The 51,029-nt window shown below is 33.7% G+C and overlaps 2 protein-coding genes, 3 non-coding genes and 2 pseudogenes across 5 annotated transcripts; all 7 read right to left on the reverse strand.

The window, feature by feature from the left end:
* Positions 1 to 29,826: 29,826 nt before the first annotated feature.
* Positions 29,827 to 29,902, reverse strand: TRNAT-AGU. Its single transcript has one exon. It is a non-coding gene; the product is annotated as a tRNA-Thr (tRNA).
* Positions 29,903 to 30,443: 541 nt separating this feature from the next.
* LOC120212437 lies at positions 30,444 to 32,690 on the reverse strand (annotated as a pseudogene).
* Positions 31,199 to 31,286, reverse strand: LOC120212627 (annotated as a pseudogene).
* On the reverse strand, positions 31,558 to 31,654 carry LOC120212625. Its single transcript, XR_005524723.1, has one exon. It is a non-coding gene; the product is annotated as a small nucleolar RNA snoR128 (small nucleolar RNA).
* On the reverse strand, positions 31,765 to 31,861 carry LOC120212626. Its single transcript, XR_005524724.1, has one exon. It is a non-coding gene; the product is annotated as a small nucleolar RNA snoR128 (small nucleolar RNA).
* Positions 32,691 to 37,619: 4,929 nt separating the features above from the next.
* On the reverse strand, positions 37,620 to 41,009 carry LOC120212311 (GLABRA2 expression modulator-like). The gene is made up of 4 exons (XM_039210667.1): positions 40,564 to 41,009; positions 40,380 to 40,481; positions 38,216 to 38,487; positions 37,620 to 37,943 (listed from the first exon to the last, which is right to left on the reverse strand). The coding sequence occupies exons 1-4, from the start codon at positions 40,919 to 40,921 to the stop codon at positions 37,755 to 37,757; spliced, it is 921 nt and encodes a 306-aa protein (XP_039066598.1). The 5' UTR covers positions 40,922 to 41,009; the 3' UTR covers positions 37,620 to 37,754.
* Positions 41,010 to 42,998: 1,989 nt separating this feature from the next.
* Positions 42,999 to 44,658, reverse strand: LOC120212551 (putative clathrin assembly protein At4g40080). Its single transcript, XM_039210826.1, has 3 exons — positions 44,198 to 44,658; positions 43,739 to 44,110; positions 42,999 to 43,329 (listed from the first exon to the last, which is right to left on the reverse strand). Exons 1-3 carry the CDS (start codon positions 44,629 to 44,631, stop codon positions 43,080 to 43,082), a joined length of 1,056 nt encoding a protein of 351 aa, XP_039066757.1. The 5' UTR covers positions 44,632 to 44,658; the 3' UTR covers positions 42,999 to 43,079.
* Between the last annotated feature and the right edge of the window lie 6,371 nt (positions 44,659 to 51,029).

The following is a 51,029-nucleotide window of genomic DNA, read 5'->3' on the forward strand; positions in this document are numbered from 1 at the left end:
ATGGAGGAAAATTTGAAATGTATGATTAGTTGGTTAGATTGATTGCTAAATTACATGTATATGATTATGATTTTTCTTCTTGTTCGAAATTGATGCAAGATCAATTGAAGTGTTTAAATTAAATGCAAATCTAATAGATTGTATAATGACTCATGAAGCCAAAATGTTGATTGAATGTTAAAGATACTTAAATGGTAAAAGTTTAATAGAATTAAGTGTTACCTCACTAAGTACTTTAAGTATTTATCACTATTGTTTCTTTCTTTCCGAAACCACAGATTCTAGAGTATTCGAAGCTCAACCTTCATAGCTAATCAACCCAAAGGAAGATTACAAGTATGGTTTGTTTCGTTATCCTTGTACTCCTATTTTGTGGCTTAGCATGGATTATAGTGGTTCAAATCTCATGTATATGGAGGGTAATCAATTTGTTTATGAAATGTACCTAAGAACTTAATGAAATATTATTGTCTATGGAGTTAATAGACCCTTAATGTATATAATGTTAATGGCACTTTTGGAATATATATATGGTTCTATAAGAGTATCGTTAGCTGTGCATAATGGATTTTGAGTTCTAATGATCTTGATCATGTTTAATGGTCTTGGTAATGTTTCCAAACCTCGGTTTTGGTTTAGGGGTGTTATAGATCTTAATAGTATCTGTTGAACCATGCTTTTAATATTTTGATATACCAAAAATAAATATTTTAAAGAAAATTTAATATTAATTTCGATTCGGTTTTCATGCTTATATTTGATTTAATCGTTCGAATATAAAAACTCCTTTTAAGTTCAAAAACTCCATTTTTACTCCTTACTCTTTTGAAAATTCAACTCAAATATTGGAATTACTTTTTCAAACATTTTTACAAAGGTTTTCGGATTCTAATCATGTTAAAAATCAATTTTTAACCCTTCAATATCGATACTGCAAGAACAATACCGATATTGTTCATGTGGTACCGATACTAACAGTGTACAAATGCATAATAGTATTGATACTCCAATAGGAGTACTGATACTCTCTTTATATTTTTGACAATCACCAATTCCAGTAGGCTATTTGGTATCGATACTCCAAGTGGAGTATCGATACTCCCCTCTCACCAATTGCTAGATTTTTGTATTTAATGCAAGCAGTATCGATACTCCAAGCCGAGTACCGGTACTCAAGGGGTCTGGGTAGCATTTTTGCGGGAAATTTCATCCTAACGTATCTATTAACTCCTACAACAACCTAAACAACTAAAATTGAATGAAATGGTACAAAAACAAGATTCTAAATCATATGTGAAGATAAGAGATTATAGAGAAAGCTAAAGCAATCACATTAAGTCAAAATCAAGTCAACATTCTTCAATATTATTTATCAAGTGTTCTTATTTTTCTTGAATTGTGAAAACACATTCCTAGTGAGGTTTTATAAGTTTGCAATTTGTAACTTTCTCTTTGAGAGATTGTCTCAAGAATTTAGGGTATAATTCTTGAAAGAGTTATAAGGTTACACCTTGTCCTCAAAGGTTGATACAAATTAGTGAATTTATGAAAATCCTTAGTGTAGATAGCTAAGGAAGTGGATGTAGAATTTGATTTAGAAATTTGAACCTCTAAAATTCTTGTGTTTAATTTTTCATTTTTTTATTAAGCTTCCACCAAAATTTTTATTTGTCAATTCACCTCCTCTTCGTTATTTCATCCTCTAGATTGACTCAACAATTGGTATTAGAGCTAATCTCATTGGAAGTCTTAATATCCTCTTGAGAAGATCCTTGGAATAAGTTACTTATCTCCTATCCAATGGCCACTCCATCTACTTTCGGAATTTTTGGCGAGTCTTAATCCATATCAAAGCCTTCATATTTTAATGGTGTCAACTATTCTTATTTAACGAATGGAATGATGCTATTCATTCAAGCCACCAAATATTTGGTGTGGGATGTCATTACCGACAGAGCATCAATTCCTTCCAAGAGGCAAGGAGAGCTTGTTGTACCGAAGGTCAAGTCGGAATGGACCGATGAAGATTAAAGACTCATTCAACTCAATGCCAAGGCCATGCACATCATATTTTGTGCATTAGGCCCCAATGACTATAGTAGAGTGTCTTCTTGGTCAAATGAAAAAGAGATTTAGTATAAGCTTGAAGTCACACATGAGAATACAACTCAAGTAAAGAAGTCAAAGTTTGGAATTTTCACACTCAATTATGAGAATTTTAATGAAGGCTGATAAAGATGTTAAGACTATGTCGGATCGTTTTACCTCCATCATCAACGAGTTGGATGCCTTTGAGAAATTCTACACCAATGAAGAAATTGTGAGAAAATTTGTCAATAGCTTGTCAATGACTTGAGAATCCAAGAGGATGGCTATTAAAGAAGCCAAAGACTTAGAAGTTCTTACTCTTGATGAACTCATTGGGTATCTTCTCACTCATGAGATAAGACTCAATTACGAGGAAGAGAAGAAGATGAAAAAGAATAAAGTTGAGATTGATCTCAACTCCACCAAGAAAGAGGGTGATTCTAGTGTGGAAGAATATGAAGAAATGACAATGTTTGCCAAAAAAATTTAGAAGATTCATGAAGTCCAGCAAAGAAAAAAAGATTTCAAATAAAAGAAGGTTTCAAGAATGAATCTAAGGAGAATGACCACTCATTTGTTATGAGTGAAAGAAACCCGGACATATCAAGTTTGAGTTTCCTCGGTTGAAGAAAAATGGGTCAACCAAGAAGGCACAAAAAGAACATGTAGTTATATGAAGCGATGAAGAATGCTCTAATGAAAAAGAACAAGAAGTAGCCAACTTATGTCTTATGACCATCGAGGGAGAAACTAAGGTAACCTCTAGTGCATCCAATTTAAATGAATATTCTTTTGATGAACTAAAAAAGACCTATGATGAATTGACCTTAGAAATTGATATCATGCTTTCAAAGAATAATAAAAATATTTCAAAACCAAAAAACAAAAATGAACTCTTAGTTAAGACCAATAATGAACTTGAAAGTAAGATGAAAGATATGCAAATCAAACTTGATGAATTTGAAAAGAAAAATCAAGATTTGCATAAGTTACGTTCTAAGGTTCATGATGATCATCAAAGAACTTGATGATCTCAAAGCTTATTTTAATAAGGTTGGATCAAATCAATTTCAAAAAGGTTAAACTTCTAAATCCAATTACGTTAAAAATAACTTTAGACAATACAAACATAAAGGTCCTCCAATAGGAAAGTTGTTAGGAGCATTTGGGTCCCCAAAGGACTCATTGCTACTAAAGACAATGATATCCTATAAAAATAGATACCTAAGGGGACTAGATTATTGGGAACTGATGCCTATGGACCCAAAAGAATTTGGATACCGAAAATCAATCTATATTTGGGTACCTAAGAGTAAAACATATATTTTATAAACTTCTACGAAAAATTTACTCCACACAAGATGGAGATATACTCACTAAAAGACTTTCCCAAAACATTATCAATTACCTATTTTATATATAATATCTTTTAATGATGGCACAGTACTTCGATAAACTATAATTCTAAGTTATTATCCTCTCTAAACATTCAAGAAAATACTTCAAAAATTTTAATATTAGTTACTTAGGTTATGGGTATATCTAATAAATCTGCTAACAACATAGCCAACATCAGGTCAAGTTTAATTCACAAAAATACAAGATTTTCAATAAATTTAACATTCTGATTATTTTCTTTTCTAATTTTTATGCTGAAGTCATAGAAAATTTTTACATTAATCACATCAAAACTAAAAAAACGTAAAAGGATTAACTTAAAGAATACACTTATAAGTTTTAGTAACTTTTAAACTCTAAGATTCTATCTATCTTACCTTTGATTAAAAAAATAAAATTTAAAGGATAAAACACTTTTAGCCTCATGGAATCACATAAAATTATCTTGCTCATGCATGCGAACTAAGAATTTATATACTGCACGCGATCAAAATTCATACACAATTTTTTTAAACATAACGAGCATTCGAAATATTAGTCATTAATACATCATCAAGCAAAACATGAGAAAGACAATTCCAGTTATCATAGTTATAATAAAATGTGGTAGATTTAGATAAGAGAAAATAACCTCAGTGACCAAAAATGCCTTATAATATACGATTTTAACAAACTTTTTTTTGATTTGCTAAAATGACCAACTAAATCGCAATGCGATCGATAATTCGCAACGCGATCTCCGGTATCGCAAATCAGTTTCCAGATTCGCAACGCGATTCTGACTATCGCATTGCGATTTCCCAAATTTGCGTTGCGATTTTCCTAATTCGCAATGCGAATACGTAAATCGCAACGCGAATTTGGAAAATCGCAATGCGAATACGTAAATCGCAATGCGAATACGTAAATCGCAATGCGAATCTGACTATCGCAATGCGATTTACATAGCGTCATTCGTATCCAACGCGTATTTTTTTTCAAATTCCAAACACGAATATATTAATATAATTGAACACTGAACCGTCCACAGTATATCCCGTAATCGCAACTCATAACCTAAAACCCTAAATCACAACTCAGTCTCATCTCCATCTCTCACTCTCTAAGGCGACATCCGTCCCCATCTCCGACGAAATCAATCCTCATCGCCGACGATATCAGTCTCCATCTCCGGCGAAATCATTCACGGTCAGAAATGGAAAATCAACCAATTCAACCACCGAGGGTTAGTTTTTTTAATTATTTTTATTTTGAAATTTTTGCATTATTATTAGGTTTTTCATATTGAAATTGATGATAAGTTTATTGGTGTTTTCAATAATAGATTAACCATTTCACTTAGATTGCTTATTATATTCATTCGATTGCTGCCAATACTGCTAAACTGTTTAGTCTTTAACCCTGTGAAGTTAGTATTTGTCTTTGTTTTGTCTTTTGGTTGAAGTAATGCAATCCATTCAAGTTTCTTTCAATTTTAGTATTTGAAACCGATAATGACTATCGCAATGCGATTCTGTCGTTGCGATTTTCATTTCGCGTTGCGATAGTCAAATTCGTGTTGCGATAGTCATTTTCGTGTTGCGATTTTCATTTTCGTTGCGATTTTCATTTTCGTTTTACGATTTAAAGTTTAAGAAACTATTCTTCTTTTGCAAATTGAAACTTGAATGAATTGCATTACTTCAACCAAAAAACAAATACTAAATTCACAGTGTTGCAAATTTAAGTTTGAAGAATAAACTACTACTCTTTATGTTTATTGTTCATATCTTCACAGTGTAGTTTTTGGTATATCTAAATTGGTATGTTTATTATTTTTGCAGAACTTTTATTCGGCTCAATTGACCTTAAGAAATAAAGTAAGCCTGGCCAAAATAATTGCGTCGAAGCTTTCACCTGCACAAAGAAAAATATTTGAGGATACTTGCTTCGGGCCATGGCTGAAAGTGCAACATCCGGGTGGAGATGCTATGTTGACCCATCTGTTTCTTCAAACCATGACTAGCGATCTACCAGAGACTATACAACGTCGTGATGAAGAGACATGGTTTGATTTTCCACCGGCGTATACGTGTTTTGGGCGGGAGGAGTTTTGCTTAATCACCGGTCTACACTTCAGACACGATGATGTAGATCGGTACACTAGACATATTATTCGCCTATCATGGTTTTCCCGGGTTTTTCCTGAGCTGTCAACGGAGAAGTCGAATTTACACGTGGAAGACTTGACGAGATTATTGAATAAGAAAGATGGTTTTACTCGGATGGATGACGTCGATGTTGTCCGAGTATGCCTTCTAATACTTTTGCAAGCCGGCTTTTTAGGCAGAGAGGCCCGACAACCTATTCCTAATGATCTAATTAAATAGGTAGAGGACCTAAATGCATGGAACCTGTTTCCGAGGGGTTCGTATCTATGGAGAGATACATAGAATAAGTTGTCGTATGCTTTTAATGATCGGAAAAGTTTGTGTGGCGATGGTTCCAAATACACTTTTTCAGCTTTATTTGGGCCTTTAAGGTAATAATTTTTATATAATGTTTCCAAAATTATAATTAATTCTTTAACAATTACTAATGTTTGTTATTATATTGTTTGTAGATTTGGATATTTGAGGCCTTTCCCGCCATGCAGACATATGCATTAAAAACTTCTAATGATATTCCTAGGGTTATTTCCTGGAAGAGGAAACGGTCCTTGCAGCAATGGGAAGATTTACTACTGTATACTACAATAAATAATGTAAGTTAACACAAATACTATCATATGTTTATAAACAAGTTATTACTAGTACACGTTTAACTTTGTTTAAGCTTTTATATTGTTAGGAGGCCAACACTCCATTACAGAGGCTGACACCCACGGAAGCTGAGCTTGGAACTGATTGGTGGCAAGCTAGTAAGCTTTTTTTTTATGGCACGGATGATGAGCAGCCACCACTTAGAGAGCCATCACCTCACCCAGAGCCATCACCTGATCGACCCGAATATACACCTCCACAATGAGAGTCATCACCTATTTGTCACATCATCGAGCCTCTTCTCCACCATCACCTCATGATAGGCGACCGGCAAAGATACCACGACGTTTATCTCCCTGTTCTCCACCTCCACGTCTACCTCTACCTCCACGGGATGAGTTAGGGGAGTTACGTAATGAGGTCAATGTCTTGCGTGAGGAGGTCAGTACTTTACGCGATGACAATGGTGCATGGCATGTTGAGGTGTCTACTTTACGTGGTGAGGTAGCAGCTCTACGTGAGATTGTAGCATCGTTGCAGAACGAGGTTCATAATCTACGCAACGAGGTAAGTTTAATATTTTTCATATTTAACTTGATGATACATTTACTCGTAATTTCACTTAGATTGCTTAGTAAATTCATTCGGTTGCTGCCAATACTGTTTAACTGTTTATTCTTTAACCCTGTGAAGTTAGTATTTGTTTTTGGTTGTCTTTTGGTTGAAGTAATGCAATCCATTCAAGTTTCAATTTGTAGAAGAAGAATAGTTTACTATCGCAACGAGAGAATCGCAATGCGAAATGAAAATCGCAACAACAAAATCGCAATGCGAAAATGACTATCGCAATGTGAAAATGACTATCGCAATGCAAATTTGACTATCGCAACGAAAGAATCGTAATGCGAAATGAAAATCGCATTGCGATTCTCTCGTTTCGATAGTCAAATTCGCATTGCGATAGTCATTTTCGCATTGCGATAGTCATTTTCGCGTTGCGATTTTGTTGTTGCGATTTTCATTTCGCGTTGCGATAGTCATTTTCGCGTTGCGATTTTAAGTTTCAGATTCTATTCTTCTTCTGCAAATTGAAACTTGAATAAATTGCATTACTTCAACCAAAAGACAAATACTAACTTCACAGTGTTGAAAATTTAAGTTTCAAGAATAAACTACTACTCTTTATGTTGTCATTGAACCTGCACTAAACCTATATGTTGTCCTTTTAAATGTTTATATAAGTGCTTACTTCTTGAATGTTATCGGATGCATTTTGTGAACAATGATATAATAATGACTTGGGTGAATACCGTGCAAGTTTGAAATATATTTGTCTTTGTTTTCACTGTTTAATATCATGTTTGTTTATTTACTGATTTATGTATTAATTTATTTTTAGCGGCCCGCTAAGGTGGATGCTCTACGTCGGGTTTTTCTTGCAAGACAGAGTTCACGCATCAGACGGCGTGCACGTGCCATTACATCTCCGTTCACCCCAATAGTGCGAAGAATCCGTAAGAAAAAGCCCGACTCGCCTGTCATCGTTCAAGAGGCCTCCCCTATCGTTCAAGAGTCCCCTATCATCTCTTAAGAGTCCCCTCCCACCGTTCAAGAGGCCACTGTCATTGTTGAAGAGGTCCCTCTCAACATTCTAGAGATCGATTCACACGGCGTAATATATCGACTTATTGAGAAGCCCCCTCACGTGCCGGACATGATGGATGATTGTTGGCTTTCGTATAAGTTACCGGCCAGTACCATTCCGGCAGATGAAGTGGAGAGGAAACAACTACCGGAAACAATTCTGGATAATACCCTTTGGGCTAAGACCGCAGTTGATTTTTATCTACATGAGCGGAGCCAAGGGTGTTACGCTGACATATACAAACTCAACGATGATATGCATTTGTTGATTGAACGGTCTTGGTGGGGTGTATTATTAGGGGTTGAAGACAACGGCTATTTCGATGGGGGTAAGTCTTATGTTTCTTCTTATATTTCAGTTTGATTAATTTTTTTTAAAATTTATGTAATTCACTAATATATGTTTTTTTTGTAAAACAGCATATTGATGCATGGGTGACACGTCTTCTAATTGTAAGGAAATTGAAGAAAAATATAAAAAAACGTGATATACAATTATGCCGACGTCTTTTCACGTAGTTCACTTGAAGAATCAACGACATGAATCATATGTGTTGGCTAATGGACAAGCTAAACTTTATCCTGCATGGTGGGAGGTCGATAAGATTAGTATATTTGTTTAAATATTTTAAAGGTGTTCATAAATAAGTGCGCAATTTGAATTATTACATTTCGATGCAGGTGTTTATCCCTATTTTGGACCGTACTCATTGGCTTCTCGTCGAGCTTCAGCTCCCATCCCTAAAGACAATAGTATATGACAGCATGATAAATTACATATCATTGTCTGATTTGAGAGATATTATTAAGGGATGGAGCTCTCATTTGGCTAAATTCTTGGATGTAATTAATTATTGGACTAAGTCTGGAAATAAGAAGCCAAAGAAGTTCAATGTTACAGTTATCAGAGACGAGACCGTGCCACAACAAACGAAGGAAGCCAGAGGGGATTGTGGTCCTCTCGTATGCATGTGCTTGGAGCGTTTGACGACAGGAAGTACACATTTTCTACCTCCATCGATAGAGATAGAGGTGCAGTAGGCTTGTGGTTTCGGCATTTTATGGCTAGAGCGATATATGCGAGACGCTGTCTACCTGCATCCGCGTTATGAAAGTGTCCATAAACAATTTGTAAGTCAAATGCAAGTGTTGTTAAACATATATACTCTTTTTGGTTTGAAAATGTTTGGTTAAGTAGCTAGAATTCAATAATTTGTTGTTTGTAGGTTTTAGATGTGTAGAAAGTGTTGTTGATTCAATGTTTGGTTTCTGCAGGTAAATCCTGAAGTGAGCTGCGTGAAATGGATGTATGGGTGCAAAAGTTGATTCAATAATTGATGAGGAAATAATTCATTATTATTTTTTTATTGTTTAATTGATTTGTAAAAGAGGATTTGTAAATGTTGATTTGTTTAATTGATGTGTACATAATTATTATTTGTGCTTGTTTAGTTGATTGAAATGTAATAGTTGATTTGTTGATTTCAATCTGCATTATGTTGAATGCAAAACAGACTATCGCAACGCGGAAATGACTATCGCATTGCGATTCTCTCGTTGCGATAGTCATTTCCGCGTTGCGATAGTCAATTCCGCGTTGCGATAGTCAATTCCGCGTTGCGATAGTCAATTCCGCGTTGCGATAGTCATTTCCGTGTTGCGATAGTCATATTCGCGTTGCGATTTCCGCGTTGCGATAGTCAAATGAATGTCTAATAAGTGATAACAACTGAACATATCATAGCAATGTTCAAACTCAAGTTACTAATACATGACTAACTGAAAATGTTAAAAGTTCACACATAATATACACATAATACAACGTTTGTATTTAAAAATCACCTAAGTTAACAGTCCCAAAAGGTGAAGCCGGTTGTGATTGGGATTTTGATGAGGATTCATATTTTGGTAGAGGAAAAGATGATTGTGATGGCACTGGTGATCCACATGTCAACCTTGTATGACCACTTTCCTTGCACCGACTACATGTCGATCTCTTCTTCTCTTCACCCTTAGACGGTATACGATCGTGACTTTTTGGTCGACCAGGTAGCCTTCTGTCCATGGCTGGTGGTAAAACTGTTTGTAAGTCATCTGGTATGTCCCACTCAGAAGGATGTGGAATAGGGTAGACAATCTCGCCATAAGTCTGTCGATATACTTCTGTAGTGTAGCAATCCATAGCGTATGCGCTTGAATCATCTTGGTTTAGATGAAGAGAAACTTTTATAACATGGCCACACGGATAACCAGATGTTTGCCATTTCATAAAACTACATGTCTTTGCATTTAGATCGACAAGCCCATTTAAGTTATTATCCAGTACTTCAAACAAAGTGTTTGAACATGGTTCAACTCTCCATGACGTTGACTTCACAACACGTTTCATTATCTTTTTTTCAGTCCATGGTGTAACACGATATTCCAATGTTCTTGTAAATTTAAATAAATAATACTTAGTAAAATATATGATAAGTTACGAATTTAAAGAAATAATACATGCATGGTTTCTTTTCTTGTAGTACCACTGTTGAATAGAGGCTCGAAAAAACTCCATTAACATAGTAATGGGTAATTTCCGGGAATGACGACTTAGAGCGTTAATTGATTCTGCACTATTAGACGTCATGAAACCATATCTTGCTCCAAGTTGATGTACTCTTGACCATCTTTCAAACCCGACATCTTCTAGTGTTTGAGCACACTGAGGCAAAACACGTCTTAAACAGTTTATATGCTTATTAAAATCCACTTCCCGATAAGCTTTTACAGTATTCCAGTATGTCCATTTGTGATTTTTTATACCAGCAGACCTTGATTTTATATTTCTATACAAATGAACACCACAAAGTCCATGAAAAGCATATGGGAAACACCTTCTAACAGCGTTGTCAATTGAGTTTGCCCTATCGGATATGATTATCAGATTGCTAATAGGACCTATGCAATCCCTAAGATGCCCCATAAACCATGTCCATGAATCAGAGGTTTCAGATTTGCCAACCCCGTAAGCTATTGGCAGTATCCCATTGTTAGCATCCATGGCTACTGCTAATAAGTTTACTCCAAGGTATCGACCTTTTAAATGTGCTCCGTCAACTATAATAACTGGGCGCATGCAATTAATAAACGAACGAATCTACAAAATCATATACACAAGAAATATAATCATTTAAATATGAAATGCATGTAACTAACAAAAATGAGTCAACAAAATTATATTGATTTACTAACCGCAGCACCAATGGCGATAAACAGCAACTCAAAGCGTCCATATCTATCTATTTTGATATGAGTTACCGACCCAGGATTTTTCAGCTTTAAATTATGACAATAAGCCGGCAGTTGGGCAAACGATGCTTCTGGCGACCCCCTCAACAATTCCAAGGCATAACATTTGGCTCTCCAAGCTTGAGAATATGAGATACTAATCTTGAACCGAGCATTCATGTCAGTCATAATTTCATGTCCCCGATATACCCTGCCATTCAAAAACATTAACTCAGCCAGAAAACCACCCAATACCTTTTTGTTTGCCTGTCTATGGTGAGGAAAAACTTGGGTTCTTGAACATGTATGTTTATCAATAAAATTCCTAACTTGAAACATTTCGCAATCTTTTATCCTCTTTGCAATCATACGCCGTGTACAGTTTTTGTCAATCATACACCTTGTTTCGAAACGATCTTTGCTTGATTTGTTAACTTTTAGTTGATAGCCATCTTCCACACATTTCGTATACAAAGCTATCTTCAAGTCTTCCTTTGTATCAAAACAATCATCTTTCTTGATACGAATAATTTTTGTGTAACAATCAACTGCTATCTTTACCAACTCTTCTTCCGGTATCTGAAGTAATTCTGGCATATTCCAGTTATACTCCCGTGGCATTTTCTTCGAGGACTTTTATTTGGGGATTTCTTCTTCTTCTTTTTCTTCTTCAGTGTTATATGAATTACAGAATGGATGTTCAACATGTTCATTTACAGTCGTAACTTCCTCCTCATTATCATCAACAACATCTTCCTCGGCAACGGCTGTTTCATCATCAAAATTCGGGTATTGACCAATATCAAAATCATTACACGCAGGGTCTGTTTCTTCTTCTGAAAAATCATCAAAATCCGAGTATTGACCAAGATCAAAGTCCGGGTATTGACCAAGATCAAATTTTGAATACTGACTAGTACTCACAATTTTTTCTGTTGGCTCATCATCGTCTAACTGGTCAATACGAAAACCAGAATTTGGTACTAAAAGTTGATTGGGATTTGGATTAGGAAAAGGTTGTGGGTTTTGAGATTGTGTTTGGTATTGGAAATGTTGTGAAACAATATTTGCTTGGTGATGAAATTGTGGTGGAACCATTAAATTTTTAGCACCATAAACTGGGGTTGAAAAACTTAGTTGATTACTACCCGCTACTGACCTAACTTCACTACTTCTAGGTTCAACAACATACAATGTAACATCATCACTTGAAACACTAATGTAATCAATGAATCGTTCAACATCTTCATTGTCGGTTAACAAATAAACTTTACCATTTCTCTAATAAGATAGCTTAAGTCCACTTAGGGGCTCTAAATTCAATTTATTTGCAACACGTAACATTAGAGTTTCATAAGTTAACTTTTTTAATGACAGTTTTAGTTGAAGATTCATGGGTAAAGGCATATATTGTAAAACACCATGAACATTCTCCCATGACCCTCCAAAACACAAATCTATCCAAACATGATCAACATTAGATGATTTCATTATTGTAAATTAATTTACTAAACAAACGAGCTGTGAAACTAAAACATGTTACCAGATGGGGAAGGATGTCGTTGGATATAGGAACGGATGTCGACGGAGAGAGTGATAGATGGAGATGGAATGAGTTGCGATTTAGGGATTTAGGTTATGAGTTACTGTTGCTGCGTAGTTATATACCCAAAACATTTGTGTTGCGAAACTAAAACCTATTGCGAATTCAAAAATCGAGTTGCGAATTTGAAATTCAGTATTGCGATAGTCAGAATCTCGTTGCGATAGTCAGATTCGCGCTGCGATTTATATATTTGCATTGCGATTTACGTATTCACATTACGATTTACGTATTCGCATTGCGATTGACGTAATCGCATTGCGATTTTCCAAATTCGCGTTGCTATTTACGTATTCGCATTGCGAATTAGGAAAATCACAACGTGAATTTGGGAAATCGCAATGCGATAGTCAGAATCGCGTTGCGAATCTGGAAACTGATTTGCGATACCGGAGATCGCATTGCGAATTATCGATCGCATTGCGATTTAGTTGATCATTTTGGCAAATCCAAAAAAAGTTTGTTAAAATCGTATATTATAAGGAATTTTTGGTCACTGAGGTTATTTTCTCTTTAGATAAAACATAAGTAGCTAAGGTATGCCCAGTCATATTAGCTGAACGGCAGATCCCATGGACTTGCAGACCAGCATTTTCATGGAGTAATTGTCAAGCTTCTGTTAGATGATACCCTACTGTGGACAGATCTAAGTGAGTTGAGGTCAATTTTCGAACGAGGTTTTGTGCGTCACTCTTAAGTAAAACCTTGGGACAAGAGAGCTCAACGGCAAGGCAGAGACAGTAAGTAATGGCTTTGGTCTTTGCAATCCCCACATCAAAACAGTCGACCATATAGATGGCCTGGAAAGTGATAACTAAGCCTTGATGATCTCGAGTTATAATCTCCACTGCTGAACCAACATTAAGAGTAGAACAGATTGCATCAACATTGATCTTGTAACACCCCGAAATCATAGCCTAGGAGAACTAAGCTACATTGCCCTTGAATAGTTAATTACTTAAATATTAAGTGAGGTAAAGAAGACAAATTACATGTATTATAGGTGGAGGAAATAACATTCTCTTCTTTCTCCACTTGGTGACTGAAATTGAGAAAGAAAATTGAGAGAAAAATGGAGAGAATGCAAAGGGAGTATTCGGCCATGCATGCGTGGATTTCAAGCTTAGATTAACTAAAGAATTCACCTAGCCTACAAGTAAGCCTTTCCCTCTATTTCCATTCGAAATTTTAAGAGTTTAATTGAGTTGATTCTTAAGAAATTATAAGTTTGATATGGAAATAATTCCAATTGTTGGTGCATGATATTAGAAATAATTGATGGTCATGTTGAATCAAGTTTAAGAGAGTGAGAACCTTGCTAAATTGGACTATTATGGGTTATCATCTTGAAGTGATAACCGAAGGAATTATTCTTGCATGTGACTAAATTAAGAAATTTAAAAGGTTGTGTACCGAATTGGAAGAATGGTTGTAGGAAAAAGTTGCTACAAATTGAAAACTACAGGGGTTTCTAAGCATTAAACAATATACAATACTGTAAAATTATAAAAGGTTGATCTTAGAAGTGAATTTAATCACTGCTGCTGTAAAAATTCAATTAGGGACTGTTTTGAACAAATTGAAAATTTTGGGACTCAATTTGACAGTATTGAAGACTGGTAAAAATAATTTAGGATTGGACAGGGACCAGACTAAATAAATAATAAAGTTTAAAGCCTTCATTTGAGAGAATTCGAAGGCTTATAGGTGATACATGGGTAAAATAGTGGAATTGGGCAGATTTGGGAAAACTGTTAATTGGAGGACTTAATTGAATTGTTAAAGGTTAAAGTTAATATGAAAATACATGGAAGGGATAAAATTAAATAATGGTAAAAATATCTAAGACAAATTGATATGGATTCTAGGTGAATTAGTTCACCAAAGTGCATTGAATTACAAGAGTTACAGATTGGTCACTAGAAAATTGTCTAACTTCAAATGCAAAACTATAATTGTGTAGAATGAATTAAAATATGATCCATACATGGTTGAGAATATAATTGAATTATATTTCTGTAGGTATAAATTAATTAAAAATACGATGAGTAAATTAAAAATTATGGACAAATTACTCTAAGGTGTACAATCTGCTATAACTGAATCTGTTTAGTGTCATGTTGCTTAATTGAAGTTGAATTGCCATTGTATTGATTCTTATGACTTTCCTATGTTGTGTATAAATTTATAGAGCAAGGAATTTAGGAAGAGGATTAAAGAAATAGGAGAGAATCCACCAAGGATAAGCAAAAAGGAATAGTAATTCAATGTTAGCTAGGGTTGGGAATTAGGTCTCATCCACCCCTTTTTATTTTATGTTCTATTGCTTATCAAATTGGTATGTTTATAAATGAAATTAATTATATTGGTAAATTAAATTAAAGGGAAAGTTAGATTAAATAAGAATTATAAATTTAATGAATGCAAATTGAAATTGATTGGTAGTTAGATAATTACTTGCTGCCATGATTGAATTGGACTGTATATGTTATCTTAGTTAGATTATTGTTGCTACCATGATCGAATTGGATTGTATGTGTGATCTTGGTTCTTAAAAGCTTGCTGATTTATGAGATATAATCCTTGTTACAGTTCCATGTTTAAAGGCCCAAGGGCATATGGTAAAAATGCATGAACTAATTGTCATTTATTAGTGTTTTACATTGAAGGATTCTTGACGAATAAGTAACTGAAACATGATGATTTGCCAAATAAGATTCAAGTCATTGATTAATATTTAGTCCAAGATAGAAGGGCGTGTCTTAGAGTCTAGAGCTCAATTGTGTGTGGGGGACTACAGTCCAACACTATGGTGCTTATTGGTGACTGGCAGAAAGTACGATATATGGTCTTTGGCGATAGTTGGAGGGTTGACCAGCACTACGGTGCAATTGTATGGAGAAATTTGGTTGGAGATTTGGTTATCTAAACTAAACTATCAACCAAGATTTAAATTGAATGATAAGATTAAGTCGGAAGAATTATGCATATTTACATGAAATACATAGTTCGATTATATATATATATATGTATGTGTGTGTGTGCATATAATGAGTGTTTACTTCTTGTTCGAATAGAGGAAAGAATGTTATACATGTTGAATTGTTTAAATCGATTTCCATATAGATTGCATGAATACATATGTGGTGAATTGCTTCTTGTTCGAATATAGGAAAGAATGTTATACATGTTGAATTGTTTAATCTGATTGCCATATAGATTGCATGAATACGTATGTGGTGAATTGTTTCTTGTTTAAATGGAGGAAAAATTGAAATGTATGATTAGTTGGTTAGATTGATTGCTAAATTACATGTATATGATTATGATTTTTCTTCTTGTTCGAAATTGATGCAAGATCAATTGAAGTGTTTAAATTAAATGCAAATCTAATAGATTGTATAATGACTCATGAAGCCAAAATGTTGATTGAATGTTAAAGATACTTAAATGGTAAAAGTTTAATAGAATTAAGTGTTACCTCACTAAGTACTTTAAGTACTTATCACTCTTGTTTCTTTCTTTCCGAAACCACAGATTCTAGAGTATTCGAAGCTCAACCTTTATAGCTAATCAACCCAAAGGAAGATTACAAGTATGGTTTGTTTCGTTATCCTTGTACTCCTATTTGGTGGCTTAGCATGGAGTATAGTGGTTCAAATCTCATACATATGGAGGGTAATCAATTTGTTTATGAAATGTACCTAAGAACTTAATGAAATATTATTGTCTATGGAGTTAATAGACCCTTAATGTATATAATGTTAATGGCACTTTTGGAATATATATATGGTTCTATAAGAGTATCGTTAGCTGTGCATAATGGATTTTGAGTTCTAATGATCTTGATCATGTTTAATGGTCTTGATAATGTTTCCAAACCTCGGTTTTGGTTTGGGGGTGTTATAGATCTTAATAGTATCTGTTGAACCATGCTTTTAATATTTTGATATACCAAAAATAAATATTTTAAAGAAAATTTAATATTAATTTCGATTCGGTTTTCATGTTTATATTTGATTTAATTGTTCGAATATAAAAACTCTTTTTAAGTTCAAAAACTCCATTTTTACTCCTTAATCTTTTGAAAATTCAACTCAAATATTGGAATTAATTTTTCAAACATTTTTACAAAGGTTTTCGGATTCTAATCATGTTAAAAATCAATTTTTAACCCTTCAATATCGATACTACAAGAACAATACCGATATTGTTCATGTGGTACCGATACTAACAGTGTACAAATGCATAATAGTATTGATACTCCAATAGGAGTATTGATACTCTCTTTATATTTTTGACAATCACCAATTCCAGTAGGCTATTGGTATCGATACTTCAAGTGGAGTATCGATACTCCCTCTCACCAATTGCTAGATTTTTGTATTTAATGCAAGCAGTATCGATACTCCAAGCCGAGTACCGGTACTCAAGGGGTCTGGGTAGCATTTTTTGTGGGAAATTTCATCCTAACGTATCTATTAACTCCTACAACAACCAAAACAACTAAAATTGAATGAAATGGTACAAAAACAAGATTCCAAATCATATGTGAAGATAAGAGATTATAGAGAAAGCTAAGTCAAAATCAAGTCAACATTATTCAATATTATTTATCAAGTGTTCTTATTTTTCTTGAATTTTGAAAACACATTCCTAGTGAGGTTTTATAAGTTTGCAATTTGTAACTTTCTCTTTGAGAGATTGTCTCAAGAATTTAGGGTATAATTCTTGAAAGAGTTATAAGGTTACACCTTGTCCTCAAAGGTTGATACAAATTAGTGAATTTGTGAAAATTCTTAGTGTAGATAGCTAAGGAAGTGGATGTAGAATTTGATTTAGAAATTTGAACCTCTAAAATTCTTGTGTTTAATTTTTCATTTTTTTATTAAGCTTCCACCAAAATTTTTATTTGTCAATTCACCTCCTCTTCGTTATTTCATCCTCTAGATTGACTCAACAATTGGTATTAAAGCTAATCTCATTGGAAGTCTTAATATCCTCTTGAGAAGATCCTTGGAATAAGTTACTTATCTCCTATCCATTGGCCACTCCATCTACTTTCGGAATTTTTGGCGAGTCTTAATCCATATCAAAGCCTTCATATTTTAATGGTGTCAACTATTCTTATTGAACGAATGGAATGATGCTATTCATTCAAGCCACCAAATATTTGGTGTAGGATGTCATTACCGACAGAGCATCAATTCCTTCCAAGAGGCAAGGAGAGCTTGTTGTACCGAAGGTCAAGTCGAAATGGACCGATGAAGATTAAAGACTCATTCAACTCAATGCCAAGGCCATGCACATCATATTTTGTGCATTAGGCCCTAATGACTATAGTAGAGTGTCTTCTTGGTCAAATGAAAAAGAGATTTAGTATAAGCTTGAAGTCATACATGAGAATACAACTCAAGTAAAGAAGTCAAAGTTTGGAATTTTTACACTCAATTATGAGAATTTTAATGAAGGCTGATAAAGATGTTAAGACTATGTCAGATCGTTTTACCTCCATCATCAACGAGTTGGATGCCTTTGAGAAATTCTACACCAATGAAGAAATTGTGAGAAAATTTCTCAATAGCTTGTCAATGACTTGAGAATCCAAGAGGATGTCTATTAAAGAAGCCAAAGACTTAGAAGTTCTTACTCTTGATGAACTCATTGGGTATCTTCTCACTCATGAGATAAGACTCAATTACGAGGAAGAGAAGAAGATGAAAAAGAAGAAAGTTGAGATTGATCTCAACTCCACCAAGAAAGAGGGTGATTCTAGTGTGGAAGAATATGAAGAAATGACAATGTTTGCCAAAAAATTTAGAAGATTCATGAAGTCCAGCAAAGAAAAAAGATTTCAAATAAAAGAAGGTTTCAAGACTGAATCTAAGGAGAATGACCACTCATTTGTTATGAGTGAAAGAAACCCGGACATATCAAGTTTGAGTTTCCTCGGTTGAAGAAAAATGGGTCAACCAAGAAGGCACAAAAAGAACATGTAGTTATATGAAGCGATAAAGAATGCTCTAATGAAAAAGAACAAGAAGTTGCCAACTTATGTCTTATGACCATCGAGGGAGAAACTAAGGTAACCTCTAGTGCATCCAATTTAAATGAATATTCTTTTGATGAACTAAAAAAGACCTATGATGAATTGACCTTAGAAATTGATATCATGCTTTCAAAGAATAATAAAAATATTTCAAAACCAAAAAACAAAAATGAACTCTTAGTTAAGACCAATAATGAACTTGAAAGTAAGATGAAAGATATGCAAATCAAACCTGATGAATTTGAAAAGAAAAATCAAGATTTGCATAAGTTATGTTCTAAGGTTCATGATGATCATTAAAGAACTTGATGATCTCAAAGCTTATTTTAATAAGGTTAAAATAAGGTTGGATCAAATCAATTTCAAAAAGGTTAAACTTCTAAATCCAATTACGTTAAAAATAACTTTAGACAATACAAACATAAAGGTCCTCCAATAGGAAAGTTGTTAGGAGCATTTGGGTCCCCAAAGGACTCATTGCTACTAAAGACAATGATATCCTATAAAAATAGATACCTAATGGGACTAGATTATTGGGAACTGATGCCTATGGACCCAAAAGAATTTGGGTACCGAAAATCAATCTATATTTGTAGGTGGAAAAACATTGCTACAAGGCAAAAAAACGTAAGCACAAAGTCATGGTACCTTGATAGTGGATGCTCAAGATATATGACCGGTGACAAGAGCTATTTAAAAGACCTTAAATTTCATTGACAACTCCAAAGGCCATATATAAGGAATCAGTTCAATTGGTAACAATTCTTCTATTTTAATTGAAAATGTGTTACATGTCAATGGTTTGAAGTATAATTTACTTAGTATAAGTCAATTGTGTGATAAGGGATACAATGTCAGTTTTAGTCTAATGATTGTAAAATAGTTGACATTGCATCAAACATGATTATGCTTGTTGGACATAGAATAGGAAACATTTACATGGTGCATTTAGATGATATTTTTCCTCAAATGTATGCCTAGTACCTAAAGATGAAAATGATCCATGGTTATGGTATAGAAAACTTGGACATGTTGGCATGAGCATATTAGATGAACTTGTTAAATGAGATCTAGTAAGAGGCCTATCAAAGATAAAATTTTATTTAGACAAAATTTGTGATGCATGTGTAAAGGGTAAGCATAAAAAAGTTTCCTTTAAATTTATTAATGATGTTTCCTCTAGTAGAATATTGCAATTGATTCATATGGATTTATTTGAATCTATTAGGATTACTAGCTTGGGTGTAAAACAATATGCTTTTGTACTTGATGATTATCCTAGATTCACACGAGTTCTCTTTTTATGTACTAAGTGTAACATCCTCAATACCAGGTTAGTGACTAAATTGTAAAGTCTTATAATTTGGAGATTAAAATAGAATGATTGAATAGTATAAAGATTTATTTGTAAATTATTGTATAGAATTGAATTGAAAGGAAAAGGAATGTAAGGGTAAAGAGGTCAATTATAAGGAAATAAGAAAGGAAGGGTAATATATTAATGCACGTGGGTTGAAGAGGGGAGAACACAAATGATTCCAGAGTTATTTTCTTCTTCTTTCTTCCTTGTACGAGTAAAGCAACACAAAGATATAGAACATAATCTTGTTCTGGAACAATCAAAGGACTAGAATCGAACCAAAACAAGGCTAAGGTGAGTGTATTTTATAGTTAAAATGTATAGAGACAAGACTTGTGATAAGTCTATCTCTGATAGTTGAATTCATGATTATATACTCATGTACATACATACATATACTACTGTGATAGTGATTGCATGTTTAATTCATTATGTGTTAATATGATATTAAATGAACGAATGTCATTGCCAGAGAAACAATCCAGGTATGTGGAATAATGAAAATGATTATATGTGTTTATATGAAAAGTGCTGAAAGAGATATGAAATGATAAATGTATTCATATTTAAGCCCATGTTATATGATATGAGAGTTGTAGGTATAGTTGGCATGCCAATAGTCAAGGGTTACAGTGGTCCTTCGGGACATATCCAGTGGTTCTTCGGGATGTAGTGGTCATTCGAGACATATTCAGTGGTCCTTCGGGATGTAGTGGTCCTTCGGGACATATCCAGTGGTCCTTAGGGACGTAATGGTCCTTCGGGACAAATATTCACTGCCCCTAATGGGAATTTATCGAGCTGTGGTGACATCGTTAGTGTACAACCTCAATGTACTCACGTACCTTTGTTCTCAATAATGTACATGGGTAATTGAAAAATAAATTAAAGTGAAAATGGTACAAGAAGGTAAGTCTTATAAGTGCATGATATGATTATATATATGTTTACTGTAATAAATACATGCATATTGAAATGTCATGATCATAAGGTAAAAATGCAAATTCATGAATCTATTGTTACATGTTTATTTATTGTCTCACTAAGTCTATGACTTAGTGTGTAAGTGATTTACACGTAGGTACCAAGAAACAAGAAGAGCAGTACTAGAAGTGACAAGAACAACATCACTACTAAAAGATCAGATCAGAAGTAATTAACAAAGTAGGTATTTTGGGTTATGCATAGAGTGTTGGCATGTAATAAGTTGTTAATTACGAATGCTCTGATCGATTTTGTATTTTATGGTCTCTCTCTTATGTAAATTAACATATTTTGTTTTAATGAAAGTTTAAAATTTCCCTGTTTTTCTTTAAGTGTCAAAGTTTGAAAAGTCAATGTGACACTTCAGACTCATATTCGGGTCGGATACGGGTTAGGGGTGTTACATTTAATGGTACCAGAGCTACGGTTTAGTCGATTCTCGACATAAACTGAAGTCTAAAGTGTCTTATAATGTATACATGCCAACAAAATAGTGAAAACTTATGATCTGATAGAATAATAAGTATGTTGTTTTGCTAATAGAATGATATTATTGTGTCTTAATAGATGTTCGGACATTGTAGTTCTAGAAATGAAGTGGGAGATGATATACCCGCTGAAAGTAGCAATTCACCTGCCCTGGCCAGGCAGAGTGAAGAACAGACACCCTCTGGAGTGCCTGTGAATGATCAAGATGTATTCTTTAGAACGTTAGACTCGATATTGACGTGTTTCCAACCTCCTACTACTTCAACTCCGAAAATGAATGTTGCGAAAGAGTTGAAGGGTTTAGGATCTCCCGAGTTTAGAGGGGAAGCTGAGGAAGGTTCTGTTACTGCGGACCTTTGGCTTAATGACGTGAAAGTCATGCTTGAGGGACTTCATTGTTCCGATGCTGAGAAGATAGATGGAGTAATTTCCTTGTTAATAGGTCAAGCAAGGATTTGGTAGACCAATGTTACATTGAGGATGTCTAGTAATCAAGTAACTTGGTCATTATTTTTAAAAGAATTCAAGAATAAGTACATCGGAGATCAATTTGTTCGACAGATGAAATAAGAGTTCATGAATTTGAAGTGATACTGGGAATGGATTGGTTATATCATTATTATTCTAATGTCGATTATAGACTGAAAAGAGTAACGTTAAAAAGTTCAGAAGGAGTAGAAGTCGTTGTATTTAGTAAAAGATGGAATCCGTTGGCGAATGTGATATCAGTAATGACTGCAAAGAAGTTACTTCTATAATGATGTCAAGGATTCATTGCTAATGTGCTGGATGTAAGAGCCAAAGACAAAGAAATTGAAGAAATTCCTATAGTGAGAGAGTTCTTAGATGTTTTTCCTGCAGAGTTGCCAGGTTTACCTCGGGACAAAGAGGTAGAATTCCAGATTGAGATAATGCCGGGAACAACACCCATTGTAATGGCACCATACAGAATGGCTCCAAAAGAGTTGCAAGAATTAAAGATTCAATTACAGGAGCTACTGGACAAAGGGTTTGTCAGACCAAGTGTATCACCTTGGGGAGCTCCAGTTCTATTTGTTAAGAAGAAAGATGGTTCAATGTGTCTCTGCATCGACTACAGACAGCTCAATAAAGTGACCATCAAGAAAAATTATCCTCTCCCCCGAATTAACGATTTATTTGATCAATTAAAGGGAGCTTCAGTTTTCTCAAAGATTGATTTGCGTTTGGGTTACCATCAATTGAAGATTCAAGAGAAATACATTCCAAAGACGGCGTTTAGAACGAGGTATGGTCACTATGAATTTATCGTGATGCCATTTGGAGTTACGAATGCGCCAGCTACTTTCATGGATTTAATGAACAGAATATTCTAATCATATTTGGATCAGTTCGTGGTGGTGTTCATTGATGATATTTTAGTGTATTCAAAGTCAGAAGAAGAGTATAGTTCACACTTAAAGATCGTTTTGCAAATTTTACGAGACAAAAGGCTTTATGCTAAATTCTCTAAACGTGAATTTTGGTTGAATGAAGCGGCATTCCTTGGACATGTAATTTCTGCAGAATGAATTCGAGTGGATCCTCAAAAGAATGTGTCAGAAGTTTGAAGTTTTCTGGGGTTAGCTGGTTATTATTGAAGGTTCGTTAAAAACTTTTCGATAATAACTTTACCTCTAACTAAGTTATTGAGAAAAGAAGTAAAATTTCCTTGGACTCAGGAATGCCAAGAGAGTTTAGAAAAATTAAAGAAGATTTTGACAGAAGCTCCAGTGTTAGTCCAACCTGAGTCTGGTAAGAACTTTGTAGTGTACAGTGATGCATCTCATAACGGTTTAGGATGCGTGTTAATGCAAGAGGGCAAAGGCCTATGCTTCGAGGCAACTAAAACCACACGAAAAGAATTATCCTACACATGATCTGGAGATGGTGGTCGTAGTGTTTGCTCTTAAGATTTGATGTCACTATTTTTATGGTGAAAAGTGCTACTTGTATACGAATCATAAGAGTTTAAAGTACTTGATGACTAAGAAAGAGTTGAATTTAAGACAGAGAAGATGGGTGGAATTTCTCAAGGATTATGATGTTGTGATTGATTTCCATCCCGGAAAAAAAAATGTGGTAGCGGATGCCTTAAGTAGAAAGACGTTTGCAGCCTTACGAGCTTTGGATGCCAAACTATCATTTCGCGGAGACGGTGCAATTTGTGCGGAATTGACTATCAAGCCATCATGGCTGGATCGAATTAAGGAATTGCAAAGAAAAGATGAAATGTGTTTGAAGAAATTGCAACAATTTAAAATGAAGAGCTAAATGATTATGAAATCAAGTTGGATGGGAACTTGTATTATCAAGGGAGATTAGTGATTCCAAATGATGATGAGTTAAAAAATGATTTATTAACAGAAGCTCATTGTAGTCCATTAACGATGCACCCAGGAGGAAACAAAATGTATATGGACCTCAAGAGTTGATATTGGTGGCCTGGAATGAAGAAAGACATTACGGTATTTGTATCAAAGTGTTTGACTTGTCAACAAGTCAAAGCTGAGCATCAGGTTCCGTCGGGATTGTTACAATCAGTATCAATTCCTCAGTGGAAATGGGAGAATGTAACAATGGATTTTGTGACTGGGTTGCCTTTAACTCCAAACAAAAGGGATTCAATCTGGGTGATTGTAGATAGATTGACTAAATCAACCCATTTTATCCCGGTGCGAACTGATTTCTCCATGGATAAGTATGCCGAGCTATATGTTAGAGAAATTATACGCTTGTATGGTATACTTATTTCTATAATTTCTGATCGGGATCCTAGATTCACATCGCGATTTTGGAAATCATTACATGGAGCGTTGGGAACTCGGTTGAACTTTAGTACAACATTTCATCCTCAGACCGATGGACAATCTGAGCGAACTATCCAAATTCTGGAGGATATGCTTAGAGCTTGTGTAATTGAAGTCAAATGATCGTGGAAAAGGTATTTTCCACTTGCTGAATTTGCATATAACAATAGTTATCAGTCAAGCATCAAAATGGCTCCCTATGAAGCTTTATACAGGAGAAGATATCGTACGCCCTTGAATTGGTTTGAGCTTAATGATAGAGAAGTTATTGGTCCCGAGTTGATTCAGGAAATGGAAGAAAAAGTTCAAGTGATTCAGAGTAACATCAAAACAGCAGCTGATAGATAGAAATCGTATGAAGATTTAAAGAGAAAGGAAATAGAATATCAAGTAGAAGACAAAGTGTTTCTTAAAGTTTCTCCTTGGAAGAAGGTTATGAGGTTTAGACGTAAAGGAAAATTGAGTCCTCAATTCATTGGACCCTACGAGATTATTAAGAGAGTAGGACCAGTAGCATATCAGTTAGCTTTGCCATCTGAAATGGAGAAAATTCACAATGTCTTTCATGTTTCAATGCTTCGGAAGTATCGATCTGATCCTTCCCATATTGTGACTCCAGAAGAGATAGATATTCAACCAGATCTGACTTATGAAGAGGAACCGGTTAAAATCATAGCTCATGAGGTTAAACAACTAAGTAACAACAACTAATTAAGACATTTGTTAAAAGTCTTGTGGAGGAATCACAAAGTAGAGGAAGCATCATGGGAGCGTGAAGAGGACGTGAGGATTAAGTACCCCCACCTTTTTGCGTAATGAAAATTCGAGGATGAATTTTCTTAAGGGGAAGATTGTAACATCCTCAATACCGGTTAGTGACTAAATTATAAAGTCTTATAATTTGGTGATTAAATAGAATGATTGAATAGTATAAAGATTTATTTGTAAATTATTATATAGAATTGAATTGAAATGAAGAATGAATGAAAGGGCAAATAGGTCAATTATAAGTAAATAAGAAAGGAAGGGTTATATATTAATCTACGTGGGTTGAAGAGTGGAGAACACAAAGGCTTCCAGAGTTCTTTTCTTCTTTCTTCCTTATACGAGTAAAGCAAAACAAAGATATATAACATAAACTTGTTCCGGCACAATCAAAGAACTAGAATCGAATCAAAACAAGGCTAAGGTGAGTGTATTTATAGTTAAAATGTATAGAGACAAGACTGTGATAAGTCTATCTCTATAGTTGAATTCATGATTCTATACTCATGTACATGCATACATATACTATGTGATAGTGATTGCATGTATAATTCATTATGTGTTAATATGATATTAAATGAATGAATGTCATTGCCAGAGAAACAATCCAGGTATGTGGAATAATGGAAATGATTATGTGTTTATATGAAAAGTGATAAAAGAGATATGAAATGAGAAATGTATTCATATTTAAGCCCATGTTATATGATATGGGAGTTGTAGGTATAGTTGGCATGCCAAGAGTCGAGGGTTATAATGGTCCTTCGGAACATATCCAGTGGTCCTTCGGGACGTAGTGGTCCTTCGGAATATCCAGTGGTCCTTAGGGATGTAATGGTCCTTCGGGACAAATATTCACTGCCCTAGTGGGAATTTATCGAGCTGTGGTGACAGCGTTAATGCACAACCTCAATGTACTCACGTACCTTTGTTCTCAATAATGTACATGAGCAATTGAAAAATAAATTAAAGTGAAAATGGTACAAGAAGATAAGTCTTATAAGTGCATGATATGATTATATATGTTTACTGTAATAAATACATGCATATTGAAATATCAAGATCACAAGGTAAAAATGCATATTGAATCTATTGTTACATGTTTATTTATTACCTCACTAAGTCTATGACTTAGCGTGTAAGTGATTTACACGTAGGTACCAAGAAACAAGAAGAGCAGTACTAGAAGTGATAAGAACAACATCACTACAAAAAGATCATATCAGAATTAATTGACAAAGTAGGTATTTTGGGTTATGCATAGAGTGTTGGCATGTAATAAGTTGTTAATTACGAATGTTTGATCGATTTTGTATTTTGTGGTCTCTTATGTAAATTAACATATTTTATTTTAATGAAAGTTTAAAATTTCCCTATTTTTCTTTAAGTGTCAAAGTGTAAAAAGTCAATGTGACACCTCGGACTCATATTCGGGTCGGATACGGGTTAGGGGTGTTACACTAAGGATTAAGCTTTAGGCAAATTCATCATATTTTCAAAAATAAACCAAAATGAAAAAGGTTACTCAATTTCTAGTGTTAGGAGTGACCATGAAATCAAATTTCAAAATCTTTGTTTTAAAGATTTTTGTAACTCTTGTGGTATTAGTCATAAATTTTCAGCTCCTAGAACCCCTCAAAATGAAGTTGTTGAGAGGGAAATTAAAACTTTAGAGGAAATGACTAGAACTGTGTTTTGTGAAAATAATTTGTCAAAATATTTTGGACGGAAGCCACAAACACCGTTTGCTATTATAAATAGAGCAATGATTAGGTATCAAGAATTGGTATAATTTTTTAGGAAGTTGTAAGGTTACAACTTGTCCTCAAATGTTGATACAAATTAGTGAATTTGTGAAAATCCTTAGTGTGGATGACTAAGGTAGTGGATGCAGACTTTAGTTTAGAAAGTTGAATCACTCTAAAATTTGTGTTTATTTTTTCATTTTTTTTTAATTTTCCAATTCACCCACTCTAGGTTATTTCATCATCTTGATTGACTCAACAATATCTACCAAGGGTTTGCACCACTGAACCGACGAGTTCCCCGAAGATGATGAAGTGGAGCTCGTGAATCCCCGAGCTGTGTTGAAAGTTGATAAATAAGCCCGACTGGAACAAACCATAACCCAACCAGGAGTCAATATTCCATCCATAACATATTCATTTCGTCGGTGCCATAGATTATACAACACAATCTGCAACAATCTGAATTCATCCAGAGAAAGCAACTGCATGAGCAAACACAACCTATCCCCAACTGATGTCTTTGGAGAAAATATCACTAGATGAGTGAATCCAGGTGCATGTAATATTTTCCTAGAAACACATATTCAAATAGGGCATGCATGTATTCTCAGAAAACTGTGCAAATAAAGGGCAAAGACAATTGGATAACCCGACCAACTGAAGGTGACGACAAACCGGCAAAGCCTCATGAGCTAAATGCCACCCAAATATCCGAATTTTGGGTGGTACTGATAAGCGAGATATAAAGATCCACAAGGAAGAAACAGTCGTGTTGACTCGATGTCGATGGAGCAAGTAAAAAATAGCTTGAGCAAATTGAATACACTCCCCAAAAAAGACCACTCCATATCAAAGCATCTTCTACAGTAGGCGCAATCAAGCATGCAAGTATAGTAACAGCGTCGTCGAAGTAAACACTTACTCCTTAAACACAAAGTGCCTTTATTAATACATATAAGACATATAAACAAAATTTCTCTCAATGTTTAATATATCAAATATATTAGAGTGAACTAATAAATTGTTAGCATTAAAAACACTTAATATCAATATAGACATAAAATGACTTAAAATTATTATCTATTGTATTTAATAGCACTATTGTCTATCACTACTCTCTCACAAATAAAAAATGATTTAAAATTGATCATAATAATTATTATCTATTATGACCAAAACCAGATTATCAAACTTCATTCTTAATTTCAGAAGTAAATTACAAAGAGATTTAATTTTTCATAATAATTAAAAAATATAATGAGCATAATTATGAATAATTATATCATGTAAGTTTTCAGGAAAGAGATACGTATAAGATTCACACAAATATCAAGTCTTTCATTAAACAAATAAACATACACTTTCACACTATCACACCTCTAACATCCTTGATACTTGAACCCGAAACCTTAAGGATCAATAACAATTCCTTTAACATTTAAGAATTTTTCTTATTATTATTAGCTTGTAACAAATTATGCTTCAATACTTTTTTTAACTCACAATGTGACAATAGTATTTTTAAAAGCATACCCTCTTTAAGCTTAATCATAAATTTAGTTATTCTATATTACCTTAGTTTAATCAAATTATTCTCCCTTTTGTTAAAGATTAGTTTTTAAGGCTTAACAATTTATAAACAACCTACAGTAAAACATGACCTAATGTAATCTAATTTTATATGTGAAGATAGAGACGGAGCCAAGATTTTAGTCCAGATGAGCAAAGTATAATTAACAATAGAAAATGGGAGATAAAATCAAAATAAATCAAAATTTAAAGATCTAAATTGATAATTATCTCTATTTTTTTAATGGTAAAAAATTTGCGCCAGTGCCCGGGGCCTACATGGCTCCGTCACTGTGTGAAGATATAAGATTTAAGTATATTTATTAGTTATTCATTTTATGTGTTTGATATTTCAAATTTCTTAACATTATCTTTTATCGTATTGATCTTAAATTTTATCATGACAATAGTTTCATTTGTATCAACAATAATATTGATAATGACAAGTAAGAACATTCACTTTTCTCTTTATTGGTATATGCATATCATGCTCTCAACTGGCAAATTTTAATGCCCAGATCAGTAAATTCGATACCTGATGTCCATATTTTAAAACCTTTCAAGAGAATAATTGTTGAAACCTTAACAGCAGCACTTAGCTGTTTGAGACCATACGTGAAATCGGCTCAAGCTTGTGCCATGGTCCATCGAAGCTTCACTTGTTCTATACTCGGGTATTACCTTGGCATCAATAGGCCTGGGGGTGGTTCGTTTTAGTCAAAACATAAACATTCTAACCTTGACTGCAACACTGACACCAAATTCATGCAAAGCAATACTATCACCATGTGGACGAATATTAGATATGACTTATGAGGGTCGAGGAGTAAGTTCTGCTTCTATCAGTAGACGAATCCGACCTGAAGCGACTAGCGATTGTGAGTCCATTATTCTGTACCTTCCTTTATTACGTTCATTGCCTGTAAATGTCCATAGCTTATAAGTAACTACTAATCTATCCAATGTAAACAGAAAGGTCAATCGTAGCTAAAGTAAGATCAATAGTGAATGATACAGCTAAAACATGTTCAATCATAATTATAATTAATTAAGGTTCAAGTTTTGGTTGTAAAACTGGTTTTCTGGTATCAAAATCTGGGCAGACATTTGTGGTTGGATGGCTGCTGTAATGACGTCGTTCTTCTTCTCCATGCTACGCTGAGAGTCGAACTCAAGACCTCCCACTCTTACTAAATGGGTGATCTAACAAAGTTACGAAAGCTTGATGCTTGCAGGTTAGATCAGATTTTCTAGAGCAAATATTCAAATCTGAATCGTGAAAAGAAAAGTTGCTTTCGTTGAGAGTCGAGAACTCAAGACCTCCCGCTTACTAAACGGGTGCTCTAACCAACTGAGCTACGAAAGCCTGTTTCCTGAGGATTAGATTAATTAATTTTAACCAATTATTTTGATCTTGGTTCTCTATATCATTAAAACAAAAGTACTTACGATTTGAATGAAGGATAATATAAAATGACACGCTGTTGTTGAGAACCGGACACAAGACTTACCACATACAAAATGAGTGCTCCGGCAAAGTTACGAAGGCGTAGAGTCTGAGGGTATATTTAATTCAATAACTTACGATCTGAATAATTAGAACTCAACTGGAACCGCTGAAAAGGGAGAACTCATACATACATCAACACGAGAGAAATCCATGGCAGGAGCGTGTTCTAAGATATTTGCATATTCATTTCGAGTCCCATTACACACCAGCCACTGCTAATTGCTAATGAACAAAGTAACTACATACTTGAAGCAGGGTGCATGAAAGAAGAAACCGAAAAATCCTTTTAATCTTGATGTTATTTTAACTAGTTATGGTTATCGACATATTCGTACCCTAAAAATCTACTAGAGAAAGAATCAACTCTGCTTCTCTCTCTGCTTCTCTTCCCCTTTTCATGTATCAAGCAAAACACACTGAACCAAATCCATCCTATCATATCATTCGTCATCCCAGCCAATGATCTGCTGCTTAAGTTCTTCAATTTTAGAAGCCAACTCCTCCCTGTTTTTCTGCAAAGTACCAGACAATGCGGGATTAATACTTCCCTTCTATGGCATGCAGTGATTAGATTAAAACCTTGATTGTTTAAAAGCCAGGCTGCAGTTACCTTGAATATCAGATATCGGAGGTGAACCAGAACGTGTAGCCAAGACCCACAACTTCTAGCAATTTAGGGAACTGAATTTTATGATTACAATCTTTAGCCAAAAGGAATATGAAATGTTTTATTCATATGGTCCAAAGAAACTCGGAATTCAGATTTAAAACGCACCAACGGAATTGAATCAATAGCACCAACAAGAGCGGAGGCTAGCCACAAAGCAACCAAGGCACCACTTCCATAATATGATTGAATATGCATCTTCATTGTCAATCTGCAAGTGTTTAGTGATCCAATCGTCAGAATTGATTCAAAAACAATGAGAAATGATAGTACTTGCAAAAAAGAAGCAAACTATAAAATAAAACTCTCAAGTATGATGAACTGAATGTGAGCAAAGTTACAAAACTGTTTGAAATCGTATACTTTTTATACCAACTATAGAAACAGGGATAAAAGAGGACAAACAAGACAATATGATCAGCCAAAATCATGGGGAAAAACTATTGGTAAGAATTAAACAAAGAAAATGGATTTAAACAATTTAGTTGCTCAGTTAACCGCTCAGATCGACAATCAAACATGATTGTCGATGATTCATAAAATTTTCATAAATTTTACTAATCATCATAGCAACCAAATTGCAAATTCATTAAAGAAGTTGTGAAACCTCCGAAAATGGAGTTAAATGATAGAAGTGTGAAAAGTCTTCAAAGCTCTAAGGTGAAAACACAAATATCATTTACGGACAAAAGATATGTGCAAAGGGAATATGACCCTCTAAGGATCTTAATATATAAAATTCTTAAAAAATTAAAACATAACATATCATAAACTCACAAATAAGTCCAAAATCCAAATACCAATGAGTTAGAGAGATGGTGAAAGGTATGATTAAGTCACAAGGTTGCTCAGGTAACCGCTCAGGATCGACACAATGGTCGAAAGTTTCATCAAGCATTCAACAAATGCCTTCCACTGATTCCAAAACCTCATCATTGCAAACTAATTTGACAACAAAAAGGGAGCATAAATCCAACAAGTTATTCTCATAGTAAGAACTATAATGTTTCTTTTATTTCTTGCAATCCATTCTAATAGATAAAACACTAGGTTGCTCAGGTAACCGCTCAGGATCAACACAATGGTTGAGAGTTTCATCAAGCATTCAACAAATGCCTTCCACTGATTCCAAAACCTCATCAATGCAACCCAATTTGATAACGAAAGAGGAGCATAAAAAGAGAAATTCATTAGCAGTTAGTGACATAAATAATCAAGTAAAAGAACTGAGATGTTTCATTTTTCTTTTTTTTTCAATCCATTCTAATTTCAAAAAATGTACCTTCCAAAATGAGGGAAAATTTGACGGATTCAATTTAGCACATTTTAACAACAATTTCAATATAAAAATCAAACAAAAAACACAACTGAATCGTATGTTTCAATAATCATCGCAACGGAACCAAAGTTATCAATCTTTCATTTCCTTGCATTAAAAATTAGTTTTTCCCTGTGAGAGGATCAATTGAAACTATGATGAATCTATAAAAGTGATTAAGCAAAGGGTAAACCTTTATTAACTTTTCCAAAAACTCAAACATCTGCGATTCCTCTTCGGAAGCTGAATCTAATTTAGGTTCTTCCGGAGACAGCATTTCATTGATAACATTCTTCTCAACCGCCGGAACTTCTTCAAAAGTGGCAACTCCGTCGCGATCGTCACTGAAAAACCGATTCGGACCGGTGGATGGCTTCTTCCGATGTAGTTGCTTTAGGCAATGGACTATACATCGCAAAACCCCTGCAAAAAAGAAGCTGCAAATCAGCTCTTCAAATATGAAGAGTTACACAGAAAGACTGGTATTAAAAAGAAATGGAGCTAAAAAGGAGGCGTTTATAGGTTTCGTACGGGAACGGAGAAGGCGGCGGGGAAGGAGAGCGGCCGACGGCGGAGACGAGGGGGAGAGGAGTTGAGGAGGAGAAGGTGATGGCTGGAAGAATTCTAGAACGAGTGAGAGTTCTAGTGAGCGGCTCCATGGTTTGATGTGAATGGAGGGTTTGGAACAGGGGAAGTGTATTATATATTAAGGGTGGCTTATCTAGGGTTTTCTTTTTCCTGGCTGCCTGTAGGCTGTAACCCACCGAATGCTTTTCTCTACGTTCGAGTAGAATTCCAGAAAATTCTAAGTCACGCTGAATCGTGTTGGAATGTATTCTAATATTTGGGTAAATTAAGCAGATAGTCTCTCAGGTATAATGTGATCTTTAATTGAAGCATTTCATTATAAAAAGTTATAAATTAATCATTCAAATTATCGTAAATAATGAAATCTCTGACCGTTAATTTTTAAACAGGTAGCTTACATAACAATAGAGATAATAAAATTATTTGATTTGACTCATTTAAACCTTTTGACCTTTTTAATGTTTTTTTTGTAATTTTAAAAGCCGAAGAAATAGAGTAAAAGAGAAACCCAAATGGGTATGCTTTATCCCTTTCTTTTTCTTGTATTTTTTTTAAATTACAGTAAAATTAATAAATGAAGTCACATAATATTAATTAATCGATATTATTGAATTTATATCATTGAATCTATATTATTTCTTAATGAATAAAGCATATATATTAACTATTAACTGGTATTCATCTATAGTAAGGAAATTAACCACTGTATGCAATTATTCCTAATTAGTCAATCCAAATGATCAAAACCAACCATGACTTCACAATTCACATCTAAAAAGTGTCCAAAAATCAACAATAGAATATTTACTAAGTTGTCCTAGTTATATAATTTTATAAAAATTATTAATTATGATATTGAAGGGATCATAAATTTATAATAGTGTTGGGATTTCGCAGCTTAATTGATTAACCGAAAATTGCACAAGGGTGAATTGGCAAGAATTTGTTTAAGGAGTAAGAGAATAAAAGATAGAAAAATTGGCACATCGATTTATAGTGGTTCGACTTCCTTAACTCTTCAATGACAAATAGAACCTTTACAAAACTCTCTAACTTTTCAAAGGCTCAACTAAAACCAAAACCCTTTACAAGAAAAGAAATGTAAAAAAATAAAACCTTTAAAAGATATATTTACAAAATAAACTCACCATAACAAAATATTTACAAAGAATATGAATAAGAGTGAAATCACTTATCTTGTGTTTTATTGTTTGGATAGATGTTCTAACACTTCTTCAAGTATCTTGAACTTGTATTTATATCTTGGAATGTGTTTGTGGTCGTTTCTAGCGTTGGGAGTGATTTGAAAGGAATTTTTTTTGCACAATAAAATTGCCCAGTATAGAGCGTATCGGTACTCTTATAGGGAGTATCGGTACTACCTTCGTTATTTTAAATAAAACTAGTGTTACTAGTCGTTGGGTCTGACAGTAGTTACTACGCATATGGTACCGATATTAATATGTAAAGTAGTATCGGTACCCCTTTGGGTATAGGTATCATTTTTACATTCTGAATTTGAGCAATGCGTAGGATCGATACTAACTAGTGAGTATCGATACTTCTCTTACTTTTTGTATCGGTATCATATGAACATTATCGATATTTTCATGAGGTATCGATACTGTAAGAATAATATTTGTACTTGTCCTGAAGAAGCATTTTGTGCTCATACCAATTAAATGGACTTTGAATTATTTTTGAAAACTTGTAAATTTTTTAAATAAATTCAATTCAACTATAAAAACATTTTGTCATAAATTATTATATCAAAATATAGTTCAACAAATAGTCTTCTGAAAATATTATCTTATTAATTTATCGAAATTAATTTAGACTTTGGGTTCAAATTAGAAAACAAATATTATTTTAAAAAATATTAGTTTATTGAATATTAATTAAAATTCTACCGTAGTTTTTATCCAAAAAAAATTGAAGCCTTTTCAACTTAATTTTTTGGTCTGAATGTAATAAAATTAACTATTTTTTTTGTTCTTCGTTTGTATGCATATGATTTCTTTATTTATGTAAGGGTAAACCATACTAATAGACTCATTTGTTTAGAGTTTAATTAATTTGAGTCACTAATTTTAAAATTAAAAATAAATGGTCTCCAATGTTATTGATTAGTTCGATTTTTAACCCATAACGTTATCGATCTATTCGATTTTAGTCTTTCAACTGTTATCTCCGGTTAAATCTTAAACGGAAATATTATGTGACAATTATTTTTTTAAAAAAGGTCCACGCTTCTTCTTCTTCTTTGCTTGGTTGTGACAATGAACTTGTTGCTCGGAGAGTCTTTCCCTCCGGCGGTCTAGACAGAGGAGAGTTGTTTGCAAGTGAGAAGATTAGTTCATTCTGCATCCAAAAAATTAGGTTTAGGATAGATATGGCTCGGATTCCAGCTCTGGTATCGTCATTATTATTGTTATTACGGTGACGACGATGAAGGCAACTTCGGTTGAGCACGAAAATCAGTCCTCTTCTACAAGACCAGTGTTTTGAAAACCGGACCGGACCGGCCGGTTCAACCGGGAATCGCTGTCTTGTCCAGTTCAATCTACACCGGCCGGAACCGCTACTAGTGAACCGGCCGGAACCGCTGAACCGTTCGAACTAGACCGACTGAAAACCGAAAAAAATCACCAATTTTTTTTTAAATTAAACCAAACGACGTCGTTTGTTAAACGAGCCAAGTCAAACTCGAGTATTGCTGAGCTCGACTCGAACTTAAAAACTTTAAAAGTAAGCTCAACTCGACACAAACTCACGAGCTAAAAATTATCAAGTTCAACTCGAACTCGAAATATAACATTGAAACTTGAACTCGAAAAAGCCTGAACTCAAAAAAAATTAGAAACTCGATTGAAGCCTAAAATTCGAGCTTGATTGAAGTGAAAGAATAGTTCACTCAATGCTCACCAAAAGGCTCCATGATTTTGAATGCAAATTACCTCTATTATTTATAGAAGTTAGTTGGGATGTTCTTCTATGTTTCTTAGTCATGTGGAATTGTTTTGTTTTCATATTTTTAACCTTTAGACTTTTGGGATGCTCTTCTATGTTTCTTAGCCATGTGAGATTTTTTTTTTAAATTAAACCAAACAATATCATTTTGTTATGATTTTTTAGCCCAATTTTATTTTTTAATTATAGTATATAATTATATTTATTATTTAATATGTTTTTACCTTAAATATTATATTGTAGTTAATTTGAATTATTTTTTTCACTTGATTTTATGGTTTTTAACTTATATTGTTATGACTTGCTTTGAATACGACTTGTGATATAAAAAATTATTTTTTATTAAATATTTTTATATTTTATTTAATTTTTTAAATAATTATGATGTCGGACTGATTCGACCGGTTGAACCAGTGAACGGTAATATGACCGGTTCGCTAACGGTGATTCTGAAAACCATGTGCAAGACTGTTTTGGCCGACCGCTAAAGAGAAAGGTGATCTGGTTTATAAGTCTGGATACGCAGATGATTCCACCGTCACCGTTGATGACATCGACGGTTAATTTTCTCCCCAGTGGGATGTTACAGTGGGCCATAGGTTTGTTGAACTTCTTTCATTATTCCTGACGTTTTAACTATCAAGAGATTTTGATACTTGTTGAGCCAATCGATAATGCAAATGGTAAGTTATGTTTGCCCATAGCTGGTTTACTTAACAGCTTGAAGACTGATATTTATCCATTTCTTTCCAAATTCTTTCCATAATATATGTTTAGCTTTGAACATCTGAATTATTGAAACGAGTACTTATTTGCAAACAAAATTTTAGAAATTTAAAGATGTAAGTTTTATCTTTATATGAAAGTTGTTGCCTAGTTTCATTTCTTCACTTTGTTGCTATTAACTGAACCTAGTGATAGTAATTCAGACTTCAGTATGTAAGATTTAACCCCTTCTCCAAAGGATTGCTATAATATTTATACTAGGTTAATTGCAAGTTCTATTCTGTAAAATGAGGTGCAAGTTGTTTTGTGGAAGATGTTTGTGCCACTTGTGAAATTATTCACAATCAATTTCTTTGCATGAATTTTTTAAACTAGGGGAGAATGAAAATATGTCAGTTAAAGGATTAAGCTATGTACGAATTTATTTAGATGTGAGGAATTTGATTGTAACCTTTGCAGGTTTTGGTTTAGTTATAAATACCTATGTTGTTTTTATTTCAAAAGCATCTTTTGTTTGGTATCTCTGATTTTTTTTTATCTTTTTATGTCTAAACAGATGTTAATAGGTTTACCTTTGTATGATTTTGTCGGAGGAGGGTATCCACGAGGACACGTGGATACATAAATTATTTTAAAAAAATAATTGTCATGTCACATCCACTTGCCCTCCTCCTCTTCATGGATACCTTCGTGGATATCCTAAAACGATACTATTCGCATAGTTTACCCTTTATATAATCCTGTCACCACTAATGAAAACAAATAGAGGAGCATCTATAATCGAAATGAACTATACTTTGGAAACAAATGGAGCCATTACTCAACGTTGCATACTTTTCTTGTCGGTTCATCAAAGTTTCTAAACCTATTTCAAGTGAAGCATCTCATGAATAAAAGATGTAAAGTAATTTTCAAAAGAAAAGATTCAAAAACGGGAGAATGATAAGAATTCTTATGCAGTGGCTTTTTAGAACACTCTTAAAATATTTTTTTCACTTAATATGAGATTATTCACTTTGCATTAATGAACGAAGCTTTAGTGATTTATTGAATATGTTGAACCGAATATAGATCCAATCTGAAAATGACTCAATCCGAAATGATCTGATCAAATCTGATACAAAAAAACTCGTTTTTCACCTCTATTTTTTTTCACCCTTATTTTGTTAGATATCACTTGTTTTGTTTTTGTAAGGCCCATTCATCGCATTTTATCATATTTAGGGACTAAGTTCGACCCTGCTAACCGAAATCTATTCAATGAGGCTGTTGCCGGCAGCAAAAACAATTGCTAAACAACTTCGGAAAACCAATCGGAGAACATATATATATAACTTGTCTCACGGAAGAACATTTGATCTGATAAACTCTACAGTTACCTGAATCGAAAAGATCCCTATGGGGCATGCATTATTAAAATGCTTCCGACCAGCACGGTATCACATAGATCGAGTGCTATGGAGTTGGAACGCTTCCTCTAGGCGCCTAACGGCACCGTTGTAGTTTAAGAAGCCCATAAACCAAAATTCATGACCATCAACAGAGATGATCTGGATGTATTTCTCAGCAGGATTGACTTTACTTGTTGAAGGATTAATTGCTTTAAGTTGATGTAAAGGGATAACAACCTGTTTAAGTAGACAGAAGAATATCAAGAATCATAACTCATTATTTCCCTATACCATAAACCACTATTGAAATATTTTCAAGCATGAAGCATCAATGTGATAATCAGACAAGAGTGTAAGTGTCTGATACGGGTATGTTCGATTTTTTACGAGTTTTTCCAGGTATCATGTATCTTCAGCATGGAACAGAGTAGAAATAGGATCTCAACTACTAACAATTTTTTCTATTGCAATCACGTTAGGGCAGAAAGGCTAATGCTAATGCAATATACCTTATAGTAGTTCCATTCGGTCTGGCTCCCAATTTCATAGGAAAGAGGATTGTCACTGCAATATGCCAGCTTTGCAGTAGAAACATATAAAACTCCCATTACAGGACCAGCTGATGTGGATAAATAACAAGCATATGAATTTAGAAGTTGTTCTTCGGGAACTGTATCAAATGTTTGTCTAAAAACCCTGTCATTGCCACCTTCTGCTAAAACCTTTGTTCCCCGAGCAATTCTTCCGATGGCAGCCTCAGTAAAGCTTGGGCTTGTTTTCACTGATTTAAGAAAAGAGAGAAAAATGAATTTCAGTAATTTTATATGTATAAAAACTTCAGAAGCAATAGGGAGGAGGCAGGTTCACGTATAGAAAGATCAGAAAGAGCATATTATTCTAGTTAATATATGCGAACTCTATCTTCCATATTCTTTTATGAAACAAACGCATAAGAATGTCCTTAGGCCCAAAGAAAATCAGCGTTTACGATTGTAAAGAAAATTGCCATACAAAGGATGCATAAGACCATTACTTTCATGGTCATTCAAAGTATGACTACTTTGAGGTGATTTAAGAAAAAAGAAGTGAGATAATGTAGCAAATACGAGATAAAGATGGGCATAAGTACCAATGGAATGTGATAATTTGGGTTAAAGACTGCTTGGGACACGTGTGCACTCGAAAGTATGAATGAGGAGATGCATACAATACTCAAAGAAAGCAATAGTGCACAGGGAGACTTCTATGTTTAAAAACTAAAGGCGAATAGACAATGTAAAAGGAATAACGGAGCTAACAAGTTCTTCATGACAAGAGCAATGTTTAGGGGAAATTATACGGAAAGACTTGCCATAAGACATCTCAACGATCAAAATAGCAAATACAATCTCCATAATGATAAATCTATTTTTTAGCCAAATACAAGTACATATCATGTGTCATATTATATATATACATATGGGTAAATTTTAAGCATCCCAGAGTGATGAGATGATGCACAATTCAAGAACAATAAAATATTAAACTTAACACTATCGAACAAGAACAATCTACTTTTATACGTTTCTGTTATCGGTATTTATGAAGGCTTAGAATTGGGCTTCCTATCGTGACTTCTGTGTATCATTCCCTTCACTTTTAAATTTAGTCGGGTCTTACGTTTCTGTCTATATGCAGATATTTTTTCGCAGGATTTATTTGCAGGGATTACTTCCCATTACAGACGCGCATATGATATTAATGATATTAATGACTGCATATGAATACTGTTCAACTATGTATTTATGTATTTATTTATACATGCATTGCATGTTATCTATATTTTTAATTTTCTGACTACGGAGTCTTCCACGGAAGTTCTCAACCTGGCGTTGGGGCAGCCTACTACCCTACCTCCCCCTTACCCATTGCATATGGGAATTGGGTTTTGTTGTTGTTGTTGTTGTACTATCGACAAGGTAGTATCTCCCTGCAGCCGCAGCTACTCAAACCTGGGTCCTCTAAGGAAACATTCTCTTTTACATTAAGGCCACTAAATGACCTACCCAACTAAATGTAGAATAAAGGGAGATTTGATTGCACTAAGAAAAAGGGCTAGAGAGGCTTGTACCAATCATTGGAAATTTGAGGAACTAAAACTAAAGCTATGTCAGCACTCTGAGAACAGAGACCAGAAAGCTCTTACTATGCATTGCCACCCCCCGTAAAGAGCCAATCATAAGACTACTGCACCTTTAAGATCTAGCTGCACTGCAAGCACTTTCACCAGTTTTCTAACCCCTAATGACCTCCTCTTAGAAAGCTGTGAATTAGATGCAAATTGTTTAGTGAATATTTTACCACCTTGAGTCCTTTGTTTGATAAAATGCATGTTCATATCTCATCCTTTAAGCATAATATCTGAAAATACAATACGAGGAACCCTGGTACATAACCTTATTTTGGATCATATAAACCTAATCATCAATTCTGTTTGATCCGATTCCAAGTAAATGATCACACAAGACAAATGTTAACTCAAACCAAATTTCATTAAATTCAATGATGCATTTCCTTAAAAGAAGAAGTTAAAAACATGATACAGAACGAGAAGGAAAGATGAAATACTAAAGTTTAAAACCTCCTCTGTTAAAATGAATTGAAATTCTATAATGGAAAAGAAAAAAAGCATACAGTGCTGCCACGTGTTTTCGGCCAGATCCTCGGCTTTCCTCGTCGCTTCATCTACTTTCCTCCCCCATCTCCCTAAGACATCCTTCACTACATCCATTTTCTCTGTTTCCAATTTAAAAAATAAATGATTAAAACGTTTCAATAAATAAGATAATGATAATGAAATAAACGTATGATGGCTGGCCTTTGAAGGGAGATGAAGAAGATTCTGGAGCAGGAGTGTGAGTAACGTAAGGATTTAATCGGTAAGGAGGAGGCATGGTGGCTCCATGATCGGCCGGAGGCGAATCATTAACCAATTCGGGGCTCCAATGAACCGATTTCCTCCGGTTCTGTGATTGGTCGCTTTGAGTCGGACTCTCTTTTGGAACCTCAATCACCTTCTCTTCCTTTGTCTCCGGCTCTGATGTTGGCACAATAACAAAGTCCTCCATATCCGCTGCAGGATCCGAATCTTTCGGGTCAGCCACCGGGTTCTGATATCCGGTCGCAGATTGCGCTGAGCTGGAGTTCCGTTCCGTTTCCGTCTTCGATTTTTCCATTGTTTTAGAACGTCGGAGTAAAGAAAACAGGCCGCGCGTGAATTGGCGCGTTAACGATTTCCTTTTATTTAATTCTTTATTATTTTGATTGGTTTGGACGATTTGTAAATAAAAACAGTTAATTGTTTTTTTATAGAAATTTATACTTTTAGTTCGGTAACTACTATTTGGTCAATTTGTTTCAAATTTATTGTTTGATCATTTATTTTGAAAAAATATATATATCTTTATTTATTATATTTTGATCACATGTTAATGTGTTTCTTTCGATGACGTGACACGTTCATTAAAATATTAATTTAATCTGTGAATTCTCTCAATTCACTCTTCTGATCACTTCCTCTCATCGATGATGGAAAAATCTAGTGATCATTTAGGTGATAGGAAGCTAACATAAATTAAGTTTAAAAAATAAATCGAAAAATTAAATTATAAGAACAAGTAAAAACTAATAAATTTGTTTATAAATTATTTTTGTTACATTTAATTAACTATATAATAAATATATTAAATTTTAAATAAAAATATTAATAAATTTTATTAAACGCTCAACTACTAACACAAATAATATGATTTTTTTAAGAATATACATTTTAGATTTTAACCTTTTTAATCTTATAAAATAATAAAAAATAAATATTAATTAAAATATCACATCAATATTATTTTTATTTTTTTTGTTGTCCTCCCGTTTTAAGATTTTATCTTGGTTAATTCGAACTGACTCGCGTTGTATACCTAATTTTGGTGGTTGAATTTCTCAATAGATATATATAAAACCCAAATTCAATACATTGCTTAAAATATCAAATTACTTACCATTTGAATCAATCTCTGTTGATACTGTTATATTTTTTTTTAATGATAAGAACACAAAAAAAAATATAATATAATTTTAAATATAATTTTAAAATAATAATAATTAAATTATTATTAAAACATAAATAAAATAATAGATAAATAATTTTTTAATTAGTTTAAGATAAATAAAATACAATATGTTCAAAGATAATCTTCAATCATTTGACATTAAACGCTCACACTTTTGACATTTTTAGTGCTCGAATTCGGAATCTCAAGAAGCAATAATATTTTTTATCGCTAAAATTGCTATATTCATATAAAATATATAAATAATTAAATAAATAATTTTTTTTTAATTATATATGGATTTATAATTTTAAGCCATGAGCAAGGGAAGACCGTAGATAAATGTCCTTCCTACCCATACTGTTGTTAATTGAATGACATGTCATGACGAAGTGAGGTAAAATTAGCCCAGTATAGTATATGTGTTTTTTATTTAGCTCATTCGTACAAGTCAATATTTATTTTGGGATTTATTATATTTTCTACAATGATACGAAATTCGTTACGAGGTTACGAGTTTGAATAAAAAAATATTTTTTATTAGAACTCATCACATTAACAGAGGTTTTAATAACATTATAAAAAATATCGTAAATCTCAAAATAATTTTAACTTACCCTAAATGAACTAAATAAAAACTCATTATCTTTATTAAACTAAATAATGTCACCTTAATGGTGAAAATAAACCTAACTCAACTGGTTTCACTTTATTGCGCTTTCGTTGTACAAAACGTATAAGTAAAGTTGGATATTGAGCATAATTAAATTCACTTATTTACGAAAGAAAGTAACATCATTTATTAATTAAAATTTAATGTCTTAAGCTTACTTGAGGAAACAATTATTATGTACCTTTTCTAATAAAGAGATAATTATATTTTAAAATGAACTTGGTTAATACACATATGATTGCTAAATTAAATTAAATGATATTTTTAGTCATTAAATTTTTAAAATTTATAAAATAAATTTTAATTTTATTACAAAATAGACACCACACCATTATGTTAGAATAGTAATGTTGAATGGAGATATGAACATCAACGAGCATGATTTTGATATCTTGGTATGTAAATTATTAAAAAAAAAAATTAATAAACAATATCTGATAATAATTTTAAACTATTAAAAATTCATTTAATTAATTATCTATTCAGTGTGTATATCAAATTAAAGTAAATAGTTTATATTAGGAGCAAAACTCAAACAAAGGAATTCAAACCTTGAATTTTACACTATAATTTACAATTTCATTCCATATCACCGACAATTCATCAACTCTAACCTTAAAAAGAAAACTCATCGAAACTCGGAAATCTTCCGGAGAACTTGACCGAGTCACTACCGCGCTTCATCACAACTCGCTCCCCGAACCGAGCCGACTCACTCACCTTGTTCCTCCTCCCCGTAATCAACAATCGCCCTTTATCTTCTTTATATACTTCACTGTTCCCAATCTGATCCTTTAGTTCACTTATTAAACCCCAAACCGTCTCGATCATCACTTTCTTCTCTGGAAAATTGTTGACAATCCATCTTTACAATCCTCCAGCCTTTTCAAAGCACACGCCAACTCAACCGAGTCAACGAAGCTCAAACAGCCGTGTCTCTCCCTAAACTCACTGACCCGAATTGAAATCTCGTTGATCGATGACAAATAGTCCTCACCCACCATCCTAGTACCTCATCGACCAGTATGTTGCCGTTTGAATTCAAGAACCCGACGCTCTCGCAATCTGTACGATCAAATTCCCAAAGAGTTTATCTCTTGAGCAATTCACTGTTTATAAGCGATGATGCTTTGCCTTCTTCTTTCTTTATCTACACTGCTGAAGTTGAACATAGAAAGAACCCCAAAATTCTCGATGTTGACACAGATGCTCAAGGTATAAAGCATACCTGCATATTTCATTTATATTTGTTATGATTTTGAGATCAAAATTGCTCTTTACAATCCTCCAGCCTTTTCAAAGCACACGCCAACTCAACCGAGTCAACGAAGCTCAAACAGCCGTGTCTCTCCCTAAACTCACTGACCCGAATTGAAATCTCGTTGATCGATGACAAATAGTCCTCACCCACCAATCCTAGTACCTCATCGACCAGTATGTTGCCGTTTGAATTCAAAGAACCCGACGCTCTCGCAATCTGTACGATCAAATTCCCCAAAGAGTTTATCTCTTTGAGCAATTCACTGTTTATAAGCGATGATGCTTTGCCTTCTTCTTTATCTTTATCTACACTGCTTGAAGTTGAACATAGAAAGAACCCCAAAATTCTCGATGTTGACAACAGATGCTCAAGGTATAAAGCATACCTGCATATTTCATTTATATTGTTATGATTTGAGATCAAAATTGCATAGTTTTTAAAAAGAAAGAGATATAGAGTATGATCAAAATACCATCGAACCCAAGAAGAAAGTTCCCATGTCAATGGCGTCGTATCATCTCTGAAATTCGATAGTTTAAGGTAGTTCCGGCCGCCGGTGGAAGGGTAAACGGACAGCTGATCTTGAAGAATGAAGCTGCCACGTTTAATGATGTGATGAACTGCGATGAGACATTTGATGGCAACGGCTGCATCACGGGTGGTTTGGAGGCGGTCCATGAGGGCCTCGACGGCGGTGGAGGCGGTGGCGCGTGAGCTATGACCGAAGGAAAGTAGAGCCGCGAGGTGTCTTGGGTTGGGTGGGGTGAAGGGATCATGGGTCGTGGATCTCAGTAAGGCTAAGTGGAGAAATAGAGTTTTGGGATTGGAAATCAAAGCTGCTTTGCTTTGAGAAGCTTTATCTTTGATGATTCCGATGAAATCTCTGAGAATTTTCACGCGCCCCATTGAAGAGCAAAGGAAGAAACCCAAAGAAGAAATGAAAACAGCAACGTAAATTTATCATGAAAATAGCTATCGTATTTAATTTGTAAATAATACTCTATGAATTAATTAATATTATTTTTTAAAAAACTTTTAGATTTAGGTAGTGCACATGTTTTGACTAATTGGAACTTGTTGGGCCAAAACCTCTATTTTAATTTCTAAATACCATTTTATTATATAATAAAGGCAACAAATATGGTTGAAATATAATTAATATTTAATTTGAGCTGACTATTTTGAAAAATCTACTGAATAATTTATACAAATTGAAAATTTCTTATAAATATATAAGTTTATTTATTGTTCATCTTTCTAATAACTTTGTTGGTTTATAGACAAGGTGACCTCTTAATTTTACTAAAATTTTAAAGATTATCAGTAAAAGGCATAATCACAATTACATCTAATATATTAGAATAAATTAACATTAAAGTTAATTATTACAAATGCAATAACTTGTCATATGTAAAATAACTACAATAACTTAAGCTAAAATAATTCAATGTTATTGCAAACTCATACTCAATAACCTGAGATTAAAGTTTCAAATGTTATTGCAAACTCATACTCAATAACCTGAAATTAACATTAAAGTCTCAATAACTTAAGATATATGAAACCTTCATTTTGTACTTGACACCACCCTCCAATTTAAAAATGTTAAATGCATTTAATTAGATATTGATGTAATAATTTTTAAATATGTGATTAGTTCCTTATCAATGCATATAAAACCTTCTCTTTGTGATTAAAAGTTTTCGGTTGACACTTTTTCTTTTTCTATGGATTCAATAACTACAATGAGTAAAATCCTCCTCTCATTAGTAGTTGTTCAATTGTTTTTAATATTTTATGTAATTTTATTGATAAATTCAATTTAATGAATATTTTCGGTCTTTAGATAAACTAAATTAAAACAATAATATTTTTCAAGTTTGTGTGAATTTTATCCAAATTACAAACATAATATATATTATCATATAATCATATTATTAAAATATTAAAAATACTACTATTTATAAAATTGTTTTTTCATTAATAGTATACCAAATAGACGTATATATCACTTTTTAATGGGACATTAAAATTTTATGTTCGTGTACTGCTTAATATCACGTAATGTGTTACTTTTCTTCTTCGTATTTTTATCGTAATCATTTTTATAATATGATTTTTTTTATATATGCTTAATTTATTGTCTAATTGTGTACTATCATTTTTTTATTTATTGAACATACCATACGTAATTGTATTTATCACCCTTTAAAATAACTTAGAGTAAACCTTAAATGGGATATTGATGTTTAATTATTTCCGTATGTAATCTTAAATTTCATGATACAATTCATTTTAATTATTATGCAAATTATGGTATTCAAATAGAGACTTCGGATGAAAAAAAAAATTAAGATTAAACGTTCATTAATAATTATTATGTGGTTGGTGGATAGTTTAATGTTGATGAGGTATTGGTTTAATCCTACGCCACTTGTAGCAGGCACCCGGAAACCTACGCAACTAGTTCAATGGGAGAAATCAGACCATGGCTGGGTGTGTGTTAACACTAATGGTGTTGTTGCTAGTTCCCCACTGTGTAATGCTGTCGGAGGATCCATTCGTGATAGTAAAGGGAACTGGATGTTTGGTTATACACGTCGCATTGGATGCTGCTCCTTGTTCCAAACTGAACTATAGGAAATCTTCACCGGGCTAAATATTGCTTGATATCAAGGTCATGAGAGGGTAATCTGTAACACATCCGACCCGTATCCGACCCGTATCCGACCCAAATATGAGTCAGAGGTGTCACATTGATTTTTCAAATCATTTACTTTTAAAAGATAGTGAAAAATTTAAACTTTCATTTGTATAAAAAATAGTGAAACCCTGGATCAAAGTAAATAGGAATATTCAAACTTAAATTGAAAATAACAATTTACATAAATACCATAAAGTTTGTTTACAAAACTGATCAGAGCATGTGTAATTCACCTTTACTTACATGCCAACACATTTATTACAACAAAATACATATTGTGTAAATTACTTTTAATATGATCTTTTGGTAGAGTTATATTGTCCTGACTGATCCTAGCTTTACTCTTCTTGCTTCTTCGTACCTACGTGTGAAACACTCACACGCTAAGTCGTTGACTTAGTGAGCATATAAAATGCAAAATCAAACATTTAAAAAAATACTTAAGCATATTCTAAGTATTTCATAAAATCATATAAAGAAACCATAAAATACATCACATATCAAAAGCATAAATGCATACATATATCCATATTGTTGGGATTTTCGGAAACTCGAATCGACAACCAGAACGGTTTTGCAAAGAAGGGTCGGAACGGTTTTGTGTTTAGGGAGTAAGGAGATTGAAAGATAGAGAATTGCACAACGATTTATAGTGGTTCGACCAAAGTCTAAGTCCACTACCTTAGCTCCTCACCAAGGATTTTCCAACAAATTCACTAATTTGTTCTTTCTTTTGATGACAAAGAGATAACCTTACAACTCCCTAGTTTTTCCGGGCTAAACTAGAACCTTTCCCCTTTACAAAAGGATAAGAAATGTAAAAGAAAACCTCTCTAAGGTAGGTGTTTACAAGAATAAGCTCACAAGAACAAAATATTTACAAGAGAAAGATGAAATAAGAAAACTCTTCTCTTGTTTGATTGCTTGATAGTTGTTCTCTCTCTCTTCAAGTGTCCTTAGCTTGTATTTATAGCTTGGAATGTGTTTGATGTTGTATATAGCCGTTAGGGATGTTTTGGAGCCGTTTGGGGATGATTTTTCTACTCAAAAAGGCTGCCTGTAACATGGTGCATCGGTGCACTATCAAGGTGCATCGATACCCCTTCATTAAATTCAAATAAACTAGTTGTTACTAGCCGTTGCAGCCTTGGTGCATGGATGCATAGCAGGGTGCATCGATGCACTAATTGCATTCGAAATGGAGTGCATGGATGCACTGCATGGTGCATCGATGCACTAGTGGCAGGTGCATAGATGCACTGCAGGGGTGCATGGATGCAATGCATAGTGCATCGATGCACTAGTGGCAGGTGCATGGATGCACTTTGACACCTTTTAGCATTTTTGCTCAAATCCGAATTTAATGGACTTTGAATTATTTTTGAAACCTTTTTAAAACTTTGAATAAATTCAATTCAAGTTCAAAAACATTTTGCCTTAAATTTGTTATATCGACACATAATTCAACACATATCATCATCATCATCCTCATCAGTAACATCATTCTCATTTTCATTATTAATATCATTATCTTTATAATTCACTGACCATATATATCTTTTCTTTTAATAGTCCATGGTATATCATTGAGAACTTAATGTATGTGAGTACATTGAGGTTGTGCACTAATGTTGTCACCACAGGTCGTATAAATTGCACCGAAGTGCCACGTAGAATATGCACCGAAGTGCCACATAGAAATGTCCCGAAGGACCACATAGTATTGTCCCGAAGGACTGCGTAGAAATGTCCCGAAGGACTGCGTAGAATTATCCCGAAGGACCGCGTAAAATCCTCGACTCTTGGCATGCCAATTATACCCTTAGCTCTCATATCACATACTTATGGGCTTTACCTTTTATATCATTTCACATAGCTTGTCACATAGGCATGTATTCATAAACCGTTCACATTTTCAGATATTCACATAGTTCAGTATCACATAGCTTATATCATATGTTCACATAATAACATAGATCATATCACATAGCTTATATCACATGTTTACATAATCACTTAGATCATATTATATAGCTTATATCACATTTTCATATGTTCACGTAGTTTAGTATCACATAGCTTATATCATTTTTCTCATATATCCACATAGATCATGTAACACATAGCTCATGTATGACAATGCACATAACATATAAACATATGCTTGTAATCATGTACAATAGAATCCATATCAATAATATACTTGTATTCATGAAATCATGTAATAAAACATTATAAATGGACTCATCGCAAGTCTTATTTCCATATAATCACATTTCATAGTAGTATGCACTCATCTTAGCCTCACTTAGTCAAGCAAAACACTTAGCACTCTTGATTGATCTTATATCTTTGAATCGTCCTGAACTTGCCTTCGTTCGATATCTACACAATAATACAATTAATATAAGTATAAGAATTCATATCACTACAATTAATCCCTAACAACATAAGCTAAACAAAGCACTAAATTCACTGTTTCAATCTGAATAGTATCGGTACCCAAGGTCCAGTACTGATACTTCTATATTATGGTATCGATACTATACTTTAGTATCGATACCCATTCTCAGTTCTGGAATTTCATCTGTCAAAACGGTACCGATACTTATACATTAGTATCGATATCCTTCCTTTGGTATCGATACTATACTACTGATTCGTACAATTTCACCTTATGGTATCGACACCCAAACCCAAATCTCACCTATTTTTATTTTGAAGTATCGGTATTGTTCATTTAGTACCGATACCCAAATCTCACCTATTTTTATTTTGAAGTATCGGTATTGTTCATTTAGTACCGATACCCCTTTCCCATAACTTACTTATTTCATCCCGAAAATTTATCAAAACTTACATAAACTCCATCCTTTAAACTTCTTTCAAACCTTTAAACTCAACTACACTTATTAAAACTAACTTATATCACTTTAATATTCCTTAACATCCAAAATCCCACTTCAGTACTTGAATCTAAAAAATCACACCATATTTTCAAGAATGTTCTTAATCTTTTTTAACACTTTAGAATTCTTATTTTAGCTTATGACAAGTAAAATATGACTTCAAAACCCATTTATTAACCTTTTCTCACCAATTCACTTAAAAACCCTTTTTATTCGATCACACATAACTTGTAATTCTTTTAGTTTCTACTTATCTTTAAGCTTTCTTAAGTTTTCCTAACACTCCAACCATAAAAAACACTCAAAATCTACAAGAAATAACAAACTTTAAGATCTCTTACCTTAGCTATGGAGTCACGGTAGAGAGGAGGAAGAAAGATGAAGAATTTTCTGGATTTCTTTAACTCTTTCTTTCATTTTTCCCACATGTATAAATAATACCCCACTATGAATTTGAAATTCATTTCCTTCTCAAATGACCATTATGCTATTAAATCATACACCAAGAAATTCCAAATAAATCCCTGAACTGTTCCATTTATCGAAAATCATCCTGGAAAATATGCAACAATGATATCTCTAAATTCTCAGAGGTTTTCTCTATTGTAAATACCCAATTAATTAACTTATCCTTATAATATTTTGAGGTTTCATCGATCAAATTTGTAACCCATACTAAAAACAAATCACGAGGAGAAAGTAACTGATGTGGAACTCAATTCAGTAGCCAAAAGTCGTTCCATATTGAAATAGAATGCCTCGAGCCAACTTTCTGTCTCAAACCCTTCTTCAGTAAACATCTAGCGCTGTAAATGCTTCGCCAAACATATGATGGTGAAGAACCAAGTACTGCGGTCATAAAATCACCCAAGGGGTAATATTTACCACGTAATACACGTCCCACTAGAGACAAGGGTAGGATGGTTTTGGTGCCATGTTTTATTGCCCTTGTCACCTCATCAAACATAAAAGGTTTTTCCAGCACATTATTCATTTCCTCCAAAATAATAAACTCAATCTCATCTAAAATTGTGGAATCCGTTAAGGCAGAGTTGGAAGTAAAAAGATCCTGAAAATAATTAAGAGCTAGCTCACCAATGCCTACATCAATATCGACCACTTCACCCTCCTAATTTTCCAAAAATAATTCGGTTATTGTTGAAGTCAAACTCAAAGAAGAGTGTAGAAAGCTTAGGTGTCCCATAAAAAATTATAAGGTGGCAACAACTTTTATTAGTTTTGGAAGCATGCTAATAATAAAGAAAAAAAACGTGGCAATTCACTAGTATGTCTGGAAAAGATTTTTTAATGAAAGCAATAATTGTTGCTACAAACATAAGGTGGCGAGAGGAATTGAGAAGCATCCAGAGCAAGTTAAGTCGGTTTATTACATATATAAATATGTGTATTTTGTAGCAAAGAGAGTGAGAGAGCAAAAAAAAAAATACACGAGAGAAAAGCCTATCTACGCTTCCAACAAGTGGCCTCAGAGCTTAGTTCGAGTTTATCGTGGTGGAGAAGATGGCCAACATGATTCAACCACAAATTCCGAGATTGACAAAGACGAATTATGGCAATTGGAGCATTCAAATGAAGGCGTTACTAAGCTCACAAGATTGTTGGGATATCATCGAGGATGGTTACACCAAGCCTGAAAATGCAGCAGCAGAAGCAACCCTGGCCAATGAAGA

Source organism: Hibiscus syriacus, unplaced genomic scaffold (assembly GCF_006381635.1).
Source record: "Hibiscus syriacus cultivar Baekdansim isolate YM2019G1 unplaced genomic scaffold, ASM638163v2 tig00110013_pilon, whole genome shotgun sequence".
Classification (NCBI taxonomy): Eukaryota; Viridiplantae; Streptophyta; class Magnoliopsida; order Malvales; family Malvaceae; genus Hibiscus; species Hibiscus syriacus.

Bases quoted from the DNA above. Each gene is read 5' to 3' on its own strand.
- LOC120212311 (XM_039210667.1), bottom strand. From the start codon at position 40,921: ATGGAAAAATCGAAGACGGAAACGGAACGGAACTCCAGCTCAGCGCAA. The intron at 38,488-40,379 runs GTATGCTTTTTT...TTCTTAAATCAG, and splicing joins CGAAAACACGTGGCAGCACT to TGAAAACAAGCCCAAGCTTT. The intron at 37,944-38,215 runs GTATATTGCATT...CTACTTAAACAG, and splicing joins CCGAATGGAACTACTATAAG to GTTGTTATCCCTTTACATCA.
- LOC120212551 (XM_039210826.1), bottom strand. From the start codon at position 44,631: ATGGGGCGCGTGAAAATTCTCAGAGATTTCATCGGAATCATCAAAGAT. The intron at 44,111-44,197 runs GTATTTTGATCA...TGAAATATGCAG, and splicing joins CTTTCTTCTTGGGTTCGATG to GTATGCTTTATACCTTGAGC. The intron at 43,330-43,738 runs GCAATTTTGATC...AGGATTGTAAAG, and splicing joins AGGCTGGAGGATTGTAAAGA to ATGGATTGTCAACAATTTTC.